We start from the raw sequence: 72,089 nt of genomic DNA, 5'->3' as shown, positions 1-72,089 counted from the left end.
CTGTGACTTAGGGAATTGGCTTATTCATGTGTGTAAGCTCTTCCGAACCAGGAAGTTTATGCAAGTGTGTGAAGTGGGCCAGGGGTGGCAGCATCCTGGGGAGAAATGAGAACCGGGTGAACCGGGAGCCCTTGCCCCTCTAAAGGGCACAGCCATCCCTCAGGTCTGCAAATTGGTGCCAGGCGGGAATGCTGGCCTGATGTTGCCAGAGCTCCTTATTTCTCAAGGGAAGAGAGAAATAAAGATTTTTATGTAAAAATCTGATTTTTGAATGTCTGCAATTAATTCAAAATTCTTACAAGCATGACATGGGCCAAGCAAAGCAATCCTATGAGCCAACAGCGATCTCTAATCTAGATCTGCAGGCTCTCTCTCTCTAGCCCCCAGTGCTGTGAGTTTCTGACTTATGGGAACAACCTTGGGTTCCAGAGCCCTGTCCTTGGCAAGCCCGGGAGAGTAGAATGGGGAGGAGGAGAACCCTGGTACAGGACGAACCTGGCAGTACACTGCTTTGGAGCTAGACAGGACCCACTGGCAGAAGAAAACCCAAGGGACTTGGGTCCACAAGTGTCCGATGGTTCGTTTTACCTTTCTGGCTGAGCTGCTGGGTTTCAGGTAGCATGCTTGATTGTTATGTGCAAAGCTGAAGCCCACTAGTAAGCCTGGGCTCCACGGTGCCCCATAAATCGTAGGCTGTTCTTATTTTAAATAAAATCCAGCCGATGCTGAAAGTGCTAAGGAAACGTGACATGGGAGAAAGCAAGGCTTGAAAGTTGGTGGAGACCTGTCTCGAACCCATAAGCAGATGGTTTGAGAGTCCAGCATTTTCCTTGGGGAAATGGTTTTTGTTTGTTTTCACCCATCACATGTTTAAGGACACTTTGTGCCAAGCGCCATGTGGATGCTGAAGATACAAGAGGGCATGAGTCAGACTCTTTCCCGCCATCCTGGAGTTGAGTCTCTAGGAGGGGAAGGGGGCTAATGAGAGGAAGAATCCCTCAGAGTATGAGAAAGACAGGAACAGGGCAGAGCTTGTGGGGGCATCTGTGGGAGGGGTCAACGAAGGATCCCCATGAGGACTGATACTTAAGTTCTCCCAAGAAGGATGTGCAGAAAGCCAGCCGTGCAAGGAGCATGCACGCGAGAGCCGGAGGTCAGCCAAGGACAGTGGATCCAGGGTGGGAGTTCTGGGGTTGAAGACCCAGTGATGTGGTTAACTTCCCTGGGCATCCGTATTCCCATAAGGGAAGGGAGAGGTTCTGGTCTGGACAGTCTCCTGGGCCCTTTGAGCTCTGTGAACACATGACTCTTTGGTGACATGCTGAGATGAGTCAGACAGGGACATTTCCATAGCACTATTTGGCCTTCGTCAGTCTGAATAATAATTTGAAGAGAACCCATGGAAGCTGTTGGGGGCGGAGCCGAGACTTTTCCACCTGCTGGCTTCATCTCAGGTGGCACTGACCCTCCGCTCAATGCACCTCGAGATTTGAGCCCAGGCTAGAAGGTTTCCTCTTCCTACTGGTGAGTCTCAAAGGGGCTATAGTGTGTGCACCACGTGCCAAGCCCGTGTGTCCTTCAATCACAAAACAAATGTTTAGCAAGTCCCAAGTGCTAGGCTGGGCACTGGGGATGCAGTCAGTGAGATGGGGAGATTCCAGACTGACACAGAGCTCACATGGAGTGAGATGATAAAACGAAATAGCGTGTATGCACTAACTCATATGCACGAGAGAGCAGGAGGGAGAGAGGGAGACAGAAGGAGATAAAGAGACAGGGAAATAAGGGTAGTACCTAAGGTTGTACCGTCACAGATGACCACCTTGAGAAGCTGACTTCTGCATGGAGACCTGACAACAGTCCAGTGAGGGAAGGGGAGGGGCATGGGGGAACAGCAAGTGCAAAGGCCCTGAGGTGGGAACGAACTTGGCGTGTTCAAAGAGGAAAGGCAGTGGAGTGCTGCAACTTGGTGAGCAAGGGAGAAGTTGGAGAGGGGTCAGGGCCAGAGCAGGGAGGAGCTTTTCTTTCCAAGCACAGCAACAGCCTCCTGAGAGGTGTTAAGTAGGAGAGTGACATGTGCTGATTGATGTCGCGTGAGAGAAGCTTGACTGCTGTGGGGAGCGGCAGAGTGGAAGCTGAGGGTCCCGTTAGGAGCCTGTTGAAGTTATCAGGGCAGGAGATGATGGTGGCTTGGTGGCAGTGGAGATGGGCCAAGGGGTCACACCCATGACATCTTTTGGGAATAAAGCTGGCACAGCTTGCTATGGATTGGCAACAGGTAACCAGGGAAGGGGGAAGAAATCAAATAATACCCCTATATTTTTGGCTGTTTACTTGTACTTATTTATAGATTCCTGCTTATATTTAATTTCCACAAATAGAAATATATATTTACCTGTACGCACACATAATACATACATGTGCATATACACGTGCAAATATAGATTTACATATATCTTTATATTCAATCCCCACAAATTTAATCCCCATAAATATATACATTATTTACATTGAATCCCCACAACCACTCCTGGAAGAGATATTGTTATCCCCATATTATGGCCGGGGAAACTGAGGCATCTCTAAAGGTCAGAACTTGAGCTCAGATCCAGATCTGTTTGCCCTTCGAGGCCATCTGGAATCCTCTCTGCTTGACTTCCTCTCTCCTCGTCTGTGTGGCTCTGTTCCCTCCTCAGGGACCGGCTTGCCACCCAGGATCCAGCCCTTTTCCCTTGCTTTGGGTGAGAGACCTAGTTGGTGCAGCTCAGTCAGGTAACCCCTGAAATGTCAGATCCTGTCAACGCTCCCGAGGCAGAGATGAGCGGGGCGGAAAGTGCCTCTGGAACCCGCTCTGGGAAGTGTGTCTCACCAACCCTTTGAATGCTACCCGGGATCTCTGCGCCCCCTGCCCCTCCGATGGCTTCTAGCTTTCCGCTGGTGACAGCTTCGATGATCTCCTGTGACAGGGGGAATATGCAGCCACAGGGATGCAGCTCCGTGCCCGGGAAATGTCATCTCCAATCCATGTCACAGAGGATAGTGAAGCAATTAAAGAGTGGCCAGTTTTCTCAGCTCTGGCTCCAGGCAAACTGTGGGGGTCGGAGAGGGAGATGGGGAGGGAGGCGAAGGAAGGGATGGCAGCAGGGGAGGGGGGAAGCAGGGCAAGTCAGGGGAAGGCGCCCATGTTCTGGCACACAGTAGGTACACCAGAAGTGTTCGTTGAGTGCATAAATGTGGTTTGGAGTGCCACGTGCCATCCAGGGCCAGACCTTCAGAACCCATGGACTCCTTGCTCCAGTTCCGGAGACAGTCCATGCCTCTGGCTCACAGCAGAGGCCCTCTGCAGGACTGTCTGTGGCTGAAGGGAGCTGCTTGCCCACTCTCCAGGGGTGCCTCTACCCCACGGCTGAGCCCCATGGGTGGGGAAAGGCCCGGCCCCTTAGTGTTGATTTAAAATCATGCTAAGGAGCCATCCTAGCTCCCGAGCTCCCTGGAGGGCTGTGAGACCTTTGTTGTAATGCGTCACAGCCCACGTTCCCCTCTCTGTGCAACCCTTGCCCCCCTGAACAGGTGTGTTTCCATGAGCAGTCCCCAATGTCCCCTCTGCCTGCCCATCTCGGCCTCGGAAAACCCCATCTCGGGCAAATACCTTAAGCGACAACAATCGTCAAGGCATGGCTGTTAATGATGTTCACTGGTCCCTTTCCAAGGCAAACCCTGAGCTCTCCTTTGTTGTAAAGAATCCGGCTAATGGGCGAGATGGAGAGAAAAAGTCAGAAAGAGTCACAGAGGCTTCTGCGTCTCCATAACAAAAATCCCTAGAGTCTAGGGAGTGGGAGAAGCCAAAAAAAATCCATGAAGATGGAGTTTCAGGGGTCGACACTTAAAAAGGGGAGAGAGAGGGTATTTCCAGCTCTGAATGGAGGATCCTGATAAGAGTAGAATTTTAAAGGTGTTTACTGAACATTGACAACGTACCACCCTCTCCTCCCTTGGAGTCTGAAGAAGGAGTGAACAGAGATGCGGAACACTTTTACTTGGTTTTCTGAATTTAGAGACTGGACTCCATGTGAGGCAAAACCTATCTGGGTTACCAGAAGGACCAAATGGAAAGGGGGTTCGAGGCAGTTGAAAGAAAGAGCAGAGCTGTGAATTAGTGAGAGGGCTAGGAAAAAAAGGAAGAGAAAACCTCCACATGATTTGGAGAAGAGTTGAACAGAAGGAAAGAGAAACAGGATGAAACCAGAGCAAGAAAGATGGGTTCCTGCAGCACTGGGTACTTCAGCTAGATTAACAGAACTCAGCATCCTTTCCTTGAAACCGCTCTGCCTGCAGGCCTCTGGGAGCACAGGCTGCTCCTTGCACTGGGGTCAGCACTCATCAGTCGAAGGTGGTGTGTTAATTAGGATAAGGCCCAGTCGCTACAATAAAGGCCAATCTAATAGTGACCTAAGAGAACCGAGTAGTTTATTTCTCTTGCAAAGGTCTAAACCTCCAGAGTCCATTTGCTATGGTTATCCCCCAGGGATGAAGTCCCAGCCCCAAATTCCTTCTATTTCATTTCTCTGCATTAGCCCTTGGGATCCAAGGTGACTGCTTCCGTTCCTGCCATAAAATCTGCATTTTGTTCAGTGGGGTGGAAGAAAGGGGGCATGGAAGAGGGAGTCTTCCATTTAAGGATAAGAACCATTGCATCTGTTGCCTTCCTATTGGATATAACTTAGTCGCATGGTCATGGTTTAGGTTCAAGGGAAGCTGAAAAATACAGTCTTTATCTAGGTGGTCATGTGCCCAGTTAAACTTTATGGATTCTCTTACTAAAGAAGGAGTATGGAGGGATGGCAATTGGGGGGTGACCCAAGCAGAGGCTGGGCAAGGCTGATGACATGGCTCATTACAGACTAAGTTTGAAGGGAGACTGCTGGAAAGATCAGGAATGGAGTAGGCAGGTTCTGAGAATGGTCAGCTGTTGAGCTGTGAAATCCATCTCAGTTCTCAGTTCTCAATTTAAGTGTTGCTACATATCAGTTAGGATGCTTTGGGCTCAGATTGAAACTTAGACAGTAATTATAAATTGCGTAGTCATGTCATGGGGGTTCAGAGGTAGGGTGGGTTCAGGCATGGATTAGTGGACAGTTCAATGATGTCTTTAATGACTCAATGACTTGGAGTCATTCTTCAATCTGTCCTCTTCATCTGTGGCTTAATCCTCAGGCTGGCTGGTTCTACTCATTGTCACGACACGGTAACTGACAGGTGAAGGCAACAGGCTGCCTTGGTAGCAGACATTGAGAGAGAGAGAGAAACTGTTGTATTCTCTGGCTCAAAAAATTCCTTCCAGTCAGTTATATTGGACCTGTTTAGATAATATTCTCTTCCTGGATAACAGAAGATGCTTATTAACTTAGATTCAGCAGCTTCTGTATCTGGAGACTTGGCTAAAATCAGAGTTCTGTTAGGTTTCTGTTTGGAACTGTAAAGCTTCCATTCACCCTACAATAAACTCCCATCTCCAGGGTGGCCTGAGAGTGCCTTATCCCTGAAACCAGAATGCTTAATTAATGCACCAATAAAAGCTTCAAAGGCAAGATGCTCCAAAGGAGCTGAAGGAGGAAGTGGGGGAGGAAAGGATAGGAGTAGAGATGTGGTCATATGTGCTAGTGAGCTTCCAAAATATTGAAGGAAGACTCTGTTGCCTGTAACCTTCAAGGTCATTCAAGACAATTAGTGTGATGGAGAGAAGACACATGGGAAGCCACTTTGGAGAAAAATCTAGGTCATCCAAGAACATCTTGGGTAAATTACAGATGAGACATGAAGAGGCGGGCTGGAAAACTCCTGCTCTGCATGGCCAGAAAGAGCATGAGTAGGGCAAAAACTTGCCATATTGGATAAGAGCATCCAGTTGATACCCTAGTTGATGGCTACATTCAGGATGACACACAGGTATCATTCCAAGGCCAGTGTGACTTCTAGTGGCCCTTGGAGCAAACCTTCAGAAGGATTCAGAATCCTGATGAGTGACATCCCTGAACTACTTAGTCTCATTCCAGAACTTTCTTTCTCACCTTTGCTCTCTGCCTTTGAAGAACTATTCTTAGCAGTGTGGATGCCACTTCCCTTTTTTATGAGTCTTCCTAGAGAGGGCCTGAGCATTTTCCTTGTCTTGTTCCTCTAAGAAGCAATGTGTCAAAAGGACAGAGGATGGTCTCTAGAGTTGGGGTAAATTCAGGGTTTGGACATCAGGTTTCCTCACCCAGTTTCGTTTATTTCATTTGAAATAAAAAGAATAGTATCAACTTGAGATGCATGGTCCAAGGATCAGATTTAATGGATATAGTAAGTCCAGGGTGGTGCTTACTCTGCATTTTGGGGGAAAGTCACAAAAAGTTTCTTGCCCTGGTTGCTCCAGTCCTCAAGATCACAGACCACCTTCTATTCTTCTGATTTCATTCATTCATGTACTCATCTGCAATGACAACTTATATCTGTGCTGGGGAATAACTTTGTCCCCATCTTGACATTCAGATGCAGGTCCAAAGGCACTCTTCTTGACACTACTGAGTTTAATTTTGCTCTTCACTTGAGTTCATTTTAGCCAGGTTCTGGGGACTTTTTATGATCTTCTTTTAAATGGTGCACATTTGGACATGATAACTGAAATCATGGTATTTCAAGGGCAGATGTAGGTGATGACACTGAAAGTAACCCAAAGTGAAGAATGAAATTAAACTCAGGAATGTCAAGAAGGATGCCTTGGCACCTCGATCTGAATATTAGGATGAGGACAATGGGTTTTTAAATTAGTGTTTTTGTTTTTTATATCAGGCAATGGCTGGCAAAGAGTACAGAAAGCAAGAGAGAGCGCAAGGGGGGTTCGTTTGAAATTTTCAGATTTTATACCCCCATCTGGATTCTCCTGCTGAGAAGCAGGCTGGACACTCAGACCTGGAAACCCATGCCAGACGTCTAAGCACTAGAGGTCCACTTCTGATGATGGTATTTGGCAACATTGGACCTCTTTGGGCCAAGGGTTTAGTGCCAAGAGTAATTGTGATTTACGCCCCTAACCCATTTGGGTGCAAAATGGTTTTGATTAGATGCATACCATGTTTATTAAGCCTTGCACAAAGCAGGCTGGGGACTTGACTGGTCTGCCATAAAAGGGAGGGAGATTTACACGGCTCCCTGCAGGATTCATTTAATCTCTTGGGGATTTACTGACCTTCAATTAGAACTGTTAAGTACTGTTTACACGGTCCCTAATTCATACAAGACCTATGTAAGGTTGAATTTTGCTTTCATTAAGGACCTATGAATCAGGGAAATAAAAATAAAAAGTCTTTGCCAAGCAAGATGTGATTTGGTTAAAAACAAACAACAAAAAAATTGAAAGCAAAAAGCCATTAGGAGTTGAAAGCCTTACTTTCCATAATTTAGGAATAACCTGATACTAAACTGTTGATCTATTTTTAGGACGGGTTTAAAAAGAAAAGACCAAAAAAACCAAAAAACACCTGATCTGAGATTATTTGCATGAAGATTAGCTTTACAGTTTTAAAACTTTCTTACAGAGAGCTGGGGCAAGACAGATCCTTGATTTGTTTTCGGTTGTTCAAAAATCAGGATTCCCTTTTATTTACTAGAAGGAAGAATGCAATTCAGCCCTTATAGGAGCCCATCGTACACACAGAAATTGCCTTTAGCTGTGTCTTTGAACTACAGAACATGGACTCCCATTGGGTTTATAAAAGATACTGGGGCTACATAAAACCATGAAACATCATGCCTGTACATTATTCAAGGACTTGGGGGGAAAACATAGTTTAAAAGATACTGGGAAAGAAAAGGGGAAAAAAAACCCACTACAGTGTTGGATGAGTAGTCGTAAACTCAGATGCCCCCAGGGAACAAGCAGGTGGGGGAATGAGTGAATTAGCCTCACTGGGCATGAGTTGGGTAAAGTGAGGAACCCATTTCCATTTAAAGAGCTCAGGGCTCAGCTACAGGCTCAGTAAATACTGTTGCATGAATTGTTAGGTGTTCACTATTTTTCCTGGTGTTGGGACTTATTGTTAAAGGGGAACTCTGTGCAAAATGTTCAGAGCCACAGTCTTATGCCCGGAGAAGTGATTTTATTATATTTTTCTTTAAAATGTTTTTTATTTATGTAATCTCTACACCCAATGTGGGACTTGAACTCACAGCCCTGAGATCAAGAGTCACATGGTCTTCTTTTTTTTTTTTTAAGATTTTTATTTATTTATTTGATAGAGATCACAAGGAGGCAGAGAGGCAGGCAGAGAGAGAGGAAGGGAAGCAGGCTTCCCGCTGAGCAGAGAGCCCAATGTGGGGCTCAATCCCAGGACTCTGGGATCATGACCTGAGCTGAAGGCAGAGGCTTTAACCCACTGAGCCACCCAGGCACCTCTCACATGGTCTTCTTGACTGAGCCAGCCAGGCACCCACAGGAGGAATAATTTTAAACCCCTTGACATGTTATAGGCATTGCTTCCAGTTTCTGTCTTGGAAGCAGAACCCTTAAGCTCTGGTGACCTAGGGTTGTACAAAACAAATTCAATCCTAAGGTAGCACTAGAGTTGCCATTATCACAGCCAACAGTGATCTTGTCTACATCATGTCCCTGAATACTTCCAACTGTCCTGTGTGGTGTTTGAAAATGGGGAAACTGAAGCTCAGCAAGGTGAGGCTACCTGCTCAAGAAGTAGCAAATAAAGCCTCCCACTCAGTCTCAAAGCCCAGAGCCTGTGTTCTTGACCATCATGAAATGTCTTTAGAGACTAAGACAGAATTCTAGAGCTTCTCTTTATTATGTCATTTGGTCTTCATCTAGAGTGGGGACTGGAGGTGGATCTTTATACCGCCATGCTCACTTCTATCCATTGGTGTCTCTTGCTGTGGAATGAATTATTCCCTGAACGATGAGGAGCTTGGGGGCCAGTAAGGGAGGAGAGGCCTGATGGCTCACAGTGACATTTTCTGTATCCTAAGACCCATTGGTGAGGCTAGCGAGTGAGATCTCTTTTCCCACTGTCCAGAGAATAGAAGACTTTCAATGCCAGATGAAATAACGAGTTGGATCGACACCTACTTTGGTGACCTGGTGATGAGTTCAGCTCGTGCCCAGATAAAAATGCAGAGGATATTTGATAGAGAAACTCCCACACCTTTACCTTCGGTGGCTTAAAGTCTCTGTCTTAGGGTGGGTTTTTCCACATGTAACAATTTGAGGACAGATCGTTTAACAGGGAAGTGATTCCAGGAAGCCCTGGTAAAGAAATAGGAAGTGAAAAGAGTATATTAATAAGCAAGTGACAGCCCCGAGGTAGGGTTGCCAGAGGAAAGACACCCAGTTACATTTGAGTGTCAGAGAAACAACAACTAATTTTCAGTGTTTGTATGTCCCATTTTACATGGGACACTCCTATACTGTTATTCATTGTCTATCTGGAATTCCAAGCTAACTGGGCTCCCTATATTTTTACTTCTTGTATCTGACACCTTGTACTAGGGGCTTCTGGGAGATGGTGCGGCACACACTGGAAAAGCAGGGAAGCAGGGTTGTTTACCTTCTATCTTAACATTTGTCATTGGTCGAGGGCTACTCTGGGTTCGTCAGCTCCTTGGCACCTCTGGTCTGTTTTGCAGAAGGCTGGACTCATTCCTTCAAGTAGAGAGAGCCCCAGACAGGAAGACACAGGTGCTTTCTCCCCTGGGACTAGGGTGAAGGGAGCAAGGTGCCTGGGCTACAAAATTTAAGCAGCTGCTCATTCAAGCAGGGACATGCAAAGACAGAGTCAGCCTCATTCTCTGCACGGGGGCCTAGCCCTGGCTCACAGGCAGAGGTCTTTGGCAGGCAGGCAGGCAGTGAGTGGATGGAGGCAGAGCATCTGTAAGGATCACGGGATAGAGGACGCCAAGTAGGAAATCCTATTGCCCTCCCAGAGTTTTCGATTTTCCTTTAGTGCAGATTCCCAACATTTATAAAGACCTGCCTGTTTTATACATGGAAAGAAAGACTCACTCTGGCCACTGAGCACCTAGTTCTCTCTACTCCTTGCTTATATGTTTTCCTTCATGTTCCTTTTCTATGGCCCAGTTATCGAGCACATCACATCTCTTGTATAATAATCATGTAACAATCACCTAGCCCAGCAAGCTAGACTGGTACCTCTTTGGGGCTGCCTTCTTTAGTTCATTTGTTTTTTCTTGGAAGAGATGATACAGTTGAGGTCGGTCTGAACTGATGGAGAAGGAGATGAGGAAGGGGAGCTTGCCCAACCTCAGTGAGCAGAGCTTTTCTCTCCATCTGCCCTGTATGGTGTGTGGAGGTGAGAAATATGACCTCTCCTTCACTCCTTTCTCCCACCCTGCTGTTCACATACCAACATGCACTGAGTATCTTCTTGGCTCTGGATGCTACGGTGGTAATTTTATCTACAGCAATGTGTGTGTGTGGGGGGGGGGGTGCAGTCTGTTTTAGGCGACCGAGGGTTTCAGTTTCAGAAGGCATGGTTTTTCCTTGGGTAGGCTTTTCTTTTCTTCTTCTTTTTTTTTTTTTTTTTGAATGCAACCTTTAGCTAACATACAGTACATCATTTTTGATGTAGTGTTCAATGCTTTCTAACATGCTATGGTATCAACAGATTTTTCACGTTGTTTAGAGTCCTCTTGTATCTTCTATATCTTTGCTTACTTTTATCTCTTTATCTATATGGTGTAATGGTTTGGAGCATGAACTTGAGATTTAGAACTGGGTGGGAGTCTAGTCCCCAACACCTGCCAGGTGTGAGACCTGGAAACCAGGCAGATCATTTAACCTTTCTGTACTCAAGTTCCATAACTAAGGCATGGGGGTGAGAATGGTATTTACCATACAGTGTTGTATAAGAGTCAAGAGAGGCAAAGTCATGCTCCAATAATTACCAGTCTCTAAATCTCAGTGGACTTAGAGCTCAGACAGCACAAGCTTATTTTTTATTTACGCTACATGTTCTTTGCACATCTGCTGCTATCATCCTTATCCTTGAACCAAGAGGAACCAAAGAACATTTATAAAAATGGAAGATATTTCAAGATAGGTGGGAGTAATGAGTAAGGTCAACACCTGCTTTGTTGATCTGATAGTTTAGCTCACCTCTAAACAATTCTAAGTGGGATTTCCAAGATCATGGATTGAGATTGCTGTTTGGGAGTGGGTAATCCCCAAAGCAACTGGAATTTGAGTGCAAGAAGACTTTTTGGAGGGATGGGAGGGGTGATTTCAGGAAGCACTGACAGGGAAGTGACAAGATGAGAAAGGAAGGGAAGGGAGCTGGTAGAGGATGGATGTGTTAGTGGGCAACTGTGGGCAACTGGGCTCAGTTCCCTTCTGGTGACGAAGGCCCCACCACCTAGAGTGGCCCTTCTTGTGGTGGCAAGGGGAAGATCTCATCATCTGGGTCATGCACTGGCAGGGAAATCCTCCAGCCAGGCCAGCAATAGGTGTAATTTTCTCCCATACTCAATTGGCCAGAATTAGTGACATGGCCCAACCCAAATGCAAGATACCTGGGGAAGTTCAATCGCCCTAAATGGTAAAAGAACCAGGTGTATTACTGAACAGCACTTACATCTATCACAGGTTGTGTGGGATTCGATGAAATCATATTTGTTAAGCATATGATGTAGAAACCAGCAGAGAGTGAATGCATGACAAATGTTGGGTGCCCTTTTAATTAGGACTATGTACGCCCCCGCTAGATTAGGAACAATTTAAGGGGGAGGACCTTGTCTTACTTCTAATAATACTGACATCTACCATTGAATACTTTCTATGTGTTGGGCGCTGTGCCAAATAGCATCCCCCCGGCAGCCCCATGAGGTAGGTGACTGCTCTTTTCCATCCTGTTTTACAGATGGGGAAACCAAGTCTGAGCGAGATTAAGTCTAGCTGCTCAGGCTCCTCTAGCAAGTAAGTGGTGGCTCGAGGATTTAAACCCATGCCAGTGCCCAAGCATTTGGCACCGTGCATCTGTGTCTCCTGTCTTTGTACTGCTAGCCTCTAACCAAGCCCTAAACAGAGTGGGGCTCCATGAGTATTTGCAGAATTGACCAGAGTAACTTTCTTGGACATCATAAGTGCATCAGAGACCTTCCATCTACTCCCTCCTCTTGCATGCATTCTGCCCCAAAATGGCCATGTGCCCCATTGTTCTGCACTATTGACCAACACAACCTCTTCCTGCCATTTAATTACTCTATACAATTCTGAGATTTTGCATCTCTCTTCACCTGCCCCTTGCCTCCTCTTCTCTTCCTGGTCAAAGCCAGAGATTTCTTTGATGCCCCAGTGTTACAAGGCAGACATATCTGTGGGTACCATGATTCTTCTTCATGTCGAAGTTGGGCAGAATGTTCCAGAAATTTCCAAGGTATTAGAATAATCTCCTTAATGTTTTAGCTGCCTACTATCACCTAAAATTGCTACTCTTTTAGGATTCTGATTTTTTTTCCTATTCTGGTCATCTTAAAAAAAAGAAATGGAATTTCATGTAGGGGTCCCTCTGGGAATCTGACAACTTCTCCTTCCTTTTATTCAGTTAAAGGCTGAAAATATCAGCTGGCTCTTATCTGATTCCTTGTCTATTAACATTATGTTCTGAGGAAAGCCCCCTCCTGCTCTGCAATTTTTTAAAACTTTTTTTTTTTTTTTTTTTTTTTTTAGTGGTGGTGGGTCATAGTAGACAAATAAAAATCATTCTGAGGTTATCTGAGACCTGCCGTTCCACACAATAGCAATAAGAACGTTTTCCAAATTTAAAACTCTGATGGGGGAAGTGGGTTACAATAGGAGAAACCTTTGACCCTGATCAGTCATAATGGCTTCCTGGATTCAGGGATATTATGGGCTGGGGCCAAGGGTTTCAGCAGCGAGAACACAAGATGTGTTAAACTTAGAACACAATGTGCAAGTTCCGGGTGGGGTTGTTGGAGGGACATCTTTCTTTCTTTCCGGTGAAAACGATTCCTTTTCCAAACAAGGACCTGGGTCTTTCTTGGGGTCTAGCCAGTGCCTGGGTACTTTTGTTCTGCTGCTGGTTTGAAGAGGAATTTTGAGTTATCGATGAATCTGAAAGTCTTCACTCTGGGGGCCATTTCTAGGCATTATTTACCCCCATCTATTGAGTGACTGCTGTGTGCCAGATAACTGTTCTTGAGGTCAGGATCTAGCAATAAAGAAGAAAAAATAGCCCCAAAACTCCATCTTTGTGAAGCTTCATTCCGTGGCCCAGTTCAACCTCTGGGCTACTGGCGTTTTAAGCTGGAGAATTCGGTGTAGTGGGGGCTCTTCTGTGCGTCATGGGGTGTTTGACAGCATCCCTGACCTCAACCCAGTGGAAGTCATGAGCACCCCTCCCCAGTCACAACAACCCAAAATATCTTCAGATGTTGCTAAATGTCTGGGGGACCAACACTCTTGGTTGAGACACATGGTTCTATGGGAGGGAGACAGACTATACACTGTGAAGGTATACGTAGGTAACAAAGAAATAGAGTCAATCAAGACAGGTCAGTCAAGGAGGTCAATCAAGACAGGAGGATCAAGTCTCAGTAGTGGGGTGGGAGTGCGAGATTGTTGTAATGTAGATGATGTAGTTGGGGAAGTCCTACTGGAGAAGGTGACATTTGATAAAGACTTGAAGGAAGCAGTGAAGTGAGCCACAGGGCCGTGGAGGGGACAGCCAGTGCAATGCCCTGCGCATGCATGCTAGCCTCAGAATCACCTAGGACATCTGCAGGGGGAGCGATGGGAGAGTGCTCAGAGATGAGGCAGAGAGTTCAAGGGAGGGAGCATCCAGACTGTGCAGCATGGGGCCTCTGTGGCCACTGTCAAGGCTTTGCTTTTCTCCAAGAGGAAGGGAAAATCATAGTCCAATTTCAAACAGTGGCATGAGATAGTCTTTTAGTCTTTTTCTTTCTTTCGTTCTCTCTTTCTCTCTCCCTCCCTCTCTCTCTCTTCTTTTCTTTTCTTTTCTCTTCTCTTCTCTTCTTCCTCTTCTCTTCTCTTCTCTTCTCTTCTCTTCTCTTCTCTTCTCTTCTCTTCTCTTCTCTTCTTTTCTTTTCCCTTCTCTTCTCTCTTCTCTTTTCTTCTCTTCTCTTCTCTTCTCTTCTCTTCTCTTCTGGCTGCTGTTGGGCTGTGAACAGACTATGGGGAATAAGGACAGAAGTAGGATCCTAGTGAGTCAAACTGTGACTCCAGGCAACTTAAAGAGGAGTGTCGTCTGGGCCTGGCTAGACATCTGTAAACCTCTCCAGACATCATCTGCCCTTCCAGTAAAATGCACACAGTGGTGGTTGTAGTTGCCCAACATGGCAGAGCGTGTCGGAAAGATCAGACAGTGAATTTGCCTGGTTTCTCCATCACCTTTTCTTGTCAGACTCTGTCCTGGATAACATCCTGATTTTCATTTTAGAAACAGTATGTGCCAGGTGGAAGACCAAAGGCTTAGGTAATTATAATTACTAATCATGTATGATAGAAATAAGCTAACAGAGCTTCTATGCTCTTGTTATTTGCCAGAGGCTGTGCTATCCTCCTTTCACGCATTATGTCCTTGAATTCAGGCCACAACCCTGTGAGGAAGGTACCTGTCTCATTGTTCTCCTCCCAGTCTAAATGAGGATGCTGAGATCAGAGTACCAGAGTGACTTCTCTGAAGTTGCAGGGCCTCGAACCTCACTGACTGAGAGGTGTCTGAGAAGGATATGCAGCTGACCGATGTTGGGAAACTTCATGATTGCCTGGGGTCCCAGTTCTGTGTCCAAAACTGCCCCCTCCATGTCCTGGGACTCATCACGGGACGTTGGAGACAGGTCAGCTGCGGGCACAGGGCAGCGTAGAGCTAACCCCCGCCTTTAGTGGCTGGAAGCATGGAGTTAATAGCTCAGGCTCTGTCATCTACAGACCAGTTCAAATCCCAACTCCACCCATGTAGGACTCTGAGATCTGAGTCATTTACTTCACCTCCCTGAACTTCAATTTCCTCATCCCCAAGACTGGAGTAATAATAGTATCATGGATGTTGTTGGTGTCCCACCCATATCTCCTTGCCCCCTCCTACCGTCCAAACCATTTATAGCTCAGGTGGGCAGTTCCCAGTATACTGACTTTCACTTCCAGAGGGCTTTCTTTGATTGCTCACCTGTCTCAGCTCAGGATGGGGCAGATCAGAAGTGCCAAGAGGTGATATCCCCAGATAACCTCAACCAGTAGAGAATGATGTGTGGTAGATAAAGGTCCTACTTCCTTATGGGACCTCTCAGGAGGTCCATAGCTTGACTCTGCCCCAGTTACCCTCAGCATTGACCACTCACTAACACAACTTTATTTCTGCTTTCTTTCCCCTCTCTTCCTCCCTCCCCATGCTTCCTGGGATCATCTCCCAAATAAACCATTTTGTATGCATCTCAGGATCTATTTGGGGGGGGACCACACTGGACCTCCTTAAGACTGTCGTGATGGTTATGAGAAAGCGAATGTAAAGTATTTAGCATATTGTCACATACACAGCAAACGTTGAAAAAATGGCCACTATGACAATGCTGATGAAGGTGATGATGATGAGGAGGACAATGATGATGATGACAGAGGCAAAGAAGATGATGAGGGGGATGAGGAAGGAGAAGAGGAGGAGGAAGAGAAGGAGGAGAAGGAGAGGGAGAGGGGAAGGAGGGCGATGCGGAGGGAGAGGAGGAGGAGAAAGTGAAGGAAGAGAGGGGAGGAAAGGAGGAGAAGCTGATGACTATGAAGAAACTAAGGCCCAGAAGGGAAGAGGTAAGTGGCGAGTAGTAGATTGACAGGTCATGGGGACCTAGGGCAGCTGCCCAGCCCAGCCAGACCTATAATGGAGTCAGCCCCAAACACAGTTTCTCCTACCACCTGATTTCATGGAGTTTCCTCCCTGTGGTCAATGTTCTCTGGGAGATAATCTGTCCCCTGGTTCCCCTTGAGCAGTTGACAGCCAATGAGTCAGTGAGCCCTAGCCAAGCACCAATCCTTTTTTTTTTTCTTTTAAAGACCTTATTTGTTTGTTTGACAGAGAGGGAGAGAGACATCACACGTAGGCAGAGAGGCAGACAGAGAAAGAGGGAAGCAGGCTCCCTGCCAAGCAGAGAGCCCGATGTGGGGCTCAATCCCAGGATCCTGAGATCATGACCTGAGCTGAAGGCAGAGGCTTAAACTACTGAGCCACCCAGGTGCCCCCCAAGCACCAATTCTGTATAAGGTGGGGTAGGAGGGACAAGAAATTATAACACATGGTCCTTTTCTGAGCGACTCCTCCTTCATGAGGAAAGCCAAATCTTCTGTTCACAAAGGTCCTTCTTGGACTTCACCTCAGATCGTACCACTGGACAAGTGGACGCACAGCCTTGGGACTTGTGTGAATGTATTGTCTTGAGACCATTGCCCAGCTTCCTGTGTGGGGTGACTTATTCCCTGTTGTGCTCATTTGCTTCAGAACTCCCTGTTCTTAGATGAAAAAGCACAGAAGTTTCCAAGTCAATGCATGCCGTCGTGTGTTCACCTGTAGAAAAGTTGCTGCACTTATCTCCAGTGTTCTCTTGACCACTGGTGAAGGGATGGAAGTTAAATCTTTAGAAGGGTGCATGGAGAAATATTGGCATTTGGTGGGTGAGCTCTAGAAGGGTCAGAGCTGGGATGCACCTGGGCCGCCATTTCCTCCAAACCTCTCCCTCCTTTGACAGTAGGAAAATGAAGACATGGAGAAATTACTTTACCATACGATGCCACACAGCTTGAGGATAATGCGCCCAGAATAAAACTCACTTCTTTCCATCCCCACTCCATTGTTTTTCTTGCTCTATTATTATCCACCTCTTATAAATCAAGTTGCCAGAAATGCACTAGGAGCGTCATCTGGTCAAGGACAGATCTTTTTGTGAAGTGAGCAGTAGCTTCCTCGTTCAGCATTTTCATTGGTCTGGATTTTCATCTACTAAGTTAAAAAAAAAAAAAGAAGAACAACTCCATGTTTTAAAATAATGAAGACTAAAGAATTTCTATTCAACCTCAATGTCACAGAAGCATGAAAAGCTCCATGTCGCAATGAATGGTGGATTTTTCACTCTAAATAAAATGTAATTCACCTAATTGATTTGGTTGAATCTCTGCCTTCTGAAGCTTTGTGTTTTCCAATAAAATGGTCAACCTGCTGAGCTATGTGTGGAGGAAAGAAAGCTAGAGAAAAGAGAGAAGCCCCAGGGAAAAGAGAGAGAGAGAAAAAAAATCAGAGCATAAATATATCAAAACTCTCTTCTCTAAGATAGTAGAGAGAGTACACTGAGAATGAAAGAAAACCACCTTTTTGGCACCCACTTGCACTCAAAATTATTCATTTAGGTTTATTTATATCTTTATTCCTCCAGAAAGGAGGAGGAGAAATAGTGCCTTTCAGATAAGATTATTAATACACAGCATTTATTGACCATTATCGTGTGCCAAGAACTGTATAAACACGACCTCATTCAACATGTTTATCACAGTTACTTTGGGAGGCAAGTGTTCTCAGTCCCAATTGTAGTGAGTTAAACGGTGGCCCTCTAAGAGGTGGTCCACCTGGAACCGGTGCGCGTGAACTTATTTGAAAAGGGAATCTTGCAGATATAATTACAGTAGGGATCTTGACATAAGATCATCTTGAATTATCTGGGTGGGCCCTACATCTAATGACAAAGGCCCTTCATAAGAACACAAGAACAGACATGAGGGTGAAGGTCATGAGAAGAAAGAGGAGAGATTCAAGGGACATGTCTACATGGATTGGTGGCGGCCACCAGAAGCTCAGAGGAGGCACTGAGCAGGTTCTCCTTCAGAGCCTCCAGAAGGAACACCCCCACTAACACCTTGATTTGGGGTCTGTCCTCCAGGATGCTGGGAGAATGGATAGCTCTTCTTTTAAGCCCCTCAGTTTGTGAAATCTGTCCCAGCAGCCCTGGGAAACAAATACACCATTTTATAGATAAAGGTTCCAAGACCCAGAAAGGTTCAATCACTTATCTATCCCTGTAGTCCAACGTGCTAGAGCTGGGTTAAAATTTGCAGATTCATAGCTGATCTCAACAGCAGGTTGGATTTTTTAAAACAGCTTAAAATGGATAGGGAGAAGCATGAAAAGCACTCCCCTAATGTTAATGGTAACTGTCTTAGGATGCTGGGGTGGGGATGCAGGACAGGGGGAGGAGTTTCACACAACTCTTGCTTTCTTTATTGTTTCTTTTTTTTAAATATACTGTTCACATTTTCTACAGTAAACAATATTGACTATATAATTGGAAGAAAAAAATTTAAGGAATTGTCCCTGAGGGCAATGTACATTGGCAACATAGAGTGTTAACTGAAGAAAGTTGCCTGCAAACTTGTAGGTGGAAAATTATTACTGCAATTATATCAGTCTGTCCTTACCTTGGACTCATAAGCTAGGTACTGCCATATCCCCATTCTGCAGATGAAAATTCTGAGTCACAGAGTTAGAGAGTACTGGGCTGTTGTAGTCAAGTCTCCACTGAAGAGAATATTCCCTTATCCTTACCATCCCTTTGGTCCTTCCTTGAGTCTAAATTACAAGGCATACTAGAAGCACACATTTTTGTTTTTCCTTAGACTAGTCAATGATCAAATCCTCAAAGTCCAAGTCCAAGTTATGGAAGGACAGAGGGACAGAAGTAAGCTTGCTTTCTTCCTTTTTTTCCTGCAACCCATTCTCTCTCTCCGGGTGGAAAATCTGATAGTTCCTTGGTGTTGAAGACTCTAATCTGAGCATATGAAGAGAGAAGAGCAAACGTAAGATCCTCATTCTACTCTTTTGAGAAAACCTAGAGGAAACCTTGTTCTCTTAAGCTCACAAAAGAATGGATATTTTTCACAGGTTTAAAGCTATCGTAAGCAATTAAAACCTAAAGCGTGACTCCTGGGGGCTTGGGACTGGCTTTTCTAGAGTCCACATTTTAGCTGAGAATATAAAGGACTGAATCTCTTATTTTTTTAGATTCAATTTGTCCTGATTGAGTCCCATTGAGAACTCTGAGAGTTCTAGAACACAAACTGCAGAAAATTGGCCTGGAGCACATCTTAGCCAGGACCACACACGGTCTGAAATCTCAGTCTGTGCCCAGCCCTGGCCACATGCTTCATAGGCATCGTCCCAGGACAAACCTGAGCAGTGAGCATTCTCATCTCCGTTTTCCAGGTGAGGGAACTGCATCTTAATTGGTCAAGGAGCTTGGATGTGGCACAATCTTGGACTGAGCCAGAAGTATCTGTCCTCGGGATGCCTGGGTGGCTCAGCGGGTTAAAGCCTCTGCCTTCGGCTCAGGTTATGATCCCAGGGTCCTGGGATCGAACCCCACATCGGGCTCTCTGCTCAGCAGGGATCCTGTTTCCTCCTCTCTCTCTGCCTGCCTCTCTGACCACTTGTGATCTCTGTCTGTCAAATAAATAAATAAAATCCTTAAAAAAAAAAAAAGGGAAGTATCTGTCCTTGGGCTATTGTCCCCTCTGTGATGCTGTATCTTCATCCCTGGATGTTCAGAACTCTGTGTAGATGAATTAGAACCTCACAGATTAAATGATCCTCTTAGATATCCAGGGACTGTGGATGTCAGAATGTGCATTATGGCAAAGGCATTGCCAATGGTCTGAGAAAAAAAAAAATTTCAAGGAAAAGTAACAAAGACTGGTGGTATTGACAATCAGTGTCCAGACCTGGGTACTTAACTGGGCCACAGTCTACTACTCACAATAGTGTGACCCCCAAAAGTAGTTTCCCATCCCTGGGCTGATTTCTCACTAATACATAAAGGCATTGTTGTAGAATCACCTGGGAAATCTTTAAAAAGTTATAAATTCTAAGATTTATCTTTGACTTTCTAAATCCAGGTGTCCTGGGGAGAGCTTATTAATCATTTAATTAATCACTTATTCATTAACTGATTTAGCAGATGCTTACTGCTATTGGACACTTGGCTGTTGGAGATGAAAGGGTGCATTTGTCAGGGTTCCATCAGGAAACAGAATAGCCCACTCTGTTTAGGGTCCTTTAAGCAGTTTCATAAAAGGGGTAAGACAAGGATGTGGGCAGGATATTAGAGAAGCATAAAGGACAGTGTGGCACCTGCAAGCTAGCAGCACTGGGGCTTTTCCAACCTCTAGACATGAAGGAAGGGGGAATGTTACCTGTATTGCCTGAATTTGAGGGAGACAGCTATAGAGGGAGGACCTCCTTAGGAGAGCTGGGACCTTTCTTGAGAACAGATTTCCCTAACCTCATCGCTCTTAATATTCAGAGCTGCATCCTTCTGTGTTGAGTGGAGGCGGCTGTTCTATGTACTGTAGGATCTATGCATTAGCAGCAATCCTGGCCTCTACCTCCGGGAGGCCAGCAACATCCTCTAGACTTTGCCAAATATCCCTTGGGAGGTAATGTCACCACCCCGAATTGAGAACCACTGATCTGGAGATGCAGCCAGCTTGTAGTGACCTCCTGGAATAGAGATGACACACTAACGCCCCACTTCCCTTTCCTTTCAGTTTCCTACTAGGGTTTCCCATTGGCTAAAACTCAACCAGAAGCCGGAAGGTGATGTACTCCAACAAGGTGACTGTGAGCCAATAGCAGGGCATAGAATTGTGGGTGGCAGGTGGAAATGGGTCAACACAGACATGGCACAAGTAGTCAGTTCAACAGATAGGATGTTCTTTAGGAGCCCACAGCTCATAGTGATGGGTCTGGAAGATGAGGCAGACAATAAACAATTACATATACAAGATAATTTCTGAGCATGATTAGGAATACGTAGTCAGATGAAAAAAAAAAACCAGCAATGCAACAGTGAATGCCTGAGCTCTCTGAACATGTGGACATTAAGTGAAGACCTGAATGATGTTATGGAGCCAATGTCATAAATATTGTAGGGGGTGGGTATACTCCTGGCAAAGGGAATAGCATGTGCAAAGGCCCTAAAGTCTGCATTCATTCATTCATTCATTCATGTTTGTTTTTGCAGTAACTTATTGGGATGTAATTTATACATAGTAAAATAAACAAGTAATAAGTGTACCAGTTAATGAATTTTTGTATATGTAATCAATCCCATAACCATAATCCAGATTAAGGTATATCTGGATATATATATATCTGGTACATCTCCCCAGAAAATTCCTGTATTTCCCAAATTGGGTCCCCCTATCCTACGACTGTTATGACTTCTGTTGCCATTGATTGGTGTTGTCTGTCCTTGAAGTTCATATAAATGGAGTCACCCAGTGTCTACTTTCCTGTAGCCTCTTTTGCTCAGCTTTGGGTCTACGTGAATCCATTCATGTTGTATGTATCAGGAGTTCACTTCTTTTTATTACTGAATAGTACTCCACTGTATGGACATACCACAGTGAGTTTATCTGTTCTCCTGCTGAAAGGATATTTGGGTTGGTTCCAGTTTGGGGCTGTTATGAATGAAGCTCCCATGAACATTTTCCTATAAGCCTTTTTGTGGACATGTGTGTTCATTGCTCTTGGATGCAATTTGCGGGGGGGGGCGGGCAGGAGATATGTATCTTTTCTAGAAAATACCCATTTTCTTTTTGATTCTGACACGAAGCTAAACTGATAAGCCAGAGCATTAAATACCCCTTCCAGCTGGGAAATCCGAAAACACGTAGCAATTTCCCCCGATCACTGCCAGCCTCACCGAACACATAGGTCTGTTTCTTGGTTCATCATTACGTCCAAGTACCATGCACCTCCAAGCCAGCTGTGCTCGTGCTGGGTACCTGGGCAACCTTCCCCTGCCCGGCCTAACCTCCCGCCTCCTCCTTTGGGGGCGTGTGTATTAAATCATGGCACAGCGGCTAATTCTTTGCAGCTTGCTGGTTGCTGCCTCCATTTGAGCAGACAGGAGGGCGCCCTGACACAGTTAAAGATCACAAGCTTTGATAACCTGGCTTTCTGATTTATGATAGTTCGGGTCTGCGTGTTCCCCTAATGAGGGGAACTCGGAGTGTCAACCTGTTTATTAAATGCTCAGAACCATGTGTGAGCTGGGCCGAGGTAAGAAGTCAATCATATTTTCATTTATTCTGCCTGTCCCCTCCTGTTCGCTCAGTCCTCTCTCCCTGAGACTGTCAGCCTGCCAAATTCCTTCTTTTCATCTCTAGAGGGGAGGATTTTAGGACAGATCATTTGTGGAGACGGTCGGGGTCCGCAGTGTTTGCACTTTCCTACTGATTTCCTAGGTGTTTGGAAGTTAATGATACTCAGCACCTCATGATTCTTTCCTGTATGTCAAACAAAGGCATGAAAGGGAAAGTGGCCAGAGGCGAGAGGCAGGGGCACTGGGCAGGGAGGCACAGAAGCACATCCATAGCTTTCTCTTCTCTTTACCCCAACCCTACAGAGACTGGTGTCATTGCCAGTTCAAGACGGATGAATATTCCTGAAGTTGTCAGGGACTAATGAAGTCTTAATTCATCTCCTGTAATTCCCTTTGAAATTAAAAAAAAAAAAAGGCAAATCAAAATAATGGATGGCCCAACTGCTTTAATCTGTACTTCTTCTCACCCTTTTCCCCTTCGCAACTTGGTCAGTGTCATTTCCTTAATCTCTGGAGTCTACGCTGATTCCTTTCAAGTGGCATCAGCTCTGTCCCTTAGATTTGGTCTTCTGGACGTGGCATATATATCTTTGCCTTTCTGAGGCCCTGGGGCTGGATTCTGTCTTTGGACATGCAGTGGGAGGGGTCTGAGCAGGTCACTGTAGAGTTTCCTCGGGGAGAAGAGCTCTAGACAGCCCAGCCTGGAGACTCCTGAAGAGTTTAGAATGTCACAGTTGACTGGGAACTTTGTGTTTTAAGCATCCTTTAGTTGAGGTACTGGTTTTTATTGTTATCCTGTCCATGCACTCCCATGATAAATGGCATTGTTCATTAAAATACCCCTTGTTCATTTAAAATAACCTTAGGAAGAAAAAATCATAAAAAAAACCAACCTTAGGAAGAAGCTCAGGAATGGCTTGATCCATGCTCCCATTTCTGTTCAATTCTTGCATCCTGAATCTTGCCCAGTTCCTGCTACATAGATGTTTGTTGAATGAATGAACAAGTGAATGGAATAGTGAACAGAATAACCCAATTGTGTGTCACAAAATTTTTAACTTAGGTTTGGTCTTGATTTGTTTTCATATAAAATGTCTCTCTGTGTCTTTGCTAGTAACAGAACTCCATGTGTAGCTGTGCACTGGATCTCTGACATAAAGAATCCGCTTCCCAGCCTCCCTTACATTGAAGTATGGCCATGGAGGCTCTGGCCATTGAGATTTGAGAGGTAATATTATATGATTAATGTCCTAAAAAGACAGCAGAAATAACCCCTTTGTCTTTTTTTCTTCCCTTCCTCCTTCAGTATGGGTGGAATGCAGATATAATGGATGGAGTCAAGCAGCCATCTTGGACTATGAGGTGGGAAGCAAGAAAAGAAAGGTAAGGCAGTAAGAGAAAAGTACCTTGGGTCTCTGTTGATTATAAAGCTGACGTATCAGTCTGGACTGCTTGCCTCTGGACTAAATTATGTGACAAAATAAATTTCTAGTTGTTCAAGCCGTATTTTGGGTTTTTCACCACATGTTCCTCAGCCTAATTTTAAAGAATTTAACATGTTTTCAGGATCTGGAGTTTCACCCATTAATATAGTCAGCTGCCTCAGGTTAAAATGTCTTCAAGATAAGACACTAGCATGTAGTGGCCACAGTAAAAATGGCACAGTCTGCTGATTGAGCAACAAAAATTGTGATCAGTTAAAAAGAAATTAGTTTGAACCTTCAATAGAACAGAAATGGTGGACCCTATTTTCTGAAAATTAATCAGAGAACAGGGCAGCTGGGTGGCTCAGTCGGTTAAGTATCTGCCTTCGGCTCAGGTCATGACCTCGGGGTCCTGGGGTCAAGTCCCACATCGGGCTCCTTGGTCAGCAGGGAGCCACCTTCTTCCTCTGCCTGCTACTCCCCCTGCTACTCCACCTGCTCTCTCCTCTCTCTGTCAAATAAACAAATGAAATCTTTAAAAAATATATATATATACACACATATGTACATATATATATCAGAGAACACCAATAAACACTATAAACCCCAAATCTAGGGTGAATAGATAAGCAAGTCATTTATAGGGGACCTGCCAGGACCAGTATAAGCATGAAGCACCCAGCACAGTGCTTCGCATGACCCAGTGATTGGCAAGTATCAGATTCCTTCATTCCCATCTCCTGAAACTTCCACATCTGCAGCTTTGCAAACTGGGCAGCAACCAGGTCTGGCAGGGCTTATTATGTAACGTTAACATGTTTGGCCGCCATTCTGAAGGCAAGCGAGACACAAAGAAGACTGGAGATTCTAGTTTTAGGGGATGTGCATTTAGAACAATCACTGGCCATTATGTCTCCGTTGCAGCGACTCATCCCCACCCTTGCAGTGTGAGCACCGCCAGAGGCAGTATGCAAATGAGTGGACATGCCTGTGTCCCAATAAAACTTTATTTATAGGAAGTGACAGTGGATTGGATTGGCTTACTGGTGGTTGTTTGCTCACCCCTGGTCTAGGTAATTCCATGGGTAGTAAAAACAGCAGATTAACAGGTAGGACAAGTGCAAGGTACTATGAAACACAGACCTCTTTAGGAAGGTGGTCAGAGAGGACTTCCCTGAGGTGACATTTACTGAGAGGTGGAGAGGTGCTAAGCTGACCAAAGGGAGTTGTAGGGTCTTCCAGCCCCAGGGAGGAGAAGGCACTCAGCCCAAGGAGCCGAATGTGGTCCACGCGGCTACAGCAGGAAGTGCTGGGGTTCTCCTGAGGCAGAGGGGGACAGACAGTCCTAGACTCAGAGGCCATTTATGAACACAGGTCTGGAAGAGCAGTGGTACTCAGAGGCCAAGAGTGCATCTCTAGAACCACATTTGCATCTTGAGACAGAGTCCAGGGCAGGGCACAGATGAAAGAAGTGGGAATAGTGGCTTCTGGCTGGGGCTGCTTGCTCCCTCCCACAGATGCCCTTAAGGAGGAGACGACTGACTGCTGGATAAGACACTGTCAGTTTCTGATGGATCAAGGCGGCCAGAAGGACAATGTCCTTCCTGGTCTCTGGGAGTGAGCTCTACAGGCCTTCTCACCAGAGGCCCCTCTGAATGGGGGCAGACCATTCCCACCTGTCCTGAGGCTTCTCACTATTTTAAGATGGAACTAAATCCTGCCCTTGGAGAGCTATCCCTTTGATGCTCGGTTTCAGGCAGAACAGATTGTACATACTACCCACTTCCCCTTTTCTTCTCTACTCCTCCACCCCATGGTTTTTGTGGAGTCTGGAGAATTTATCCAGCAATGTAAGGTATGCTGGTGGACTCTGTTCTCACCTGTTTGTTCTAGCCACTTGGGAGAAGGAAAATGGCGTCAGATTCTGGAATCCTGTCTGGCCCTCCTCTTCTCCTTCATCAGGAGCCTGCAGTTGTCTCCTGTAATAATAGTATCTTGCATGCGTGTGGTGTGGCTTCCTACCCTCCCAGAAATGGTTGCCCAACAACAGGAGAGTCAGAGAAGGGGAGAAACTGGGGTATTTCTACCCTGTCCCTGCCTCCACGGCATCTCCTGTGGCTGCTGCCTCCTCTCCTTCCTGCCCCGCTCGCACCCCCTTCTCAGCTGTCTCAGCCCCATGGGCAGCCCTGGCCAAGGCTCTCCCACTTCCCGGGTGCCCCAGCTTCTGGCTCCAGCAAAGAGACCTTGTCTGGCTCTGCCTCCAGCCAAGGAGAGCAAGAGCTTCCTTTTCTGCTCTGGGTTGCTTCGCAGTCCCTCCCTCCTCTTGGCCATCTATCAAACTCTGTCCCTCTATCAAACTCCCTCAGCTTGAAAGACCTTTAAGTGGTTTCAGTTTTCTGATTGGACCCAGATAGATAGGTATAGCGTCTCACAATTAAAAGGAACTCTCTGTTCCCTGGTCTCATTCTTATTTTTATGCGCACAACCTCAGGGAAGACTTCAAGGTGGGAAGACACCATGCTGCAAACGGTAAAAAAGATAGAGGGAAAGCTGTATTGCCCAGAGTCCTGTATTAAGGCCATATGTTTCAGGGGAGACAAGGGCACCATTTTTTGGAATCCCAGCTTCACAGAATATCTGAAAGACTTCTGGAACATATTTCACTCCTCTGAGCCTCAATTTCTATGTCTCTGAAGTGTTGTTACATAAAGAACTTAGCGCTGTCTGATACCTAGTAGCAGCTCATCAGATGTTAGCAACGACCGTAGGAACTTTCTACCATCCTCTGGTTAATGGATCCAACAAATAACTGGCCTTTTCTGCTGTCTCTACAAACATACTGTTCTCTAAGGCTCTTTGCAGCTTACAGGTCTCAGATGCTCGAACCTTCCTGCCTTTCTCACCTGAGGCCTGTATTCAATAAACTTCAGTCAGGTTGGGTCCCAGACCTGGCTGACTTCTACATCTTCTCACACGAAGTCGTTAATGATGCTTAAGCTTCAGAATCCCTCACCGCTCAGACTCCTTCCAAAGCCCTGAGAGAAACACAATCAACGGGTTCAGATTTCTTTGTAAAGATCACGATTTCTTTTTAAATTTTTTAAAATTTCAATTCTTGGGGCGCCTGGGTGGCTCAGTGGGTTAAAGCCTCTGCCTTCGGCTCAGGTCATGGTCCCAGGGTCCTGGGATCGAGCCCCGCATCGTGCTCTCTGCTCAGCGGGGAGCCTGCTTCCTCCTCTCTCTTCCTGCCTCTCTGCCTACTTGTGATCTCTGAGTGTCAAATAAATAAATAAAATCTTTAAAAAATTTTTTTTCAATTTCTTGGGGGACCTCGGTTGCTCAGTGGATTAAGCCTCTGCCTTCAGCTCAGATCATGATCTCAGCGTTCTGGGATCGAGCCCTGCCTCGGGCTCCCTGCTGAACAGGGGGTCTGCTTCTTCCTCTGACCTTCCCCCTCTCATGCTTGCTTGCTCTCATTCTCTCTCTCAAATAAATAAATAAAATCTTAAAAAAAAAAAAAGGAAGTGTAGCTTTAACAGATATACATATCCTGGATCTTCTTTTTTATTTGAGTAAATCATATGAAATAGGATTTATCCATTTCTGTGGCCATGTGCAGACCCCCATAAGTGGTGAGAAGTTGCATGTGTAATGTATTCCAAATATTTTTTAAAAACTTGATCAACACTGCTAAAGAAAATGATGAATTACCCTAATCCTTCCATAGAAGACATCATTGCAAAAAGGTTGTCATATGAAGAAGTGATTAAGAATTTGTGGCCAGGGGCACGTGGGTGGCTCAGTGGGTTGGGGCCTCTGCCTTTGGCTCGGGTCATGATCTCGGGGTCCTGGGGTCAAGCCCTGCATCGGGCTCTCTGCTCAGCGGGGAGCCTCTTTCCGCCCCCGCCCCCGCCTGCCTCTCTGCCTACTTGTGATCTCTCTCTCGCTGTGTCAAATAAATAAATAAAATCTTTAAAAAAAAAAAAAAAGAAAGAATTTGTGGCCAGAAGTTACAAGAGAAAAGTATTTCAGCCTTACGAGAGGTAGTTAATGAATAAAAACATGATCTTTTTCTCTGGGTTTTGCAATATTTGCCTTCTTTCCCCTTTTGTAAAGGTGGAAATTTGCAGTTTCTATTTGAGATCAATATCTATTTTTGTGTTTAAACTTGGTTTTCTTTCAAAGGGGCCCCCAACTTGGGAGAGCTTGCAGACCCCGCAAAACTAGGATCTCCTCCTCCTTATGACTGTAATTACACAATTTAAAAACATTTCATGGAAGCCAGTGAAAACCGAGAGTTCAAAGAAAGAATCACACGCATGAAAATGAAATGGCATGCTTTGGAAACATCTGGTCAGATATGAGATGTTGAAGACAAAGCAGTTCAGCATGGGTGAGACTGGGTGGGGCAGATAATCTAAATAATACTAGAAAGATTCTTCCTTGAAGCTGTTTTGCAGTGACTTTAATATCTCACTTACCTCAAAGAAGCCCCAGCTGGACCTGCAGATAAGACCTTGTCATGTGTTTTATGCAAGATGGCAACCAGGCATAAAGGGGAGTAGGGGTTGGGGGAGGTGGGGGGAGGGCGTGGCATTTTCATTTGTTAATTCCCTTCTCAGATGAATGCTTCAGGCGGTCTCTCATTGCCATTTCTTCTTCTGGTCCCCTACTTTGCTGTAAGATAGGTAAACTGAGGCCCAGAAAAAGAACATGTATTTCCCAGGGCCACACAGTCATGGAGCCAAGGCCCCAGCTCTCTGGCGGGCTGTCCTTCTGTCTTTCCACTCTCAGGGGTTAGTGCGCTTGAGGAAAGGGGAAGGTAAGCAGGAATTTGAAGCTCCCATAGGCTAAACTTGATAGGGCATTCGTGAGGAGGAAATGGGAGGGAAGTCTCAGAAACCCTCAAATGCCCTCTGAGTACCTTGTGCCATGTCCTCTCCGTGAGGGGACTCTCACCAAGACTGTGCTGTGAGACCAAGGCAAAAGGTGGGAATTAAGATGGTAGGCTAAAGTGGCTTCCTTGGCCAGCTTCACCCCTTCCCCAAATACACCCACGTCCTCTTGGGTAGAGAACAAGGTTATTATTATTTTTTTTTAAATTGCAGGCTCCCTGCTGAGCAGAGAGCCTGATGCGGGGCTTGATCCCAGGACCCTGAGATCATGACCTGAGCCGAAGGCAGCAGCCCAACCCACTGAGCCACCCGGGCGCCCCGAGAACAAGGTTATACACACCAAAACCAAAATCAACCATCTAGGGCTGGTTGCCATGACAACCATCTAAGTTCTGGATTACTCGAGTGACCAACCAGGGAAGAATCTGGAAGGTGCCCTGCCACCATATTGGAGGACAGGCCTTATTCCCAGTGCGGAAGGGTTACTGCCACTCCTTGGTTCACGGTCAGGGACTGCCTCAGTCTGCCAGTGAGAATAGACAGACGAGGGCCTACGGTGTTCACACCTGGGGCTGTGGGGACCTGGCTGGCTAGGGGATCTGTGGTGGCATGGACAGGTCTCCTCGGCTTGATGGATTCGCTATTGCTTCTTTGTGGAGATGACAGGCCTGGGTTCAAAGATCAGAGGGCAACCGGGAAGCGCCTCCTTCCTCCCTCCCTTTCGGAGGCACTAGGACCCCGAGCCGGTCTTTCTGGAGAACCCACTGTTTTCCTTTTGGAGACTTGGGCTCTGATTACCCATGGGGATCAGCATTCCAGCTGTCTTGAATAAAACCCCCAGCTCTTTCAAATCTCCAGTTAAAGCCTGAGCCCCAATAAAAGTTGTCAGGCTGGGTTTGGGATGGGGGACCCACACCTTCCGTACAGTCCTGGGAGGCTGTAATGAGGTTTTGCCAGAAGGCCCAGACCCGCGGCTGGGGCCTGTTGCTGAGCCCCCTGCTCTGAGGATACATGAAAGTGAGGTGTGTGTGTCAGCTGAGACCCAGAGCCAGCAAAAGATGTCTTTACCCCTCCATTCACGAAATTCCTTACCAGGAGGAATGGAGATGCAGGCATTATGGAGAAGTTCCATTTTCAAGGCTTCTGTAGAAAAGATGAAGAGTTAAATAATTAGAAGTGACTGCCTTCTGGCAGCTTCCTCGAACCGTATGTCACTTAGACAAAATTCCTTGTATGTGGAGGGGATACACAGTTATTTGGGAAATAAATGAAGGAATGCAGTATGGCTATCCTCATCAGTGCATTTCCTGAACTGATGCTCTGACTGATTCTGTAATCTATCCTGCAGTGGAAAAGGCAGGCAGCCGGCCGCAGAACGGGAAGGAAGATTCGGATTCAGAACACTTTCCCAAATCTGCCCTTTCCTTGCTCCCAAGCTCCCGTTTTGCAGAATCTTCAGAGCGGGGCTTGAAACTTCCAGACCTACGGGAGCCAGAGTGTGCTACGGGAGTGAGGCGGACAGGGGCAGGGAGTGGAGGGGACTCTGATGATCTGAGGAACCCATGTCCCCTCCGAAGGGCACGTGCCCACTAACTGTTGCTGGGCAGGATCTTAGATCCATGTTGCCAGATCTTCCGGCTTTTTAAGAGCTACCAGAACTCCACATGATTTAGTGAAATCTGCTGCCTTTGAAAATATGGGCGACTCATTCAATTGTTTTAAAGCATCAGGTGGTCAAGCAAAAGCCCGGCTGAGGGCCACATCTGGGCTTGGAAGGTCCGTTAATAAGCTTGGATTTATCACTTGGCTTCAGCTGTTCATTGCCCGTTTGTGGGGGGACATGCTCAGCCTAGTTCAAGAAGGGTGAGGAAGGCCTGGGCAGTGGGCAAAGGCAGGGCACACCCAACATGCCAGGCACGGAGGGCAGAAAAGCCTGTTGCACCTGGGACACGGAATGCAAGAGAGAGTGCCTCGTGCGCATCTTGGGGTTGGGGACAGGTGGGTAATGTGACGCGAGCTGTCAGAGGGGAGTTAGCTGGGGCGGTGGCATGGGGGGGCGGGTTGGTCTTTGCTTGCAAAGGAGACATTTCACCAACCAAGTGAAGAGTGGGTTGATGGGCTTGATCACCGCTGGAGTTGTCTTGAAACATGAAGCCAGATGGTTCTTCCTTAACCTCTGCTTCTGGAGCCAGACTGCCAGGATTCAAACCCCAGCTGCCCGCACTTACCAGCTGCATGGCCTGAAACTACTTATCCCCTCCTGCCTCAGTTTCCGTGCCTGTAAAAATGGAGACAATCATCACAGACCCGGTTGGGGACTGAGGGAGCTCATTCACGTCACAGGCAGGCGAGCACTCCGCCAATGTTCCCTCTTTCAAATACGACCCCTCCTTTCACTGTTGCTTAGACAGCCAGACACGTCCATCCGTGATGTCTGCTACTGGCCCTGGGAAACCACGGGCCGGTAGTCAGGGGTTTAAAAGCTCTTTTCCAGAGCTGAAGATTCTGATTTCTTAGCTGTGCAGAGAGGAAATAAAGCCTTGCTCTTCTAAGTGGACTGGGAGAAGTATGAAATTACGACTAAGTCCGTTTGGAGCTTTTGTGCAGGGCTTTCACGAAGGATCAACCATTAATCATGCGCAATTACTCTGACCTTGGGTGAACTGCAGTCTCTTGAACATGGGCGATTCCACTCCCCGGGGGTCCGGAGATGCAAAGCCGTCTGCCAGCCATTCGAGCCCAGAGAACCAGGTCCGTGGCCTCTGGTCTGGGTTGTCTATGTCTCAGCCTTGGACTCTCCCCGTCTTTCCAGGGTCCGCTTTCAGACCCAGATGCCCTCCCAGAAGGAGCGAGCAAGAACAGGTGAGGGGATCAGGTGAATCGGTCTTTGCCCGAAGCGTATGACTTTGGACAGGTGGTTTATCCTCTCTCGTTGCCTCAGTGTTTCCATCTTCAAGTTGGGGTGAATAATGTCTGTCCCATCGGTTTATTGTGTGGATGGATAGATGCTATGGGTGGCGCTGATGTGACTGTCCCACTGGGCAAGAGGACTCCACACTGTGGGGCTCCTGGTTGCTTCCTCGGGGATCTGACAGCCAGAGCTCAACGGACGATCGCTTCTCTTGTCTCTGCCCAATGACTGGCTGCCCTTGGCAGCCCCCCTACCTAGGAACTGGGACAAAAGCCTCCAGACCCCATCCCTATCTGATAGAGGGTGGGATTTTGATTGATGGGTTTCCTTCCTCCTCCCCTCACCTCCATTCTTCCCCCCCTTCTCTGCCTTCCTCCGTCTCTCGCTTCCTCCCTTCCTCTCCTCTTCCCATACATGAGCACCTGTCTCAGCCAGGCATTGTGCCTGAACCCGGTGGAACATGAAAGTGTGTCTACCTTCATGCCACACCACAGTGTGACATCACACTAGTCATTTATATGTCATCTATCTCTTCTCTTGTGGGAATCATCACCCAGATGATTAATCCATCAAAAGTCCTTCATGTTTCAATTCTTCTTTCTTTAAACTTTTCTTTAAAAGATTTATTTATTAGAGAGAGAGAGCATGAACAGGGGGAGGGGCAGAAGGAGAGGAGGGGAATCCTCAAGCAGACCCCACACTGAGCGAAGACAGAGCCCATGGTGGGCTCGATCCCATGACCCCGATATCACGACCTGAGCCGAAATCAAAAGTCAGGTGCTCAACCAAATGAGCCACCCAGTGCCCCTCAAATCTTACTTTTTACAACAAAGTGAAATGAAGCATCTTCCCTGCCAAAGCATATTATTGTATATACATAGCCGCGTTGGAAAACTGGGCCATGCAGAAAAGTACTGAGAAGATAGTAACCATTAATGCCACTGCCACTAAATTAAGCCTCCATTCACATTTGCTGAATTACCTCCCAGTCTCTTATTATGCATAGCCACATATTTATTTTGTGTAGTTGAATTCATATCGGGTACGTATTTATGTACTGTGTTTTTATAACAAATGTATTTTCTCAATGAACAAGGGCAGTGTTTTCAATAAATATTCACGTCTTCATTCATTCAGTCAACAAGTATTTTGGAAGCATGTACTACATGCCCAGTAGTGGTTTTTGGGGCCAAGGACCCAGCAGTGAGCAACATGAGCCAAAACACCTGCCCTCTCAGATCCTCCATTCGAGTTCAGGGAAATAGTATACAAAACAAATACATAAATTGTGCATGTGTGAGATGGTAATAAATGCCACAAGGAAAAAGTGGAAAAAGGTGTGTGTGTGTGTGTGTGTGTGTGTGTGTGTGTGTGTGTGTGTATTTCAGTTTTAAATAGGATGGTTGGAGAAGGCTTTACTGAGAAAATAACATGTGGGCCAAGAACTGAAGGAGGTGAGCAAAATGAACATCCAGACAGGGAACCACAAGTGCAGAGGTCCTGGGGCAGGTACGTTTGAAGGCATATGTGGGTACATTTGAAGAATCTTGTGAAAGCCTTGTGGCAGAAAGAGAATGAAAAAGGGATGCTCTTGGTTTACCCTACCAGATATCCTTGGGGTCCCTTTCGCCAGTTAAATATGCCCATCTCCCAGCTGTTGTGTGTGGTGTTGTTAATGGCTCATATTTTCAAACCTTCAGAGAATTGCTTTTAGGTAACTGGAACCACCTTACCTGAAGGGGTCTGAGAGTTTATGTTCCTTTCTAGAGTTAATGTCCCCATAGCCAGTGACCACCTTGTCCTAGGGTATGAAAGTTAAGCCTGTTTGTTCTCGAGGTGGAACAATTCTGCAATGCTGTTAACAGATTGGAGTGCCTATAAGATCAAGTTGAAGCTTAGCTTCACCAGAAACCCCATTCTTGTTTGGCTTTCTCCACTTCCCTATCTTTCTTCTCTGAGCCCGGCATAGGTTTCTCTGGAGAATACTCTTGATAAATCACTTGCACCTGAATCCTTGTCTCAGGCTCTGCTTCTGTGGAATCTGAGCTGACCTAAGCCAAGGCCATCTTGTCCTGTGTATACTCAACCAGTAGGAGTCTACATGTTCACATGATGGTGACATACTACTTATTTCGTTCTTTATCTATGTACTTGCCTTGATAGTAGTGTGCTCAGATATAACATTGACACTTGCAGCTGATTTCCAAATTCATATGGCTCCCGACACAATGATGACACCCTTCCTAAATGCAGAGAGTATGCACTGAAGCATTAGACAGTGTGGATTTGAACCCTGGTTCAAATTGATGACTCTACCCTAAGCAGTTCCATAAACTCTTTGATCTTTGAGCCTCATTTTTTTAGCTGTGGAATGGGGGCAAAAGTAATGCATATCTCAAGTCAGGTATATGAGAAGCTTTCATATGTAAACTTCACAACTGTGAACAGTTATTATTGGCCATAAATATGGCAGTTGGAGATGATAATTGAAGAGTATTGAACTGTGTTTGTACAGATTCTCAAGACATGGTCCCACCTGGGCTCTTTTGCCCCTTTAGTTTCATCTGTGAAAAATCTCCTTCCAATTCCTGAGTTTTGCCAGAAATTCAGGTTTGGGGTAACTCTGCCATCTTTATTCAGTGGCTTCAGGTACAACATTACCACAAGGTGGTAGTGTGGTCATATGTCCTAAGCAAGGCAATTTGTCCCCCATCTTCCAAAGCGACTGTAAAAGTTTTGTGATATATCCCATGCCATACATTCTCCTCTCTGTAAAAACATAATGAAGTTCTGTAGGATTCTCCAATGAAAATTGTACACTTGCCAAGATATTTTTTTTTAATGCATTTGTAGAGTGACTTAGAAAAACTGTTGGAACAACAGCAATCAGATTCTCCTGAAGCAAAAGCAATAAACATCTCAACCAGGTGATAAATTGTGGAATAGAAAGATTGAAAAGATGTTTCCCCTGATGAATGTTGAGGAAGGTTTAGTGTAGGAAAAGAATGGAATCCACAGTGTTGTGTCCTTTACTGAAGCAGAAACTTGTCATTCTTGAAATTCCATTCCATGTAGAATCTGGCCTATAATAGGTGCTCGAGAAACGTTAATGGAATCAGTCAATCAGTCGACCCATGCATTCACGAGTGAATGATTAAGGACAGTATTTTCTCTACAGCATGAGTATAAAGAAACTCATCTGAAATATATATGTGCTTCAGCTTTGTGGGAAATTGGACAAGCAATGTAAATGGGGTTGAGGTACCCAAAGATCTGTGAACTTCCTGTTATAGCTGAGCTAGTTGAGGAAGGAAATTGTTTGGAGCAATCCTGCTGGGTCTGTTAGGGTCTTGTCAGGCCCCTGAATAAAATCAATCTCCATTCCACCATGGTGTTAAGGAAGGGAGAAGATCTTGAAGTTATGATTTCCTTTCCCCCATGATACCAGTTTCCCTTGGCCAGTTGCCACTATCCACTCCATGACCTATCCATTCAATGATGTCTCCATTGAACGATCTTGCTTAGGCAGATCTACAACTCTCCTAATTCCTTAGAGCAAGTTAGAGACCAGGCCAGGCCAGGCCATATCACTGAAGTCTCTGGGATAACACAAGCAAGATCAACTGAAGTGGCATCAAGAACAGATAGATAATCTGCTCTATCTTTGTTACATTCATCTTGGTTTCAAGCACCATTGGGCTGTCGTTTTGCCTAGTTTCTTGCTATTGGTAAAGCAGGAATCAACATTTTCCCACAGTATGGAAGTACTCTCAAATACATCTAGGCTGGCTGGAGTTGAGATTCCAGGTCCAAGGAGAAGAACTTCTCAGTCTCAAGTTTGTATTAGCTAGGGATGCACATACTGCACATGATTGAAAACCTGACTCCAGTGGCTTAACCCACCCACAAGAGGTCTGTTCGTAGGAGGTTGGCTCAGTAAACCAATAGGATTCTTTTGGGAGCTGCTGTGATTCTCTTGGGCTTTCCTCATGGCAAAGACACTAACTTCCTGCATTGCCAGAAGAGGAAGAAGGAAGAAGACACAAGGCAGTAAAACCTACCTCCTTCCACGCAGGACATGCCCAAAGACAACAGCTCCTAGTTGCTAGGGACTTATGTGCCAGGCACTGCACTAGGCACTTCCCATTTGCTAATTTAAAAAATCCTCACAACGACCCCTTACAGCGGCTACTATTAAATCAGTCCCATCTTACAGATGCAGAAACCAAGGCTCAGCATTGTTGAGAGACTTGTCTAGCTAACAGGAGGCATATTTGGGATTTGAATTCAGGCAGCACCATGAGCTTAGCTGCTGCGGGGCTGGCTTGGCTGGGTTCACTGGAGGTTGCCCTCCTTTCTATAAGGGGCAGCCAGAGATTGCTCTCCGTCTTAATCACGGACATCCCTGGGGTCCCACACCCCGCCCCACTCTCAGGGTCTGCTGATGCTATTCTTCTGGGCCGGCAGTAAAATGACATTTATGGGGATTTTTCCCTTTGAAGTGAGAGTGTTTGCGCACTTCGCTTTAAAGCAAGGGAAAAAACAAGAGCTCAAGCAGATAAATGACCGCAGCCTTGGAGAAAGGACATGACGTCTGTGGAGGCACAGTTTCCATTTTGTCATAGAAGAGTCATCTTATAGGAAAAGATCTTTGTCTCTTTGCCAGTGGTTCTCTTTATTATCTCCTTTCCCCGCTTCTGTTCCTCGTAATTAGGAAGAAGCTGTTTGTTTTCTCCTTCTTTTCTTCCTTCCTTCCTTTCCTTTCCTTTTCCAGCCCTCCTTTTCACTTAGATTTTCCTTCCTCTTCCCTGAATTTTCTTTGAAGTTGGAAGACACTCTTTCCAATTCTCAGGTTACAGTATTCATGCTGAAGATTTCAAATGAGATAGGATTTTGGAATACTGGTGCTGCTACTTCCTAGCTATTTGACCTTGGGTGAGTAGCAGCTTCTCTAAATTTCAGTTTCTTCCTCTATAAATTGGATGTATTAATGTCTGTCTCCTGGATTCTTGAGAGGAGAGAATGAGTCACTCTAAATGCTGAATTTAATGAGAAAAGGGAGCATGCTGTGTCAACCCTCTCTAGGTGAAACTAAGAATGTCATTGATCCTTCCCAAGATTTTGATATATTTACTTATATATTATGGATATTCTATCCTATCCATTCAGCTGTCATCCATCTAACCTCCCATTATCCATCCACCCATCTCTCCATTTATCTACTCATTATCTATCTATCCATTCATCCTTCATTCATCCATCCCTCATCCATCCATCCATCCACCATTTTCCATCCACACATTACCCATCCATCATCCATCCATCCACCCATCCAATAACTCCTGGGCAGTTGGTGTTTATATCCAGGTGAAGGAAAGAGACAATAGATAAAATATGTAACATGTTAAGTGGTGATAAGTGCTAAAGAGGAAATTAAAAAGGTAAAGAAGTAACATAAGAAATGTTGGGGTAGAGGGAAAAATGAAACAAGATGAAACCAGAGAGGGACACAAACCATAAGAGACTTTTAATCTCAAGAAACAAACTGAAGGTTGCTGGCGTGGAGGAGGGTGAGAGGGATGGGGTGGCTGGGTGATGGTCATTGGGGAGGGTATGTTCTGTGGTGAGTGCTGTGAATCACAGTGAAGACTGATGAATCACAGACCTGTATCCCTGAAACAAATAATACATTATATGTTAATAAAAAAAATGTTGGGGTAGAAAAGGGGTATGTTAAACAGGATCATCAGAGAAGACCTCCCTAAAAAAGGGACATTAAAGCAAAGACCTAAGGGAGTGAGGAATCTCTAAAGAAATCTGACAGAAGGACATTCCAGACAAAGGAATAACAAGTACAAAGTCCTCAAGGCATGAATGTGCCTGGAAGGTTCAAGGAGCAATGTGGGGCCAGTGTGGCTGGAGCAGAGAGAAGTATGAGATGAGATCTGAGATATGGGGTATTGGGCCATAATAAAAACTTGGCTTTTACTAAGACTGTGGTGAAAACAACTGGAAGGATTGGAGTAGAAAATGAGAGGATTTTTTTTTAAAGATTTTATTTAGTTATTTGACAGACAGAGATCACAAGGAGGCGGAGAGGCAGGCAGAGAGAGAGAGGGGGAAGCAGGCTCCCTGCCGAGCAGAGACCCCAATGTGGGGCTCGATCCCAAAACCCTGGGATCATGACCTGAGCCGAAGGCAGACGCTTAAACCACTGAGCCACCTAGGTGCCCCAGGATTTTATGTTTTAACAGAATAAATCTGACCACTGTGTTGAGAATAGAACAGAAGGGGAACACAGATGGGAACAGAAAATCAGTTAGAAGGCACTGGAATAGTCTGAGGGAAAGTGCCAGTGACTGTCCCAGGCAAGAGCAGTGAAAGGGGTAAGTGATTGTTTGTTTGTTTGTTTTTTTTGACACATAGCAGCCAGATCGATCCACATATGCATAAATAGGCGGATAGGTGGATGAATGAGTGATAGATTGAGGAAGGAAGGAAGAAAGGGAAGATGGATGGATGGATAGACATGTTGAATGGTATTACAGATGGTATTGTGTGTATTTTTTCTTGGCCACATTTCTAGTAGCTTGAAAGTGCTTCAAACATAGTAGGTCCTCAAAAATGTTGAATGAATGTGTGTGTGTGTGTGTTTGTGTGTGTGTGTGTGTAACAGGCACTATCACATAATGCTGAAGGGAAGGACTTTTCTCAAGGGCAGTTTTATAATATGTATCAGTCTTTACAATACGTATCTGCTAGGGGACAACAGTATTGTCTTTCATATGTATCCCAGGAACATTTTCATGGATGCATCTAACAATTAGCTTTAAAGATACTTGCTCATCTATGCATTGTTTATCATGGCAAAAAAAACAAAAGCCAACAAAAGAACCGGAAAATAACTGAAATGTCCAGCAATTGGGGAATGGTTAAATAAATTGAAGGACTCCATATGTAAGCATTACTGCAAAGCTGTAAATGGTCCATCAGTAGATGGACAGAGAATGTCCTCATCAGGTTCAAGAGCTCATAAATGCATGGAAAGATACACAGAAGACAAGGCAACAAAATATTAACAGTAATTTATCTTGGGGAACATATCATTTTAACCTATTTGTGTTTGACGGAAAAACTTATATAGGTGTTGTCATTTTAAAAGTAAAGTTTTTGAAAAGAAAGTTGAAATAATAGAATCACTATTTAAAGTGACGTAGGGTAAATGAGGTCCAGGCTAGATCTACCAAGCTTAGTAAAGTGATCATAATAGACATGGAAGGCCAAAGAATTTGCATTTTACTAGCTTCCCATCCTACCTACTACGGTGTGTGTTCTTCCTGCTTATTCATATATGTGCCTCCAGAGGTTAATATGAAGCAGAGAGTGAAAGTAGTTTATGGTGTTCACTCACTCAGACACATTTGGGGGCAGGGGCAGGGAAGGAAAACATACTCTGCTTGTCTGACCATAAATAACTCAGGTTGGGGGTTTCCATGAATATAGTTCACCCCACGGCCACATCAGTCTTTGCTAGGCTGGTGCAGATACTCAAGAATACCCTGGAGCAATAAATGGTCCCTAGTGAAGTAGAGAGTGGAGATGGGGATGGTGTCAAGCGGGGATTGGCAAATGTGTTTTCTAAAAGGCCAGATAGTAAATATTTTACATTTGAGATCATAAGTTCTCTGTCACAACAGTTCAGCTTTGTTACTGCAGTGAAAGCAGCCATAGACAATATACAAATGAATGGGTGTGGCTGATTTTCAATCAGACTTTACCTACAGACACTGAAATTTGAATTTCATATAATTTTCACATGCCGCAAAACATTCTTCCGCTTTCCCCCACCCCCAACCATTTAAAATGTAAAACCATTCTTACCCTGTACACTGTGAAAGTAGGTGGTGGGCCGCACTGGATCCACGGGCCATAGTTTGCTGACCTCTGGTGTAAAGAATAGGACAGAGATTTATACCATTGAAATTATTATTTTTAATGATGTGGAAATGCCGATTTTTTTTCTACTTAAATAACTCTATGCTTTTGATAACACAGAGTACCAGATGCCATGAAAATGTATATTTTTCTGATGCACGATATGTAATTTTAAAACTGGCTAGGATGTTATGTCAGATCAATTGATAACTGCAATGTATAAAACATATGAAACTAATTCCAGGAAATACCTTATATTTATGTCCTTGGGTCTGAATTTCTGAGCTCTCTGTGTTTAGAGATGGAATTTGGTTTATTCAAGAAGTAGCAGGTTATATATCTTGATGGCTACATTAGCTCAATATTTCCTTCCCTTTCTAGAGCAGGTAAACCTTACAGATTGTTTTAGTTTGCAGCAATTACATTTGCTTATCGCTGTGAAACAGAATTTCATTTGAAGCCAGTTATTAATGTCCAAAATGCACTTCCAGGAAATAATTTTGAACATTTTATTTATTAAAAAGAACTCGATGTTTGTTCAAAGGCATTGATGTAATTTACGAAGTTCGATATTAGATATTTTACGAGGTATTATAAAAATGCCATTTTCCGAGACTCCCATTGCCTAATTGTACCGTGTTACGTTCAATGTCAGAATAAGGTGCTACTTTGCATTTGGTTTTTATGCCATGAATCACTATGTTGAGTAAAGATGCAAACAAACAAACAAAAACTTCTACTTTCCCCAACCCCAAATTCTTCTGATTTGTGGATTTATTTTTTATTAAACATTTTCAAAGGTATACCCATGAAGCCACTTTAAACACTGTTAATGGCTCACCTTTACGGGAAAAGAAGAAATTTGGGAATTTGAGAACCTATGAAAAATCTGGGATGTATACCACTACAACAGACCCTGTCAGGACCCTGCCAATATCCTCTGAACTATTCTAGTACATTCCTCTGGCACCAACTTGAAGCATCCAAGATTCTCCACCTGAGGGCTTTCTTTTGGCCACAGTGAGGGGCCAGCTACAATGTTGGGGTGTTAGTTTCTTGGGAGCAGCCCTCTACACATGATGGCAAGACATTGAAGAGGGGGTCCCAGCTTCTTCACCCCTCATGGAGCACAACTCTAAAGTGTGTTTTGTCTCCCAGAGCTCCCTGTAGGACTGAGCTCCCACTTGGCCTTTGGGGAAGCTATTCCATAATGCAATGTATCAGTTATCCATTGCTGCATAATAGGTGGTCCCAAAACGTAGTAGCTTAAAGCAACAACTGCCTACTATCTCACGGTTTCTGTGGGGCAAGCTTTCAGATGTGGCTTTAGCTGGGTGGCTCCTTTGCGAGAGAGCTCAGATTCTCTTACAAGGGGTGCAGTCAAGTTGTTGGCCAAGGCCGTGGTCATCTGAAGCTTGATTTGACCAAGCTCACTCCCATGCCTGTTGGCAGGAGGCCTCAGCTGCTCACCACTCAGGGCTTTCCATAGGACAATTTAAGTGTCTCTTGACATGGTTGCTGGATTCCCAAGAGCAAGCCATCCAAAAGAGACAGAGACCAAGCTGGGAGTGGAAATGCCTTTTACGAATTAGTCTCAGAAGTCGCACACCAGCCCTTTTGGTTTACTCTTCTCATTAGAAGTGAGCCACCAGATCCTGCCCACACACAAGGAAGAGGGAATTAGGCTTTAGCAGTGTTAAACTGATGACTTTCCCTTTGCTCTCACTTCCCAGAATCACATCCGAGCTAAACCGTCCTTCTCTTGGGGTCTGCTTTGCGGAAGCCTGACCAGAGACCGCAAACAGCACCACTGTGGCTATACTAAGAATATCTATTGAGTCCCTACTGTGTGCCAGGCACTGGGTAGATCATTTTTTAAATTTTATTTATTTTTTGTGATAATAGGGCACTTTTGTCATTGTTTCTAAATCAAACTCACAAAGACTGAGTAAGCTGTTGCTCAAGGCATTCCGCTAGCAAGTGTCAAAGCCTGGCCTTCACATAATTATTCAACCAACCATCAGTCCCTGTTTTGGTTCCAACACGTGAAACGCTGCACAGCTGCTGATAAAATACGTCACGCAAATACTGGTCCTGCCCTCCAGGTGCTTACAGTCTGGGGGACGGGGTGATAAATATGACGTTCCAAATGGCAGTAAGTACTCTTATGGAAGAAAAAGACTGATTCTGTAAGACGGGCCAACTGGCAGATCTACTTTAGCTAGGAGGGCCTCCTGGAGGTGGTGACTTTTATTCTGATCCTTGAGGATGGCAAGATTCTGGCATTTGAAGAGTGGTGGGGGAAGCATGCCAGGAAGAAGGAACCACGTGTTCCATTAAGTCCAGACTCCACAACCTCCCATCTGGGCCAGCTGAGAACTACCAGGTCACAGGGGATCGATCCCTAGGTGAAGCTGAGAGCCCAGGGCAGCCTCTGAGGCTGACCAGTGATGGTCCTTCCCACACCTCATCATACTACCTGTCCCTGGGTCCATGATCTCTGGCCCCCAGTGACACCTCTGATGCAGAAGGGAGTTTGGGATTGGACCATGAGCTACTCTGAGGGTAAAAGCTGCCTTGGAGGGGCAAAGAGCTGCTCCCCATCTATGGGAGAGCTGGAAAGTGCAGGTAGGAGGCACTGACCGTGTCTTTTTAGGCACTGTCACTAATGCCACCCAAGGTCTTCCTTACAACGCCCCTTGAGGAAAGTTCCTATGTGCCTCTCTTTCCCAGGAACAAAAGAGCCAGTCAGAGAGCTTCTGTTGCTTGACCAAGGTCACACAGGAGATACAAGTTAACTGGCTGAAGCAGCTGCCATTTCTGCCGTGTGGCCTGGTGCTCCTCCTAGAATATGACAATGGTCCTTAGAAACCATCTGTTTGTCTCCTTCCAGCCTGGGACATTCTGTCCCCTGTATTAATCAGGGAGGACCAGGAGCTAAAGCAGCAACAACTCCAGAATGTCTGCAGCTTGACTCAAAACAAATGTTTCTTGCTCGTTTTGATGAGGGTCCCGAGAGAGAGTTTTTTATAAGGGCCAGTAGGCTTGGAAGTGCCACATCCCACATCTGCTCGGGTTCCTGCTCCGAAATTCAATCCCGTGCCCGCCCCCGCTGACTGCAAGGGATGCTGGGAACTGTGATCGAGTTGGGTACCTGGCAGGAAGAGCCAAGTGGGTTTAGGGAGAAGCCAGCCAGTCTCCGTTACGTCTTCTAATCATCCCGCAGAGAAGTGGCAATGACTGAACACAACCTTCTCTACCAATGTGCTTTTCCACATTCTGCCTCATTCCAGTCGTAAAACATTCTGAGACTCTAATAGAAGTGATTGCATATGGCGCTGGTCATGGTCACTGTGGTAACTTAGTTCAGCCTCCCAGCAACTCTCTTAGGGGGCACTATCGTGATCAGTGGTGTAGAGACAAGGAAAGAGAGGCACAGAGAGGTCTGAGCACTTGCTCAGGTCACACAGCTTGTCTGTGGAGGAGAAGGGATTCCAACCTGGCTGCCTGGCTGTCACACTCTGCTTGCGCCCACAACATTGTCCTGCCTCCGAAAGGCAGTGGATGCCATCATCGTCACCATTTTGGAGACAAGGACAGAAATCCAGAGAGTCTGAATTTCTTTTTTTTTTTTTTTTTTAAGATTTTTTTATTTATTTAAGAGAGAGACAGTGAGAGAGAGCATGAGCGAGGAGAAGGTCAGAGAGAGAAGCAGACTCCCTGTGGAGCTGGGAGCCTGATGTGGGACTCGATCCCGGGACTCCAGGATCATGACCTGAGCCGAAGGCAGTCATCCAACCAACTGAGCCACCCAGGCGTCCCTCTTTTTTTTTTCTTCAAGATTTTGTTTACTTACTTGACAGAGAGAGATCACAAGATCACAGAGAGGCAGGCAGAGAGAGGGGGGGAAGCAGGCTCCCCGCTGAGCAGAGAGCCCAATGCGGGGCTCGATCCCAAGACCCCGGGATCATGACCTGAGCCGAAGGCAGAGGCTTTAACCCACTGAGCCACCCAGGTGCCCCCAGAGAGTCTGAATTTCTTGGTCCTGGTCTGGCCCAGAGGTCAGATTTGAACCCAGGTCCTGTGTCCTTTCTAAGGCAGGACTGGAGGGGAGACGCCCAGGACAGGACTGACCTTGTTTTGATCCTCCTTTAGCAGAATGAATGTAACTGTGCTGTCCAGTGTGATAAAAATCTCGGAAGCCCGCTGGAGCTGCAGGAGGCTCTTCCCAGACCCCCCTCTTCCCTTTCCTAATGAGCCCAGAGACGCCGGCAGGACGGCGGGCGGCAGCCAATGGACAATTAGCGGAGAGGGCTGTCCCGCATGGGCTGGGCCCTGCATCAGGGCCCTAAGTGTCTGCTTATTAAATCACAGCTCGCCTGGAGCCGGTGCTGCCCCCCTCCTCCTGCCCCTGGGACGCCGGACACAGCCCTTGGCCAGGCGGCCCCTGGGATGCAACTCAGCTCAGCCCACAGCATCCGGGGAAAACATAGGCAGAGAAAGACAGGAAGACATTCCGGCCCAGCACAAAGGCCCGGCGTCAGCAGCAGGGTGGGCGGGGGGCACATTCCTCTGCTCAACAACAAAGGGGATCACGAGCACCTCCTGTTTTGGGCAGCCGGTGGTGGAGCCTTTCACCTCTCTGAGCCTCAGTTTCTCTGCATGGCAGGGATGGTTCCAGGATCTGACCCAGCCGCATTAAACCAAATGGTGCACATGAAGGCCTGAGCATGTGCGGAGGGTCAGGGCGCCTACCCCTGCCAGCAGCTGCTGATTGAAATGCAGATTTCCTGGGCCTACCACCATACCCAGAAATCGGGGCCAGAGCCAGGGAATCTGCATTTATGGGTCCTATAGCTAGGCCAGAAGCACGGCGAACTTGGCAAAATAATGCTCTGAAATGAGTCAGCACGCTCGTGCCCTGTAAGTCCAGAGAGCCGGTGTTTTCTGCTTTGTCGGGCGTTCTGCTGGTGCAGGGAGAAAGCAGCCACAGTCTGTCATCGAACGGGCCAGGCTGCCTTCCAATAAAACTTTATTTATGAAGACTGAATGTCGAATTTTGTATCATTTTCACATATCATGAAATATTTTTCTCTTTAAATTTCTGAACCATTCACCATACCAAAATCATTCTTAGTTCATGGATCATAGAAAAATAAGCAGTGCGCTGGATACGGCCTGAGGGCCTCTTTGCCAAGCCCCACATCAGAACAGAGCTGCTGCTTACAAACATAATGAGCCATCTAGGTAATTGCCAACTTTCTAGTGGCTGCATTTAAAAACAAAGTGAAAAAGAGAAAACCAGATAAAATTGTCCTTAATGATATATTTTATGTATCCCATAGTATATGATATACTATGCTTTTCACATATCATGGATATAGAAGTATTGAGATACTTTACTTTTTTTTGGGTTTTTTTTTTTTTTTTTTTTTGCACCAAATCTCATGTGTACGCTATACCTACAACACATCTCGACCTGGGCTAACACATTCCAAGCACTCCATAGCCACGTGAGCTAGTGGCTCCCAGGCTGGATCGCTCAGCTCTAAATAGTGTGGTTTCTGTCGGTGGTCACGCGAGACTATGGTGCTCTGACCGGCCTCCCATTTCACAGAACAGACAAATTGCAGCCCAAGGAGAAAAAGTGGCTTCTCTGAGATCACACGGCAAGTCCGTTTGCACAAAGTGTGTACTGTGCTCTTTCAGAGGTCAGGGGCAGGGACAAAGGAAACCAACCTGAGATGCACCTGCTAGGGGCCAGGGGCTGGGGGAGATCCCAGCGATTCCAGGAGGGCGTATGCCAATGGGCCACATGTTACAGACAGGGGGCTGGGGCTCAGAGAGGTGAGCTTGCTCACCAGAAATCGTTCAGCTGGTTAAATAAGTGGTGGGGTGTGGCTGGCACCAGGGAGGGCCCCACCACGCTCCTTTGCGTGCTTGGGAAAGGTGGGACATGGCAGCTAGAGTGAGCATTGATTAAGCAACTACTACGTTCCAGACATGGTGCACCGTGGTTATCCATGAGAAGGGTAGGAAGCCCAGCCCATGCCACGGGAGCCCTATATGCTCCTCCTGGTTGCTTCCACTTACCCCCACCCTGCCCCGTGGTGCCTCCCCTTCCTGCCAGGAAGGTCCTGGCTCACTCCAGTGCCCTTCCGCTAATCCCCCGTGAGCTCAATATCCACGCTGACAATGCCCCAGCACCACTGCTCAGTGCCTCAGCTTCCTCTGCTGCAGGACATGATCCCCCATCCTGCAGGTGTCTGGAGAACAGCCTAGAGGGGGAGTTTGAGGGGGAGTGTTCACTAGACCAGGCTATGGCACGCAGGGACCCAGTCACACACCGATCTGGTTGCTGCCATGAGGACCTTCTCTTGATGTGGTTAGCGTTTCCAGTCTGCCGACTTTAAGTCAGGGAGGTCACCCTCCACAATGTGGGTGGGTTTCGTCCAATCTGTTGAAAGGTCATAAGAGCAAAACCAGGTTTCTTTCTAGAGACATGGAAATTCTGACTCAAGCCTATAGGTCCTGCCTGAGCTCCAGCCTGCCCTGCAGATTCCAGATTTTCAGCTCCACTACTGGTTCCCTAAAATAAATCCCTTGTTGGTTCGGTTTCTCTGGAGAGCCCCGGCTCATACAATAACCCCTCACTGCTTTCGTCTAACTATCACCTTTAAGAGCTGCCCTCGATGTCAGGGAGCCTGGTGGACCTGCTACTTTGCCCAGACCTGCTCCTCTCCCATTGCCCCGTCTGCATCTTTCCCTGATCACCTCCGCAAACTCCATCAACCTGCTCTAGGTTTCTGCATACCACCCAGCCTCACTGAACATCCTCGATCTCAACTTACGTGTTTTATTTAGTGTCTGTTTCTCCCATTAGATGGTGAAGTCCCATCTGGGTGGGGGTGTGGTTTCATTCACAGCCTAGAGTAGAGGCTGGCCCATAGTAGACACTCCACAAAAATCACTGAATGAACTAAATGCGTTAGTGCATGGAAACCTCACATTTGCCTTATGAGTTGGGCATTATTATGAATCCCCATTTTATAGATCAGGAAACTGAGGCTCAGAGGCATGAGAGCCATTCGTCCGAATCTGCAGAGCAAGGAGGTAGCAGTGAAGGCTCACCGTGCTGTCCGCCTGCTACGCCCGCTGTGGATGGTGGAAAGCAGTTGCCCACCCCAGCCCAGAGGAAGCAGCCGGCCACACCAAAGTGCAGCTGAGGTCACGGTCAAGGGCTGTGGCTCACGGTTGTGTGACCTTGGCCAAGTACTTGCTTTGCTAAGCCTCAGCTTTCTCATCTGAACAATGATGATCATGGTACCTAAGTCACCAATGTCTAACTTTACTCAGTCTGCTGAAACCAGCTGGTTTCCTCAAAGCCACATCCCAGATAACTCTCTCCCAAGACTCTTTTCTCTTCCTTTTCCAGTCCTGGCCCCCTTGGGGTCATGAACAGCCTCACTCTGGGCCCTACTTAATACGCCATCTGCCTCTAGCTAAAAGACCACGGCGGGTAATGACTGCTGTATCCCTGGTCATCTTGTCATCACCTGTCACCTTGTGGAGGTCAAGGCCCAGAGGCCCCTCAGCACCTCCATTATGTGAATCCACCCTCCTCGCAGGCAGGCCCTCCCTACTGAGGGCGTTACTGAGCATGGATGTGGCTCTGGTCTCTGGCTCTGTGATCTCTGCCTCAGCTGGGCCATCTGTAAAGTGTGTGCAACACCGTGAGAACTGGGAACAGACATAAAACCTGGACCGAGACTTGTGCCCAAACACTGGTACTTCTTCTTTATGCCCTGAGCCAGACAGACCTGGGTTTGAACCCCAGCTCTGCCTTCTACTAGGTAGTACGGCCTTGGGCGGATAACAAGATCTCTCTGAGCTTGTCTTTGCCTCTGTTGTAGGTGGGTGAAAATGCTGCTTCCCTTCTTAGGTGTCAGGAAGATAATGTGAGATCATGTCTGTGGCACAAAATACTTCAGTGCTCTCTCTGGGCACATGTCTGGACTATATTTCCCAGCCTCCCTTGCAGTTAGGGTCCTGTGATGGAGTTGGAAGGTAGACTTGATCTCAGAAATTCCTGTATAGTCCTCCACCTGCTTTCTCCCCTCACCTGTCAGCTAGATGTAGAAATCTAGGGGTTCGGATATGCAGGAGGCATGATTCTGAGTGATTCCCTGGACCAGCTGCGCCAACATCTCCCAGGAACTTGTTAGAGAAAAAAATTGGGGGACCCACTGTAGGCCTCCTGAATCGGAGACTGTGGGGTACAGAAGTCTGTATTTTTAAAACCCCCGCAGGGGACTGTGATGCACACTCTTACTGTAGAACCGCTGGCCTGGGAGATGGCAAAGGCACAAGTGAGAGGGAGCCAGGGTCCCTCAGGAAGCAGAGCACGCCCCTGCTGACCTACCGGCAAGTCCCCGAGCTTGGGGGCTGCTTGTTAGAGCAGCTGGCCTGCCTCGACGAATAGGGTTTGTTCTAGTAACTGGCTTAGACCAAGTACAGCAAAGTGGGGGCCTGTTATTACAGCGGTTATCACAGCTCTTCCGTCCTGCCTCGGGGGTTCTGCGTGGGGGCTCCAGGGGGACACTGAAAGGCTAGGCCTCCACGGCCAGGGTGGAGTGAGGAGCCGTACGCCAGAGTCCCTGCAAATTGCAAGTGAGACTCTCTGCCATTGGAAATGAACTTCTGCCCGTGTAGCAGAGGCTGGGGGTGGGTGGTGGAGGGCTGGTGCCCACAGTGACCTCCTCAGGCCTGGTGGCAGGAAGCCGGAGACAGGCATCAGCCCGGCATCCTCCAATTAGACGCCATCCCTGACCCCATCAGGGCGGGAGGAAGTGCTGGCGCTTTCCGGCACTCGGGCCCACCTGCCTGGAGGGCTGGCAGGCTCAGCAGCTGGGGTGGTGGCACCTGAAGGTCCCCCTAACAGGGCCCCACTTATTCCTGGGATCTGCAAAGGGTTAGTGGGTGGGGGGCCGGGCGGCGGGGAGGAAGTGTCAGGGAGTAATCACATGGGGTCAGGCTGACCTCTCGGCCCGGCCTCGGGGGCAGATGTGCCATGTGGGGCCAGGCCAGACCTTGTTTTCTTGGAGTCCTGGGGAAGGAAGTGCTCTGGCAGTTGGAAATGGTCCACGTCCCAGGAGCTCCGGCTGATCTGTCTGTGCCCTAGAGGGAAGACGCAGGCTCCCTGGAGCTGCCTCTCTTCGGGCAGGGGTGGGGGGTGGAGGGCACGTTAGCAAGCATCTGCCATCCACAGCCTTGCTCCTGGACATCTAGGAGGGTCTGTGTGCTTCTCCCCTCAGTCGAGCAGCATACAACACATTTGCTGACTGTGCGTGGGTGCCCGGATGAGGCTAAGCACTCAGGATGTCTCTCTCCCATTTTACAGAGGAGCGGATGGGCGCCCAGTGAGGAAGGCCCCCTCCTGGGTTCCCACCTGCCCAGAGGAAATGGTGAGGCTGACGTTTGAGCCAGGGAGGCAGACTCTAAGGGCCGCACTCTTTCTGTTTTAATTGTGGTAAAACACCCAAAACATAAAGATGGCTATTTTTGACCATTTTAAAGCACACAGTTCAGTGGCAGTAAGTAGATTCACGTAACTGTAGCCATCACCACCAACCGTTTCCAGAACTTTCCCAACTTCCCAACTGAAGGTATCCCCATTTTCCCAGCCCCTGGCACCCACCCTTCTACTTTTCTATCTCTGTGACTCTGACTCCTTTAGGAACCTTGTACAGATGAAGTCATACAGTGTTCGTCCTTTCGCGACTGGCTTCCTTCATTCAGCGTCATGTTCTCAAGGTTCATCCCCGTTGTGTGCGGTGGGGTTTCCTTCCTTTATAAGGCTGACTTTCATATATATACCACATTCTGTTTACCCATCCATCTGCTGATGAACATTTCTGGGGCTGCTTCTACCTTTGGGCTGTTGTGAATGGAGCTGCTCGGGACTTGGCAGTACAAATACCTCTCTGAGTTCCTGCTTTCAGTTCTTTGGGGCATAGACCTAGGAGTGGAAATGCGAGGTCATATGGTTGAATTTTTAAATTCGATATTTAATTTTTATTGATTTTACTTATTATTTTCCTAAGACTTTAGTTTTAAGTCATCTCCACACCCAGTGTGAGGCTTGAACTCACAGCCCTGAGATCAAGAGTTGCATGCTCTACCGACTAAGCCAGGCAGACACCCCTATATTCTGTTTAATGTCTTTGAGAAACTATCACCCCCTTTTATGGGGAAGGAAACAGGCCCAAGGACAGGAAGATTGCCCAAGTTCAGGGAAGGAAGGTCAGCCAAGCTGGGATCAGAATCTTGGTCTTCTTATTCCCTCCCTGTGAGGTATCTTGAGCTGAGGGTGCTGAGAGTTTTAGGATGATGGGCCATTTGGAGGGGGCCCAGAGGGGCCAGCTATGGGACAATCTGGGGAAAAAGCATCCCAGGCAGGGGGAAGGGAGGGGCTGCACGAAGACCCAGGGCACTGGTAAGCCTGCCCTGCATGAAAGAGAGAAAGGGGTATCTTTTCCCATCCTGTGCTCCAGGATGATGCCAGTGAGGGGTGGCAGGAGCTCATGGGATGGGGAACCATATCCTATGACCCAGCAATTACACTTAGAGGTATTTATCCAAAGGATAAAAACATAGTGATTCAAAGGGTACCTGTACCCCAATATTTATAGCAGCGATGTCCACAGTGGGCCTGGAAAGATGTAAGAAGATGTAGTATAGGTATGCAGTGGAATGCCATCAAAAAGAATGCAGTCTTGCCATTTGCAACCACATGAATGGAACTAGGGGGTATTATGCTAAACGAAATAAGTCAGAGAAAGACAATACCGTATGATCTCACTCCTATGTGGAATTTAAGGAACAAAACAGGAACATCGGGGAAGGGAAGGAAAAAATAAAATGAGATGAAAACAGAGAGGGAGGCGAACCATAAGAGACTCATAACTCTAGGAAACAAACTGAAGGTGGCCAGAGGGGAGGCGGCTGGGGGGATGGGGTAAGTGGGTGATGGGTATGAAGGAGGCCCCTTGATGGAATGAGCCCTGGGTGTTACATGCAAATGACAAATCACTAAATTCTACCCCCGAAACTAATAATGCACTCCATGTTAACCTAATTGAATTCAAATTAAAAAAAAATTTTTTTAAGATTATTTTAAGCTGAAAGATGTTCTGAGCAGACTGATACTTCGAAGTCACTCTGGCCGGTGGAGGGAGAAGGCACGGGAACAACGCAGGCTTCGTTGGGGCTCTGGTGCCCACCTCTAGTTGGGGAAGTAGGTGGGGGGGTCAGGAGGCTGCTGCCAGCACCCAGGGGAGAGGGTGCTGGGCTCCTCTGGGAAGAGCGAGGCGAGACGCTGCAAAATAGGCTGAGTGAGGGTCCTTAGGAATCACACTCTTCAGAACGGGTGATAGATCCGACAGGGGCAGGAGAGGAGAAACAAGGAATCCGAGTAGCCTTGCTTGTGTATTCATCCAAGAAACAATCATTGAGCCGTGCCTTTCCTAGGACTCTGGGATAATGAGACAGAAAGCGTGTCCCTTTTCAGCACTGTACAGTTCAACACGGAAATCCACTAAAAAGGGCAAAGCAGAAGGTGAAAGTTGTAGTCAGTGAGGTTTACCAAAATGTCCTGAAAACTAGTGATTAAAAAAAACAAAAAACAAAATGAAAACCTGTTTTTGTGCACTTTGTTTGGGTGCCTGGCATTGAACCCAGGATCTGACCCGGGCTTGCTGTGTGACCTCAGATGAGTCACTGCGCTTCTCTGAGCCTGTTTCCTCGTTTGTCATTAAGGGCAATAATGCCTTCTTCTCAGAAGTGTTGTGGGAAGTGAGTAAAACATATGCGCCAGGATGCCTCCAAGGATAGAATGTGTGTCTAGGTCATTTAAAATCATTCATATATACATATATATCATTCATATATACATATATATGTATACATGTATGTATACATATGTATACATACATACATATATGAATGAAAATCATTCATATATACATATATTCATATATACATATTCATATATACATATATGTATATATATGTTGTCTGTTTTATCAGTATATGTATATAGTAACAACGGTTTATACATGTATATGTCTATACTAATGTATTTTTTTAGGGAGAAAAAAAAAAAAAGCGAGCATTGGGATTTCCTAGAAGCTCTGAGTTAATGCGGGGGTAAGGGGAAGAGCTGACCTGCCTCGTGCTCCAGGTAGGGTCTGGCCACCTGGGTTCAGGAAGCACCCAGACTGCCGATGTTGTGCTCAGCAGGCCTGGGTATGCAGTGGGTGCTGCAGAAGTGCTGGCTGATGGCTGCCTTTGGAGGAAGGGCTAGCACAGGAACTCTGGCTGCTTTTCCACTGGCTCTGTCCTCGGTCCCCTCCCCTCCCCTCCCCTCCCCTCCCCTCCCCTCCATTTAGCCTTTACAAGTTTATGAAGACGGTCCTGGCCCCATCAGGGCTCTGGGCAGGTCCCTGAAGAAGATTAAACGAGATGAATATTTCATGGCCCTGACTGACAGCTGTCGAGGACCTGTTGTGGGTCTGGCGCCCACATCTAGTTAAGGCAGGGGGGGCAGGCGGAGGGGAGGGGAGGGGGCCCGTAGACTGCGCATTGATCCGCTGGGCCCAATCCGCGCTGATGAAACGCTCTGCCTCCAGCTCCCAGCCAACGGCAGCAAGTAATGGGCTTTAAGAGGCCCGGGGACCAGGGGCAGCCTGGCCACCCTGCCCCCTCGGGGCCCGCAGAGGCTCCACTAGGCCCCGGAAGACCCATTTCCCCGTCTCCAGCTGTGGCCCCCTCTGTCCCCACGGTGCCAGCGCCGTCCTCCTAACGAGCTAAGACTCCGTGTTTCTGACGCCTCCGGCTCAGCTCATCACCCCATTAGGGCCTGACGCCAGTCTCCCTTCTCCAGGGGACACGGATGACAGGGTGGCCAGGCGCCTGCCATCCTGGAGACTCTGCAGAGTGGGTGCAGAGCCCAGGTAGCCTCGGATTGAGCCCTGGGAGCTGACTCTGACACGGTGGGGTCGTCCGTTCCATCTGCTCCTCTGATAGCCGGGCTGGGCCAGGAAACAGGTCCGCACAGGGAGGCTGAAATGGGGATTTATTGCCCTTCTCACCCCAGCGGTTTCAAGATCCTGAGCTGTCCGGGCTACTTACCCTACTTTCCTTCCGCAGAAATGCCTTCTAGTATCTCACTCTGGCAGGGAAAAAAAGCACGTGCTTGCCATGCCAGGCTTAACCATGAACTGCGACTCACCTTTATTGCCTTCCACTTCTGGAGGACACAAATCCAAAATGGGTCTCACCAGACTGAAATCAAGATATGGCATGGGCGGTGTCCCTTCTGGAGGCTCAAGGGAGACACTCCTGTTTCCTTGTGCCTTTTCCAGCATCTGGAGGCTGCCTGCAGTCCTCGGCTGATGGCTCGTAGCCTGTGGCTCTGTCCTCGAGGCTGGCAGTGCGGCATCTTCAAATGTTGGTGACTCTCCTTCTAATGTCACACCTCCAGAGCATCAGAGGGAGAGGGAGAAGCAGACTGAGCAGGGAACTGATGTGGGGCTCGATCCCGGGACCCTGATATCACGACCTGAGCAGAAGGCAGATGCTTAACCGACCGAGGCACCCAGGTGCCCCCTTCTCTAACTTTTTTAAAGGACCCATGGGATCACAAGGGTGATAATTCAGGACTGTCTCCCCCTGCCCCATCTCAAAGCCCTTAATCATATCTACAAAACCCCCTTGCCATGTAACAGGGATCAGGAGGCAGGCATTTTTGGGGTGGTCACAATTCTGCCTATTTCCCATGGCCTTGGACAAACCCCAGCTCTGTTACCCACCAGCTCTGTGACTTGGAGCAAGAACTTCGTCTCTGTGAGGTTCATTCAGCTTCCTCTACCAATGGGGGGCCATGTGAGGGGACTTCCTTGGGCCCTGGCAGTTGAAATAATCCCTAGGAAGGGGTCCGGCATTTGTGAGTGGTCGGCATTGGGAACGCAAGCTGATCAAGGCCGCTATTCTCTGCCCAGGGTTGGAGGTACTGGTCTACGGTCTGATTAAGTGAGCTTTCTAGTTTTTAAATTTTAGCCGTGCACGCTCTGGTCCATAATGGTCTTGTCGGTAATGGTCCGCAGATGTCATGGGCAATGCTCAGTATGAAGGGCAGCTAGGGGACCTGGGAGCCTGGCACTGCCCCCAGGCCCACCCCGGTGACATCCCCAAGCCCTTGATGTCACCCAGGTTGAAAGTGCAGGTCCAGAAAGGAGGCCCAGCTTTCTCGGACATAACACAATCCATCCTCATCGAGTGCCGGGCGGGGCCGAAGAGCAGAAAGTCTGGACATGGACACCGCTGGTGCCTCTTCCAAGACTTGATCCTCTGATCTAATCCCAACACTGCCCTTTATGAGTTTTCCTCCAGCCTGGAATGAAGAGATGGGCTGTGGATGGTCTAGGCTGAACGCAGTGAGCAGTGAACCTGAGTTTTTCCTCTCAGATTCCAGCTGGGCTTGTTTTAATGTCCCTGCCTCCTCCAGAACCCACCCCAGTTTCACTGCCATGGCAGTCATGGTTGCCAAACCCCACATCCATGAACCGGGGGCAAAGGGCAGATCGAGGGTGAGAGGGCACAGGGTTTTCTCCCACTCGGTCCTGGAGAAGGGATATGAATGAAAATGAGCATCATGGAACTCTTCGATCCCCACCTCAGAGACTCCAGGGCGGGTCGGGGGAAATGTCCTTGGACAGCTGAGAGCCTGGCTGCCTGTGTGCAAATCTCTGCTCTGGATTCCCCTGGCTGTGTGTCTGGGAGAACAGCCTCACCTCTCTGAGCTTGAGTTTTCTGGTTGCAGCGAGTCATGAAGATTCCCTGAGATAATGAATGCAAGGGCTTAGTTCAGGGTCTGGTCTCCACTGTATACGTTCAGTAATTCTAAGCAATTACATTTATTATACTCGCCAGCAATTAATTTTATTATTAGCCATGGAGCCAAGAGAGCATGAAAAGGAAAAACAACCCTCACCTGTGCTCCGTGCTAAAGCAATACCAGGCTTTCTTTTCATTGCTGCCTTCTGTGTAGAGAGCAAACATCCCAGACTGCGCAGAGGGGTAAAAACTCCCATCTTTTGCGTCCCTGACTCTCCCAGAATCTCCTGCCATTTTCCAGTTGGGAACCATCTTAAGGAGGCACAAAAGGAGAAGCAGGGTCCAGCCCCAGACCTGCTGTTCTTGTGAGACCTCCGTCCTAGGTTTCTCTGTTTTCGGGGAGCCAGTGACAGTTCTTGTGTGCCTGTCCTCTGGCCCTAAGCTTTAGCCCATGCCCAGGTGACTGCTGACAACAGCAGGTAACTCCCAGGCATTCAAAATAGTGCAGAAGGAAAAGAAGAAAATAAAGAATGAGCAGCTTGTAAGTTACTGGGATAACATCACCTATTTAAGGTTAATTAGTGTTCTTAACAACCAACTGCTGTGTCATTAACTTACAATAGCAGTCTTGGGGGCCAGCCAGCACGCTCCTACAGACTAGCTTGGACAGCCAGTCCGGGCTGGGTGTGCAAAGAGACTCAGATTGCAGATTGATTGGGAGCTGGCATTGCTTGCGCGGGGTACAGGGAGCTGGGGGCTGCTAGAGAGGAGACCTGAGGAGTAAGGCATCTCTCCAAGTGGATATTTATAGCTGGGCTCTCCGAATAAATGATCCGCAGAGGGGGCAGGAGGGGTGAAACCGTTGGAAGTTGGCCAAACCTGGATGCTGGGTCTTGCCAACATGACACCTCAGGGACTTGGTCCACCCTGGGACCTGGGGTACCCGGTGTTGGGGAAGGTGTGAGAAGCCTGCTGGGGTATGATGTGGTGGCAATTTCACTTCTCTGCTTTATGCTTAAAAATGTGGACCTTGGATCAATGGCCTGCCATCTGCCAACTTCATCCTCCTTAATGTTAAGATGGCACAATGGTCCAATAGATGGTAGGCATCATAAATGTACTTTCCATGTCTTTGGATTCAGCAGCTCTGGTGGCCAGCCTCCAGGAGGCTCCGTATAGGACGCCATCTTTGGTAGTTCTACGCTTTGTGTAGTTAATTCCCATACAGAATAGGGCTGACCTGGATCACTGACAGGATACTGTGGAAATGACGTTGGTGGCTACCGAGCCTGGGTCATGGAAAACACTGGCTTCTACCTTATCCTCTCTTGGCTCACCTGGTTTGGGGAAGTCAGCTGTCATATTGTAAGGGCACTGAAGCAGGCCTGGGGACCTGCGACCTTGCACCATCAGCTGGGATCAACTTGTCAACCATGGGAGTGGTGACACTATAAGCCAATCCTCCAACTCCAGTCAAACCATCTGATGACTGTAGACCCCGCTGACATCTTGACTGCGACCTCCTAAAAGATCCTGAGCCCAAACCACTCAGTGGAGCCACTCCCAGGTACCTTGTACACAGACATTATATAAGGTATTGTTGTAGTGAGCCACTAAGTCTTGGGGCTATCTGTTCTGCACCCCCAGATAATTCATTCACTGATGCGTTATCAGCTCTTAACCCAGTGTTGGCCATATGGGGGACATCTACTAAGTAGCTGTTCGTGATTATGATATTACTTCATAAGGTTGCTTTGCTGGCTACGTGAGATAACCCATGGAAGTCCTTAACATAATGTCTTGGATGGAGAAAGAGTCCAATAAATAACTACCATTGGCATCACCATCATCTTCGTCATTACCAATATTATTAGTCCATGTTGGTTTCCAGATAGAAGTGGGTAGGGTCCTTGGGAATGGGATTCCCAAGGAGTAGCGTCTGAGGAGGAAAAATGAAGGGAGAAGCAGCAAATCATGAGAGGGTAGATGAAATAAAAGGAAGTTGATAAAGAAGAGAGGAAACTCTACATGGCCTTTGGAGTGGGGATCCTGGATCCACATGCTGGCACTACCCTAACAGCTATGAGTCAGTGAGCAAGTCCCATTGCTTCTAGACTCAGGTTTCATCACTGTTGAATAGAGTTGCTATTCCCCACCACCTTCCTGGGGTAGTATAGTAGAAAGAAGAGCTGGGGGAGTCAGATCCTCTTCTGACTTTGCCCTTACTTGGTTGAGGTTGCCCTTCAACCCTACTTAGCACGTGGTGAAATAAAGGACTTGGATTACATAACAAGGGGGTTCCTTCCATCTCTGGTGTCCAATGGTGGACTGATTTTTTGCACATCGCATTCCTGTGGGGACCAGATAAGGAGAATCTGCTTGGGCAGAGGGTCATCAGAGAGGAAATAGGCAGAGGGAGATCTCAACACAATGTTGGGATTCCCCCTCAGGGTCTAAAGTCCCCACCAGTGCTCTAAGGTGCCTACATAGGAAGCCAGGCAAGGGGACATATTCCCCAGAAGCATTCTGTTGGCCATGCTTGTCGCATATGGCCAAATTCAGTTCCAGTTCTAAATTCCCATGCTTCACTGGTCATTAAAGATCTAGCTTATCATTTCTTCCAAGAAAGAATTTTATAGAGATTTTCTCTTCCCTCCACTTCTCTCTGGCTTCTCCGTCCCTTGCTCATGTTGCCAGCTACACATTTAGAAATCACCAACGTGAGCATTGGCTGTTGAACATCTCTTCTGTGCTGGACTCTGGGAATTTAATGGTGACCAGAAAGGGCACAAGCAGTGGTCTCATGAAGCCCAAGCTTTGTAGGAAATTGTTTTGGGATATCATGAGTGTTGAAAATGGTGATATCATGGGAGCAATCATCAGGGGATCTGAAGGTTGAGAATCAGGGAAGGTCTTCCAGGGGAGAGGTGTTGATGATCCCGGCTCTGGCATTTGGAGGAGAATCCATGTGCCAAAGGCAGCTTTCTCCGGGGAGTCACTCCAACAGTGACTGGTGGTATAGGACAAGAGGGCACTATGGCAGATCTTCAATGACCTTGGGGTAAGGTCCCCCAAAATTCACGGTCATAGAATCAGCTGATGGCTCAGTGAGAGTCTGGACTAGTTCAGACACTGAAGATATTAATCTCCTCAAACTGGGTTGGCCGCCAAAGGGGATTTATTGACACGTGTATCTGGGCATCCAGAAGTGGGGCTGACTTTAGAAGCAGTAAGTCTTCATGGTGGTGCAAGTTCTCTCTCTCCCTGTCTCTCCCTGTATTCAGGTTTGCCTTTTTCTGTGTTTGCCCCAGTCTGTCCATCAGAAGAGGGGCATTCTTCCAGTCCATGGACCTTGTAGCCAAGAAAAGGAGAGAGTGGCTATAGGCACTACCAGGCCTACTTGGCTACCTTCTGGCCTACTTGGCCAGAGTGCACACAGAATCCCGGGGAAGACCAGGGTCTTCATGTAATCACAGGCCAGAGGTGGCACCAGTGAAAGCCACTTGGAGTGAGTGAGGAGGAGGAGCCCCAAAGAAAAGGGGGCACAGGGGAAGCCGCCATGTTTACTCGCTATCCTTGGTATACTTGGCCGAGGAAGATGAGCTCTTTGACTCTTTCCACAATATCGTAAATCCTTGTGATTTGGCTCCGTTAAAATGTCATTGTTGTGTTTGAAGTGTGTGTGTGTGTGTGAGAGAGAGAGAGAGAGAGAGAGAACTTTCTGCTAAAGACAGATGTTCTAAAGAGAGAAATTATTTTTCTTTTAAATTAGGGTATAATTGACATAAACATAGTATTAGTTTTGGGCATACGCATACTGATTCAATATTTGTGTGGATTGCAAAATGGGTCCCACAATAAACCGAGTTGACACCTATCACCATGCTTAGTTACAAGGTTTTCTCTTGCAGAAAATTCTTGAGCTGGGTGATGGTTTTGTGGGTGCTTCTCTAACTGTAATGTGCATACCCCTTATCGAGTCACCCTGTTAACATCCAGGTTCTGACTCAGCTGGCCTGGGGTAGAACCCAAGAGTCTGTGTTTCCAACAAGCTCCCAGGCGTTAGCCCCACAGACCCAATTTCATGAGGCAAGGGTCTATTTAATCTATATTAATTTATATTAATTTGTGGGCTGGGAAGGTGAAGCAAGAAGCAATATGTTTTAGTAGAATCAAGTAAAAATGTAATCTCAGATTAGATTTTAAAAAATCTAGAAGTCATTCTTCTCTCTAGAAATGTTAACCCAGGGGCGCTGGGGTGGCTCAGTAGGTCAAGGGTCTGCCTTCGGCTCAGGTCATGATCCCAGGGTTTTGGGATCGAGTCCCTCAGGGGGAAGCCTGCTTCTCCCTCTCCCTCTGCCTTTCTTGCTCCTGCTCTCCCTCTCCCTCTCTCTCAAATAAATATATAAAATCTTAAAAAAAAAAAAGAAAGAAAAAAGGAAAGAAACTTTGGCCTAGATTTTGAGGAGTAGTGGATATCCTGTGTCTGCCCGACTGTGCCAAGGCCTTAGTCGCTCTCATGGGCATCCAGTCTGTTGACTGTGGATGGATGGATGGATGGATCTGAGCGCAGGGCTATGAAGTGGCAATCAGGGGGCCCCAAGAAAGAGTTAAACCCTCTGGCAGGCCGAGCCCCACAGTCCCAGGCAAACGCAGACAGAAGTGACCCTGTTCTAAGGGTTAATACTATTTTGTTTTCCAAGACTATTTGCTCTATCAGGTTAGAGCAGGCAGAAGGTCAGGGGGGTCGGCAGCCCCCCTCCGCTGCCCCCCATCTCTCCCCGTCCCCGTGCCTCCTCATTTGCAGCCTCACTCCCTCCTTTAATCGGATGACCCCAGACACTGAGCTTTCCGTGGGACGTTCCCACCGGTTCTCTGGGCTCTCTGGCAGGCCCTCAGAGTGGGGTGCAGGGGTGTCGGCTGAGAGGCGCTTTGTGCGTGGGCAAACAGGCCCCCGAGATCTGTGCTGTGGTTTCTCTGCACACAAGCAGAACAAGAAAAGAGTCCTTTGTTTTCCTTTGCCTTTTCTTTCCTTCCTCATCCTTTCCTCTTTCTTGTTTAAGAGGTGTTTCCCTTCTCTTTCTTCTTACAGTCCTCCTTTCCCCCTTTTGTCTTACTTCTGTGTGCATGGATTCTTTCTCTCCCTCTCGCTTTGTCCTCCTCTTCTTTTCTTTATAAAACTTCGTTCTCATGGAACTGGACTTTAAGTCAGGCTTCAAATCCCAGCTCTGCCCCTGAGCAAATGAGAACCCATCTCTGGGTGTTCAAGACTCAGTTTGTTCATTACGAAGTCAGGTTAATCATCTCAGCCTCTGGGCTTACAGTTGACAGTCAACCTGAACAGATATAAAGCCAGGATCTCGTATACAGTGAGTGTCCTATAAACGTTAGTCTTTCTAAGTCCTTAAGACTTTTCCTTTTTCTTCCTTTAGCTCTATTTCTTTTAATAATTTTCTTTTACATTTCTGGAAGATTCTTTATAGGTGGAAGACTTCTAGGCAGAAAGCATGGTGGTATGATGACAAGGACCCGGCCATGCTACTTCAGAGCTGTGTTATCTTAGGGAGGTTACGGAAATTCTCTAAACTTTACCTCCTTCTTCTGTAAAATGGGGAGAAGAGTTCTTTCCCTTAGGGCAGTGGAGAAAATTAAATGAGGTGATGTGCGGTTATTGCCTACCATGGAGCCTGGTGTCCACTGCTTAGTTTCTGTCCGGCTGCTTATTCCCAGGCCTTATTTCCATTACACACAACAGTGCTCAAGTGGACAGCTTAACCCATTGGTATTAATCCCTCTGGTGAATAGTTTCCTCCTTCACCCATCCACCCAGCTATCCAGCCATTGTCCATCCATTCATCCGCTGTCCTCCTGTTCATTCACCCATCCATTCAGCCATGTGTGCTCCACCCATCCATCGTCCATCCATCTGCCCACCTACCCATCTACTCATCCTTCATCCCGCCTTCTACCCAACCATCCATCACCCTTTTGTTCGTCCATCCATCCATTTATCCTTGGATCACCCATCTGTCCATCTGTCCACCCACCTACTCATCTACTCATCCATCCCCCAGCCTTCCTTCCATCCATCCATCCATCCATCCATCATCTACCCAGCCAGCCATCTATCCATGTGTGAATACCTCCATCCACACATCCATTCATTCATTTATTCAACATGGTTGCATAATAAAAGAATATTGGCCTAAAGCACGCTTTATCATAAAATTCTACGTGACACTTCAGAACTAGAGGGAAGAAACAAAAAAAGAAAGAAAAGAAAAGCTAATAACACCAACATGACCTGGGAGCCATAAGGCCCTTCCTTCCAGTCTTCTCACGGAGCAGGCGGGGAGGAGGGATGGGACTTTGACCTTGAGGACAGGACACATGAGGTGGGGAAGTTCAGTGGTTTTCAGGATGGCTTCCCTGGCAGTTCCAGGAGTTCCGTGTTTGTGCCAGAGGGGTGACGGGTGGAGTGGCTGCCACTTCAAATGGAGCAGCTCTCCCTCTTATCTGCCTTTTATATTGGTCTCTGTTTAAGACATAATTTAAGAAATACTGAAGAGTTTAGGAAGCGTTCAATGGCAGGGTCACCAGCTGGTACGGAGACTTGGCGTCACTCTGGTTTGCTGCAGGGGCTAGAGTGTTTGGCACACATGTGGCTGTCATTCTTTCCGCATCCCCCCAGCCCCGCTCCCTTTAATTTATCTGTTCTATGTTCTACCCTCCCTTTCTTTTCAGTGCCAACTCTGCTCTGTCCTCTAGCTTTATTTTTTTTCTTTTTTTTTTTAATTTTTTATTTTTTTCAGCATAACAGTATTCATTATTTTTGCACCACACCCAGTGCTCCATGCAATCCGTGCCCTCTACAATACCCACCACCTGGTGCCCCCAACCTCCCACCCCCAACCCCTTCAAAATTCTCAGATCGTTTTTCAGAGTCCATAGTCTCTCATGGTTCACCTCCCCTTTCAATTTCCCTCAACTCCCTTCTCCTCTCCATCTCCCCTTGTCCTCCATGCTATTTGTTATGCTCCACAAATAAGTGAAACCATATGATAATTGACTCTCTATGCTTGACTTATTTCACTCAGCGTAATCTCTTCCAGTCCCGTCCATGTTGTTACAAAACTTGGGTATTCATCCTTTCTTTTTTTTTTTACAGCTTTATAAACATATATTTTTATCCCCAGGGGTACAGGTCTGCGAATCGCCAGGTTTACACACTTCACAACACTCACCATAGCACATACCCTCCCCAATATCCATAACCCCACCCCCTCTCCCAACCCCCTCCCCCCATCAACCCTCAGTTTGTTTTGTGAGATTAAGAGTCACTTATGGTTTGTCTCCCTCCCAATCCCATCTTGTTTCATTTACTCTTCTCCTACCCCCTCAACCCCCCATGTTGCATCTCCTCTCCCTCATATCAGGGAGATCATATGATAGTTGTCTTTCTCCGATTGACTTATTTCGCTAAGCATGATACCCTCTAGTTCCATCCACGTCGTCACAAATGGCAAGATTTCATTTCTTTTGATGGCTGCATAGTATTCCATTGTGTATATATACCACATCTTCTTTATCCATTCGTCTGTAGATGGACATCTAGGTTCTTTCCATAGTTTGGCTATTGTAGACATTGCTGCTATAAACATTCGGGTGCATGTGCCCCTTCGGATCACTACGTTTGTATCTTTAGGGTAAATACCCAGCAGTGCAATTGCTGGGTCATAGGGTAGTTCTATTTTCAACATTTTGAGGAACCTCCATGCTGTTTTCCAGAGTGGTTGCACCAGCTTGCATTCCCACCAACAGTGTAGGAGGGTTCCCCTTTCTCCGCATCCTCGCCAGCATCTGTCATTTCCTGACTTGTTAATTTTAGCCATTCTGACTGGTGTGAGGTGATATCTCATGGTGGTTTTGATTTGTATTTCCCTGGTGCCGAATGATATGGAGCACTTTTTCATGTGTCTGTTGGCCATCTGGATGTCTTCTTTGCAGAAACGTCTGTTCATGTCCTCTGTCCATTTCTTGATTGGATTATTTGTTCTTTGGGTGTTGAGTTTGCTAAGTTCTTTATAGATTTTGGACACTAGCCCTTTATCTGATATGTCATTTGCAAATATCTTCTCCCATTCTGTCAGTTGTCTTTTGGTTTTGTTCACTGTTTCCTTTGCTGTGCAAAAGCTTTTGATCTTGATAAAATCCCAAAAGTTCATTTTTGCCCTTGCTTCCCTTGCCTTTGGTGATGTTCCTAGGAAGATGTTGCTGCGGCTGACGTCGAAGAGGTTGCTGCCTGTGTTCTCCTCGAGGATTTTGATGGATTCCTTTCTCACATTGAGATCCTTCATCCATTTTGAGTCTATTTTCGTGTGTGGTGTAAAGAAATGGTCCAATTTCATTTTTCTGCATGTGGCTGTCCAATTTTCCCAACACCATTTATTGAAGAGGCTGTCTTTGTTCCATTGGACATTCTTTCCTGCTTTGTCGAAGATGAGTTGACCATAGAGTTGAGGGTCTATTTCTGGGCTCTCTATTCTGTTCCATTGATCTATGTGTCTGTTTTTGTGCCAGTACCATGCTGTCTTGATGATGACAGCTGTCCTCTAGCTTTATTAACGCGGGGGCATGTGGGACTGAGGTCAGGAGTCTAAGTACCTGCCTCAGACACTATTCCTTATACGACAAAAATATTAAATACCTTTTTCCTTCTTGGTAAAAGGATTAAAAAAAAAAAGAAAAGTGTTCAGCTGCTAAGCACAGTTTTTAAAGCACTTGAAAAGCTGCACACTTTACATACCAAAGAAAACTAAAGAAAGAGCTGTTTTCTCTCTTGCTAACCACTGAAGACAGAGGTAATCAATCCCTCCCTCATGTAGATTTTGAGAGGTTCTTACCGCACACCAGGCACTGTGCAAACAATTACATTGATGAGCTCATTTAATCTAAGAACAACTGTATACGGTTGGTGCGATTATTATCCCCATTTTTCAGATGAAAAAAGCTAAGGCTCAGAGACACCAAGGCACTTGCCCAAGGTCACACAGCAGTCAGAGCCATGGAACTCTGGTTTGAACCCAGGAATTATGACCAAGATACACCCTGCCTGCAACGGAAAGCCACTTCCCTGGTATGGGGTGGCCAAAGAGGCATTAAGGAGGAACCCCAGTGGGGCTTTTGTTCTCATTCCCACCTTAGTCAGTTCGTAATTTCCTCTTAACAGATTTTACAGTGAGCAGCGGAGGGGATTATGGGGCTCAAACATCCAACAAGTGAAAACAACCGATTCTTGGACTTAGAAGGAACCGAGGCTGGTGCTTGAGAAACGCAGAGCCGGCCTCACGTCGAGGGCTGGCCTGGCACTAATCACGTGATCCTGTGGCAGCAGATTCCTTCCTGGAGACTCCGCTTCCTCATCCGGAAGAGAGAATGGAAATAATGCATAAGTCACAAGGTGATTCCGAGAGTTCTAGAATGTTAGGCAGAGTGCCCAGCATGCAGTGACAACCCCAGAATATCAGCTGTCGTCACCACTGTCATCACGCTTTGTGGCTCCGTAGGAGAGTCTGCGTGATGGGCTCGTGCTGCAGCTAAAACCAGAGACCTGGTCCTAGCACTAGGGCTAGTCCTGTAGTAATAGTAGTAGGTTTTATTTCAAGGAGAGAGGTGAATGCAGATATTTGGGGTTGGTTTTTAGTTATGAAATCATGCCTCTATCACGGATATCAATAACTCCATTGTCTACTGAGCCCTAATCAGGTATTGGTTATGATCTAACACTTTGCATAATCTCCTTCCACACTCCGTCTGCGTAAGGCACTCTTTTACCCCATTTTACAGATGATGAAACTTGAGGCAGTCCCTCAACAATGATTTATGGAACACCCACTAGCTGGCGTCTGCTGTTCCAGGCACTATGGATACAGGGGTGATAAGAACAGAGCTTCTGTTTTTGTGTGTGAGCTTAGTTTTATTTGGTGGATGGGTAGTTACAGATTAGGAACCCATAGTCCAGTGAGATCATTCCCAGCACTAGTAAATGCTGAAGAAGAAGAATAGGGTAATGAGACAGAGGGTAGATGGTTGAGGTCAGGAAGAGAGGGGTCTCTGGGAGGTGATATATGGATCAAACTGAATGACAGAGGCAACTGGAGATAAAAAGCATTCTAAGCAGAAGGAACTGCCTATACAAAGGCCCTGGGGCAGGCAGAGGTTGGAGAGAGGTAGATTAAGGGATTTACATCCTGCAAGCTATTTGTGGCATTTGAGCCCATGGTTGGCCCCGCAACCAACATCCTGAACTCTCTCCTTTTTTCCTGCCTCCCTGGATGCTCCATCCACTGGCAAAGGCTGCAATTAAGCTATGTCCTTGCTGGGTGGTTGCAGGGAAGAATTCTCTGGAGCTGTCATTTCCCAGGAAGCAAGCACAATTGCCAAGGGTGCTCATCCCAAGAGAGACTGCAAAACCAGGCTTCAATTCTTGCTTGGCCAAAGACTAAAACTCCAAGCTCATGGTCAGGTCCACTCTAAAGTGAGGTTGTCCCAACCCCTGGTGGCTGCCAAGAAGGCTGAGCATGAGCTGTGCATCTCTTATGTTCAAGATGTGGGGAGAAGACACTCTACAAGCGAGGGCTTCCTAAAGGGCAGTGTGCACCTGGATGGTTAGGGATCGTGTGAAAATGCGGTTCTGATTCCGTAGGTCCGGGTCTCGGGTTCTGCATTTCCAAGAAGCTCCCAGGTGAGGCCAGGCTGCTGCTCCCTGGAGCCTACGTCCAATAACAAGGATACGTGAGACTGAATCTTCCAGAACAGAGAAAGATGACAAAGCCATTGCTTATAGAGTATTTACTACTCACCAAGTGTCATCTCATTTTGCCCTCGCTACACCACTGTGGGTCAGGCCTCATCATTATCCCTGTTTTACAGATGACAACACTGAGGCTTGGACAGGTTACGTGTCTTGCCCAAGGGCACGGCACCATGGAAGCAAGCTGTCTAACGTCAAAGCGTGCTTTGTCACTCCCTCTTTTACTCCCCTGCCTGTCCACCTGGAAGATGGGAATTTGGAAGTGGGTCAGAAGTGGCTTTCCGAAGTTGGATGTCAAGATCAGAGGAACAGACTGTCTCATTTTAAGCAAATGTGCACGGGGAATTTTCAGGATCACCTGTCAGGTGGGAATGTTTCCGGGCATTAGACGCCAAGACAAAACTTCTAATCCTATGGAGAAGCACTCAGTGCTGTCTTTGGAGGGATTTTGAGAGCCAAGGGGGTTGTCTGTGTCTTTTGGGAATCCTAAAGTTCTCAGCTCACCCAATTCTCCAAACACATCAAAACTCCCATGGTCTGCATGAAGGAGAAGGAATAATTTGGGAGCAACGTGGCCTGTCGGGCTTTGTACTGCATTCTCTTGATCCTGCCGTGGTTAGCCGAGTGATGGTTTGGAGCATCAAGGTGTCTGCCAGCTAGTGAAAAGAGCTGGGAAATGAAATAAGTTCTCTCCGGTCAAGGATAGGGCGATAAGTACAGGGTCTCACGGAGTACACATGGGGACCCCTAACCTAGAACTAGAGGGGCTCATGGACAAGCAGTGTCCTCCCAGCTCTGGGTTAGAGGATGTCCACCCTCCCATTTACCCACCCAGCCCCTCTCCATCAGCTGCAGCCTGGTCCAGCCAGGCCCCTTGTGGCCAAATCTTTCCCACTTTCTCAAGGCAGCAAACGATAATAAAACATCTGCAGAGGTTGCCCCTCTGCCTCCCCGAGCAAAGGACACAGTTTACAACCCAGAAAGACACAGTTTGCCAGGAAACTCAGAAGCAAGAAGGATTCCCCTCTCCTCCCCCTTCCTAGTCCAGCCGCTGCTGCCTCCCCCGCCTCGGGCCCCTCCCCATCCTTCCTCCCGCCTCCCCTGCTCGCCCCCGCCCCCCCCAGGAGAGTGGAGGAACTTGGCAAGCCATCTCGTCGCCAATCAATCTGTGGTGTAACAATTAGCACTTAGGCACCACTCTTGCTAAACACACGCTTAGAAAACACTTAAAAAAAAAAAAAAAAGGAAGACGAGTCATCAGGGGTAGAAGCCGGAGCAGCACCGTTGGGGGGATGTCAGGGAGCGGAGCCAGGAGGAGGCCTGGGGAGGAAACGGATCAATGCGCAGCAGAATGGAAGGCATCTAATACCCTATTATTGACGAGGCCAAAGCACTTTGAAGCGTGTTTCCACCGTGAGCAATTAGTCTGCGAGACCGCAGGAGTTAAGCTCACACTGCCAGCCCCCCATCTCCCCTTCCTCCCCGGGAGCAGTTGGATGACACTTTCATTTGGTCGCGAGCCCCCGCAGCAGTGGCGCCAGCCTGCAGCCATAATGGGGCCCATCCGAGGCAGGCCAAATGCTCCAGCCTCCCAGAAGGCCCCCGCCGCCCCCCACCTGCCCCGGCCCCCTCCCCAGCCGCCTGCGCCCCGCGCTCCCGGTAACAGAATCCAGTCGACACGGAGTCTGTCTGCGCGCCTGCGAGCTGCCCAAATTGATTGTAATGGTTTTATCGCGCGCAGAGAGACCTGGCTGTTCTCTCGCCTCTGCTGCCGGCTTGCATCGACGCCCGGGCGGGAGGAAGCGGGTCCTCCTCAGCAGCAGTGGATCGGATGAAAGGCAACTTTTGTTTGTTGGCGAGAAGCTCACACAGCCTCCCCCACTGCCTGTCTCCGGCCCGTTCAAGGCTGTTGCTTTTCTCCTGGTCTCCGAGGTTGTTGTGCCCACAAGGGACTCCGTGAACAGCCAACAAACAGCGGGGGGCTCCGCGGGGGGGGGGGGGGGGGTCCTTCCTGGAGCCAGTTCTGGGCTCCTCTCTAAGCGCTGGAGTGTTTGGGGAAGAGGGTTCCAGCAGGGGTTGGAGAGAGAGAAGAGTTCATGACAGTGCAGGTCTGTACTAATCACCACGAAGAGGGTAGCTAGCATCTTTGAGGGCTTCGTGGGAACCGGCCCTGGCCTTTACGCACGTTATTGGCGGGGGGACAGTTCTCTGAATTCTCACAGCAACCCCATGAGGTAGGCATTAACCCCCCCCCCCCACTTTACAGACAGGGAAACTGAGGCATAGAGCGGCGATGAGACTTGGACAGGGTTACACAGGAAGCTGGAAGAGTGCGTGAGGGAAACCGGAATCTGGCCCAGCTAATGCTTCATCTGGTTCATTCTCTATACTTGGCGTGGCGTCGAGGACTTTGTCTCGGGAAGAAGACACTGGTGTAATGCGTCATTCCAAGAACTGGGTATTCCCCAGCCTAGCACCTGTAGCAGTGCATGGGCAGCACCATGAGGACAAGGATCCCCTTGTGTGTTCTGGGGATGGGTGGGGGGCAGGGATGGGATATAGCCTCTTCTTAACATTTATCCCTTCTTTTTCCTTTGGGAACACTTCTCTATTTGGGAAGAGGGGGCAGCAAAGTTAAATGTCCGTTTGCGGGAGCAGCTTTACAGTCACGTGGGAGAGTGATCTTCTGCTTTGGAGGAAGGACCCAGTCAAAGCAATTAGGTGCAAAAGCTTTGGGGAGTAGTTGTGGATTTCACTGTGGAGGGCAGTAACCGCATTGGCACAAAGAACCAAAACAAGTTGTAACCAATGTCTGTAGCATTGTGGACTGTGGGTCTGCAAACAAAGGGCAGGAATGGGCGGTCCTTTACATTGAACCAGCAGATACATGGAATTTTCCAAATGTTCTTGCAGATTTCTTTCCTCCTCTTCTCCCATCTCTTGCCCTGTTGGTTGCATCCTCATCTCCTATTTCCTATTCTCATGCTTCCACGCATTTCTGTGCTGAGTTCGGGGTAAGGTCAGCTGTCTATGACAGCAGGAGGAACCGTGGGAATTAGCTAAAGACGACGTCAGAATCCCCAAGCCGAGGTGCCGACCTCTGCTTTTCACAAGAAGGCACAATGGCTCTCATGAGCCCCTCGGCATTGGTGGTGATCTCTTGCCTACGTTCTGGATGATAAGCCAGCCACAAGCTGAAGGGATGGTATGAAGACCCTAATGGGTCCAAGGAAAGGAGGGTATGGCCAAGGACAGAAAGGAGACAGGGATAGGAGATGGGATGGGAGGAAGAAAGCCAGGGCTCTTGCCCCACCTCTGAGCAAGGCCCAGGTCTGTGTGGTAGATGATAAAGCTCCCTTTCTCCAAGAGGAAAGTGGGAAGGACAGATTTTGATACTCCCAAGGGCCCACGTGCTCTACAGCCCCAGCGTGGGAGGACGCAAAGTCCTGTTCACCGTGAGAGCAGGTGCCCTGAAGGGGTGAGAATGGAGAGACGCACCTGCTGAGGGAAGGACTGTGAGGTGGGTTTCTCTCGAACTCTAAGAGCCGTGCAGGGAGCAGAGGTGTCTTGGGAACAGGGCTGGGGGAGAGTGGGAGGGCAGAATACTGGTGGGTAGGAATGGGGAGCTATAACCAACACCGCTCCCTTTTACCACTCAAAACAGTGAGGACAGGGAGCTCGATTTGAACCACTCCAGGACTCTGAAACTGGCTTACGTGATGAGTTGGTGAGCCCTTTCCCTAGGGAGGCACCGCAGGAACTGAGTCCCGAGCATGTGGCTCGGTGTCCTGGAGCAGCCGTAGCGCTAGTGCCAGGAATGGGATGGCTTAAACAATCCAGGTTTATTCTCTTGCAGTTCTGCAAGGTAGAAGTCCCAAAGCAAGGTGTCGTCTGGGCCTTGCTCTCTCTGGAGGCTCTAGGGGGAAAATGTGCTCCATGCCTTTCCCTTAGTTTGGGGTTACCAATAAGCCTTGGTGTTCCTTGGCTCTGCTCTTTGCCTCTCTTGTCACACGGCGTGCTCTGTGGGGGTCTTCCTCGGCCTCTCTTTGTACAAGTCTGTCTGTGGACACCAGTCATGCTGCATCAGGGTCCACCCTGATGGTCTCCTCTTACATGGATGACATCCGCAAATGCCCTATTTCCGAACAAGCCCATATTCACAAGTCTAGGGGTTAAGGCTAACTTGGGGGGGCACAAAATTCAACCCCATCAAATCACGGAAGAAGTAAGTTTATCATGGAAGGAGTGTAGGCACCGGCACTGGATAAGGAGTTAGGGAGTTTTGGACTGTCCCGCATCACGTCCCACAAGTTTTTTCTCCGAACAAGGGACAGTCCTTGGTAAGCTCAGACTCAAGTTGACAGCATCCTGCTCCAGCAAGGGCCACACCCTCTATGCAGCTGCGGGGACTGCTCAGGCCAAAAGTAAGAGTAGCCCAAAAGCCAAGGGAAGAGTGACCGTCCCTGAAGGCAACCTTCAACCAATGGGAGGGGCTAATGGGGGCAGAGGTTAAATGCCTTCCCTTGGTCCTCTGAAGGGACCCCTCTGGGATGCATTCTACACCCTTCTCAGAGGTTCCAGTGGAATTGAAATCCCATTCCCTACAGCAGCTCCTCAATGATGTGCTTGTAATGGTTTCTGCTTCTCCCTTGTCTTGCTCTTTCCACTCCCTTGAACCTGAGTCCTAGAATCACCTTGACCTCCTCCACCCCGACATGGCTCCCATCCTGCCCCCATCACCAATACAATTACTGGTTTCCAAGTCCTCATCTCAGGCCCAACTTCTGGTGGATTCCCAGCTAAGAGAGGCCTGGGCCCTGGAGAGAACTTGGATCATTTTTTTCCCACGATCTAGGGCCTAGCTCTGCCTCCTTAAGCACTGACGACACTAAAACCATTTTTCACATGCCTCATCTGTTTTAATCCTACTGTAGTGGGTTGAATTGTGCCCCCCCCAAAAGACATATCCACAATCTGGCTTCTGAAATCTCTAAATATGGTCTGATTTGGAAAAAGGGTCTTTGCCGGTAGAGTTAAACTGAAGATGAGATGAGAGCATAGTGTTTTATCAGCATAGCAGATGACAGGTGTCATTCACTAGGACAAAATAAGAGACACAGAGGGGAGAGGGACACACAGGGGAGAAGATGATGTGAAGAGAAGAAGAGAAGGGAGCGATATTATAAACCAAGAAACACCAAGGATTGTTGCCACTAACCCAGCTGTAGGAGAGAGGCACTGATCCTCCTCACAGCCCTCAGAAGGAACCAACCCCTCCATCTCAGATGTCTGGCTTCCAGAACTGTGACAGGATCAGGTTCTGTTGTTTGAAGCCACCCCATTTGTGGTAGTTTGTGACAGTAGCCGTAGGAAACAAATTCTCTGTTAGTTATTGCCATATTAATGTTCCACTTGCGAAACGGAGGTTCAGAGAGTTTAATTCATATGGCTGGTGGAGAGTAAAATCTGCTTTTAAAGTTATTTATTTATTTGACAGAGATCACAAGTAGGCAGAGAGGCAGGCAGAGAGAGGAGGAAGCAGGCTCCCTGCTGAGCAGAAAGCCTGATGGGCTCCATCCCAGGACCCTGGGATCATGACCTGAGCAGAAGGCAGAGGCTTTAACCCACTGAGCCACCCAGGCGCCCCTAAAATCTGCATTTAAATCCAGCTTTGTGTAGGTCAAAATCCTTCCCTTAAACATTCTACTCTACCTTCTTCCTTAGAGAAGTTACTGCATTTCATCTGTGTTTTGGGGGGACTCCTGAGGCCTGAGAAATTCTGTTTTAGGGCCCAGGTGATCCAGGGCCTGGAAAGGAAAGATCATGAATAAATTTGGCAAATGAGGCCTCCCCCTCGGTACTCTGAGCATAACTGGGAAAGACAGTGGCCTAGGGGGTAGGGAGTGAGGGGTGATGCCCAGGGTATTAGGGCCAGGAACTTTTGAGTATTTAAATTAATGTAGTCTCATAAAGCTCTGGAAGCCAGGAGAACTGGGAGGATTAGAATGATTTTTGCAACCAATATGGCACACCTTTGCTGTACAGAGGTCTTCTGCAAGTCACATTTCAGAGGGAAAGTTCACTGAGAGAGTGGGGGAAGGGCTGGACAGTGAGGTAATCTTCCATGTGACCAGAAGCCCGGAAGGAAGCAGGCACAGGTTGGGATTAGGACTTGGAAACAAAATGTAATTTCAGCTTCTTGTGGATAGTTACTCGGCCCTGTGGAACAGTGACCATGCAGTCCTGTGGCCCACAGCCAAGCCAGCTGGACTCCCGGGGCAGAGACTCCCCACTGCATCTCCATAATGGGCTACACAAGAATAAAGGGGATTGAGTAGTTAAAGGAAAAGGTTTAGATTAGCTGAAAGGAAGGTCCTTTTCAAGGTCGGTGTGAGTCAATGGAAAATTCAGCTTCTAAGTGGAAAGGCAGAAGCCCAATCCCCAGATTATAGGCTCCATTAGTGATGGATCCATTAAGGGAGTTCTATGAGCCTAGCATGGTGTCTGCAGCATGAGTCTTTTCAAATAAGAAAAAGAGCAGGTGTTGGGGGGAGGGAGAGTTGCACAAGGGTGTGTTATTAAGAACAGAAGGATGTGTGTCAAACTCTACCTTCCAAGGAAGATGATGAGAAGGTGAACAAACTGGTTGCAAAGAAGAGACACTGAAACCCTTGCTGTTGAACAGACAGCATGCATTGTTCCCTCTCCCACCACTGCCCATAGCAGACATCACTAATCTATCATTCTACTCTTTCCATCGGCGTTGCGTGAAGGTCTTGTTTCTGAAGATGCTGGACAAGGCAGGTGCTGAGAGAGGTGACATGAGAGAGAAATCACCTGACCCTTTAGCCTTTAGGTGATGAGGGTTTGTTTTAGAGAAGGACAGGGAAGTGTGGAAGCATAGGAAGCCATAGAGACACATGTACCCCAATGCTTCTAAGACCAGGATACAGAGCAAGCCTCCTGGAGAACTGGACCAATGGTTCATTTCCCTTCTGGTCCAGCAGTCATTCTAGCTATTTCCTCTGGCATCTCACATTCAC

This window comes from Lutra lutra, chromosome 12 (assembly GCF_902655055.1).
Source record: "Lutra lutra chromosome 12, mLutLut1.2, whole genome shotgun sequence".
Classification (NCBI taxonomy): Eukaryota; Metazoa; Chordata; class Mammalia; order Carnivora; family Mustelidae; genus Lutra; species Lutra lutra.
Note: the sequence above shows the minus strand (reverse complement) of the source record.